This window comes from Alosa alosa, chromosome 21 (genome assembly GCF_017589495.1).
Source record: "Alosa alosa isolate M-15738 ecotype Scorff River chromosome 21, AALO_Geno_1.1, whole genome shotgun sequence".
Classification (NCBI taxonomy): domain Eukaryota; kingdom Metazoa; phylum Chordata; class Actinopteri; order Clupeiformes; family Clupeidae; genus Alosa; species Alosa alosa.
In genome coordinates, this window is record NC_063209.1 from 19,929,691 (window position 1) to 20,000,226 (window position 70,536).

Here is a 70,536-nt window from a genome sequence, read left to right on the forward strand (position 1 = left end):
CACCGAGACAGCAGTGAGCTGCACAGTTTTTATTGCAAAGTCTTTCAAAGGCACTTTCAAACATTTTCCCACAGTACATATGGAACAGCATACTGTACTCATCAATATACAACATACTGTATGGAACAACATACTGTACTCATCAATATTTCAACTTTTGCATTATTACAAACGAAGACAACTGGAGTTAATTGCAGATTTATAAGTGCTATTATTTTCCTATTGGCACAGAAACATTTTTCCAGTGTTTGTTTTTGGTGAAATGGTAAACAAATGAGCCAGCAGTATATTGCTTCTCTATTCACATTGCCACTGTAGGTCCTCCCAGGCAGCAGTGGTATGCCATCGTCGTTTTGACACTTTGACAGGGCGCCCTTTCAGCTGAAAATGTCCAACCCCCCACCCCAACACACAACCCTGTCCCACACACACACACACACACACACACACACATTCCAACCCAGCAGGTCCAGTCACACTGAACACAGGCGTAGAGGAGAGCTGGGCCTCTGTCCTCCGCTGGGCCAGACCGACCTGCTGGGGTGAGACTCCGAGGGCAGACAGCGGCCATCCCCCCCTCCCTCCAGGCCACAGGGGCCACAGCCTCCTGCTCACCATCACCCCTCCATCACTCTCGTCCGCCTGCCCCCAGGGACAAGGCACTCCTGCAGGACACCTTGTCCCCGCACTTGGCCCAGTGAAAGGAGGGCCTGCAGGAGATGATTGCTGGCTAATTGGGCTTTTGAGGAGACGCTGTGCTGGTCGGCGTGGGAGCGGTTAGTCGGACTGCCAGCGCAGTGGAGGAGTTATGTGTCCAGCGGCTGGTGGCCCTGCCGACCAAGTGGACTCCGCACACCACACCACTTCTTGTTACTCCTTTTCTTTGTCATTGCTGTTGAGGTTTTGTTTGGGTTTTTTTGTTTGTTGCTACTGTTCTTATTTGTTGTTGTTTGCAGCGTGTTGTTGCTACTGTTCTTATTGTTGTTTGCAGTGTGTTGTTGCTACTGTTCTTATTTGTTGTTGTTTGCAGTTTGTTGTTGGGTTTGGTGTTGGCAGGATGTGCCGGTTGATATGAGGTCAGAAAAAGCACTTTGGTCTGGTGATACAGTGGGTGGACCACTAGGAGATGGAGAGACCTATTCTGCTCCTGATGTGACCAAATGAGAGGAAATGCTTTCTGTTCCACATGTATGTCTGATTAACCATCCATTCCATCCAAATGAACAGCAAAGTGTTGTTTCACAAACATATATTAATCTCAGTAGAATATACAGTCACTGTGCCACTGGGGCAGATTGTTCTGCACAAATCTGAAAGATTCATGTGAAGGTTGGAATTCACTGTGAAGCCATTTTTGTTTCCGAGAAAAACAAAATGCATTTTGGGCATCACACAAAGCCCACTGAAGGGAAAATAATCATTGATCAATTATCCTTCTCCATACTGACACTTAGTGCTTGTTTACAATCCCTCCTCTGGACAGGTCTCTCGTAAATAAAGAGGATTATGTGAATTTTCTTAGAGAATCACATTCATTCGAATTCATTTATGACTGTCTATTTGTCAACTGCGCAACAATACCAGGCCAATTCAATCCCAAAGTCAGTAATGTTTTTATGGCCTTGGCAGAGAAAGAGGTTTTTGTGTGTGCCTGAGTGCGTTTGTGCAAGTGTGTGTGTGTGTGTGTGTGTGTGTGTGAAAGAGAGAGAGTGTGTGTATGTGTGAGAGAGAGTGAGAGAGAGACAGAGAGTGTGTGTATGTGTGTTTGTGTGAGAGAGAGAGAGAGAGAGAGAGTGTGTGTGTGTGTGTGCGCATGTGTGTGTGTGTGCATGTGTGTGTGTGAGACTCTTTTCATATTGTTACGGATGCCTGCTGCAGTACTCTCCCATGTGAGAGACAAATAGAGAAAGTCTCTCTTTATCAGCTGGCCTGACAGTGTGTCTGCTTCTCTCTCCCTCTCTCTCTCTGTATCCCTCTCTTCTTTGCCCCTTTGCAGGTCCCCTGTCGCGCGCTGTTCTCCTCTTCTCCTCTGCACACATCCATCTCTCCATCCTCGCAGCACTCATCCCGGTCTCAGACGGCTGGTGGCTCAATGGCTAACTGGATTACGGAACAACAGAGCACCTTCCTCTCCGCTCCTGGCCTCAATCTACTGGCCGCGGCTCCTTTTGAGCGAGGCCGGTCCCCTGACTAGCCGGGCTTTATTGAGACGTCTATGGGGCTTTATGCGGCTGCCGCTCGGCCTTGCCCCCTTCCCTCATCAATCATCTGTCTCCAGAGCCACTAGCCACGCACAGACAGGCCTCCAAGCACCCTTCCAGGAAGCTCTATAGGAGGGGAGAGAGAGAGAGAGAGAGGGAGAGAGAGAGAGAGAGAGAGAGAGAGAGAGAGAGAGGGAGAGAGAGCATGGAGGGACAGAGAGAAAGTGGTGTTTTAGCTTTCTGTAAATTACTGTGTTCAACTTCATCCGAAAGCTCTTCCAGACATTGCTAAAAAGTTACACATGAAAATGAATGCAATGTATACAGTTCTGGTGTGTTCACATTAATTGCAATGATCATTCGGGATGTAAAATGGAACAAATGAATAAAACTATCAAGACAATAACAAAAAAGGCACAATAATAATAACAGTAGTAATAGGAGAAGAAAAAGAAAGAGAAAAAGTTATTATTGCAAATGTTATGTTGTAAATATTGCTGTAAATATTACTTTTACTGCTGTTGTTATTATCATTCACGTCATGTATGAGTAATTTTTTAGACTCTGAGGGGTTAAAAATAAACCATGCTGAGAGGGGAACCAGTCTCATCAAATCTGTCGATGATATCACTTTCCCCTTTTCCATCCTGCCTCCACGGTGTGTCGAATTCTTCTCCCTGCACTTAACTTTTTTAATAACGATTTTCTTCCTCTTGCCGTAAGCTCACACTCGGCTCCTTGTGGAATTGCACAATCCGATTATCCTTCTATTCTACAGCAGACGCCCGAGCGCAATAAGAGCAGGGTGCACGGAAACGCGACTTCACCCATCAATTAGATCTCTATTAGCAGCCCATGTGGTGCTCACCGCAGGAAATACCGCACCCTACTGCAACCCAGCGCTGAAATTAAACAATTTTTCAAGACGACAAGCCCCATTCTAACCTCAGACGCTTCTCTAGGCTCTATCAACCACATCCTGCTGCCAGCCTGTTATTGTGCCACTGTATGTCCACAATATGTGTGCGATAGAAAAATCTGCAGCAATGGTCAAAGAGAGTGTTTTTCTGATTACAGCAGTCTATGATATGAATCATCACATCGGTTGCTCAAAGACAAGTGCTGCAAAAACTGCAATGCTGTAGCTGCTGCTGATGCAGCCAAATAAATGACAAAAGACTGCATGTGAAAACACAGAAGATACAGGACTATGAACAGACGATGAATAAGACATAAAGAAGCTGAATGCAATGAATGCACCAGGTGGATGCACCATGCTTAATGGTGATGTAGCCTACCATCTATTTCACATGGCAGATAGGCCTGCCTTATCAGAAGATCACAACAATGGCCCAATCAGGATCATCTAAATGTTTCTGGAAGATGTTATTACATCAGACCTAAACACACTTAACAACAATAATCAAGACAACCTTGATAATGTTCTGATCTTCTGAAGTGGCTTAAGTGTGATAAGCCATGTTATTGTTCTTGTAGGTTTGTGTTTAAAAAAAAAATGCTGTTTTTTTTCACCTGTCACATGCAGTTAAATCAGATTCAGAATCCCTCAGGTTCCCTCACTCTCCCCAGTCCACCACCAGACTATCTCTCTCTCTCTCTCTCTCTTTCTGCCTCTCTCTCAAACAAACAAAAAAACTTTATTAGTACAGGAATCAGTTAACAAAGACAACTTGTAATCTACAGTGAGTCTGACCGTTTTAATAGATTGTGTCACACAAATGCTACTTATGCATGCTTAGGCTACAGTGTAATGGCCATTATGTGTTGGACATCACTCCCACTGGTCAAACTATTCAGGCATCAAGAGATGTTCTGCTTCTGTGCCCTTGCACCTTGGCCAGAGGCCATCCTAATTTGATTTGTTTGTGTGTTTGTTTTTTTGTTTTTTTTATTCGAATGAACAATTTGGTAAAGAGCAACTATGCTGAAAAGATCGGCAAGTTTGGCCTTCGACTGAGCAAAGTCAGTCACTGTTGGCTAGACCATCCCTGTATTTACTTATTCGCAAAGAGTTGTTTAGTGGACATCAATTTAAAGTGCCCTGTGTACACTTTTGGGTACAGACATCAATATATGGATGTTGTGTTGGTGCATATTAAAGTTCCTTTAATGTATTTCCTAGATGCCATGCCTGTATTTTCCTAAAATGGCTTCACACTCATAAACAATCAATAATAGCCTATGCAAAACCACTGTACCTCAGATGACTTAACTTTTCTATTGCCATTCCAGGAAGGTAATAATCTTGTCAGAACATATTTGGCGCAATGTGTGGCCAACATGGTACACACGTAAATCACCATGAAGTCGTTCCTAAAAAGATGAGGACTGTTTTGGTCACGTATTTCTCTATTTGTTCAATCAAAGGATGGCCATTTATCATCTATCGAGACAGCGTCGCATTTTCTACCTAGTTCCCCCAGTCCTGCTCCTAAATTCAGCATTTTTATGGAAAACTGCAGTCATTTTGATTGATGAAATCTAAAGATGTCTAAAACAATCCGGGAGATCTCCAACTGAGTTGCTCCTACGGGGTGCTTCAGTGTTGTCATTGTTGCTGTGACATAAGGGGGGAGCTTCGTGAGAATACACGAAAAAAGTCGCGATTTCAGTGTAAAGGGGAGAAAGGCTCCAGGATTTCTTTCATTTGTGCGGGCAGTGGGAAAGTTGGAGAAACTTTTCTCCATTTCAGTGGAATACAATACCTGCTCAGTCCCACCGGACGCATTGAAAACCATGTGGCCAATATCCTAGGCCTGGTGGGAATGCAAGAATGGCCCATTTATTAAACGGATGGATAGGAGAGTTTGAGGTTTTATGCGTCTGTTTAAAATGCTGAGCACTGTCATGGAATCGGTGGAGACCCACCGAGTGAGGTAGCTTATAAGAACGCACCAGTGTCTCAACGGAGTTACCCTGAATTGCTAATAATGTCTAAACATCATGAAATCCACCGATGCAGCCCTAATGCAGAAAACTCGCTTCCGATTTGTTTTGATGGACTAACAGCCCGCAGCTTGTTAAGTCTTATGTGCTCCATAATGTCGAAAGAAATGTCACCTGCTAAATTGTCCCAAATTAAAGCAATCCATTATTAATAACGAGAGAGGGGGAGGGCCACTATCGGAAATATCTTACTTAATGTCGCCTCACCCAAAGGGAGTTTTAATAAATCTTCCTCTATTTTAACTGCGTTTTCCCACAAAGTCCCCCGGGCGAAGAGGGGCCGTGTCAAGATTGCGTTTGTGCGCCAGTGCTTAGGACCAGCTGCTCCAAAAACAGACAAGCCCTTGTCAATTAGTCGCTGACAAGCAGGTCCTTCGATGGCCCGGGGCTCTTTGGAGAGCAGCAGTGTACAGTCCCAGCAATTAGTATCCATTTCTGTCGAGACCTCCTCGGAGCTCTCTCACGGGCATTGCTCAGGCACAAGTCTGAGCGCCAAGGAGGCAACAAACTTCCTTGGTGCATGATGTTGTGATCCACGGAACCGTAGCTGCAATGGTTCGTCGTATTTTTAAGATTTGTGACATAAACAGTATTTAACACATGCCAAAAAGTGAGTGTATGGACAAACATTTGGCCTCATGGCGCACTGGGCCTTTGTCGCGGATGTCAACCTAAGCAGCTGGAGGTGGCATTCCGAGGCGTCTCGATGCTGGCCTTTGGCCTGGTGGGGGATGGACTCCGGACAGCGCTGTCCACCCGATCTTACAACTCCCAGATAGCTTAGGTCAGAGAGGCCAAGTTTCCAGCAGGACAAGCAAAGTCCTCGCCAGCGGCAGCTCAGTCGAACAAAACCTGCCGCGGCCCGCCCGGCCAGGGAATCATTAGTATAAGCGTTTGTTTAGCTAATTAGCAAGCTGGGAAGCCAGGGGGAGACTTGAAGGGACAAGGCATTTATTTGAAGGAAGATCCAGAGTTCAAAGTACAGGATGGGGACACGGCTGCTTCGCCTGTGAGGCGCACTGAAGTTCAAGAACAGAGCAAACAGCACATGCCAACAATGCCCAGCGAATCGCAAAAGCCAGGCCAGCCAAAGAGTGGGGGCAACGTCCCGCGTTAAATATGGGAAAGTTTGGTGAACGGGTCGGCGGGTCAAGAAAAGTCAACAAGAGAGCAGTCTTGATGACAGAGGGAATTTAATATCAAAAATACATAAATCTTCAAGTGAGGGCAGCAGCACAATGGACACAAAGGGACCGAGTGTTCGAGTCAACACTGATTTGTTGTTGGCGACAGAAAGGATAGGTCCAAGTTGTTAACATTTAACACAAAAAGTTACCACTGTTTGTGCGATCTGCAAGGGGATCCCTTCGGGCCACATATGCAGTGGTTATTTTGTATGGTAGGTTTTACTGGCCATACAACCTACCCAACAAGATCCAACCGATCTAAGATAAATAAAGAACGATTTTTAACCTAAAATAGGATAGGCCTAAATATAAGGTTTTCAGAAGTCGTGCAACATCATATGCAATGACAAAATTAGCAAATAACTGATTTGACAGATAGATGCTTATTTATTTGTATCAGAATGTATATGTAATTTATCCGTCGTCAACTTGAAATGCGCAGAAAAAAATGAATCCATTTAATCACTGACTGTGTCCTAAACAGTGTCTGAGAACTTCGTTTGACCTTCACCATATTCTCAGCAATTTCCCAACAGCCATTACTAACCTTTGTTAGCTCCCGAGCCAAAGCCAGTCCAACCACACACACAATTCCATAATTCCTTATAGAAACGCATTATTAGGGAAATCCTTCCTTTTTGACAATTTAATAGTGCAAACTAATCATCTGCGTGACACTGGTCATTCATCTCTGCATGAGGAGACAAAGGCCAGTCCTCTGTGCCCGGCCGCCCGGAGTCTGCTCTATTTTCAGATCAAATTCACAATAAAAGCTTTGTGACTTCTTAATGGTTGTGTTTATGAAGCAAGCCATAAGGCTATGGCGTTGCCTTCATGCCAAACAAGAACAGAGCCTGGTACTAGGCTAGGTCACAGCAGAACACTATGCAGGCCTGCAAACTTCCACAGCACGCATGGGCAAAAACGAGTGGGATACAAAATGTCTCTCATATCGCGGGTTATGAATTCTTTTCTGAATCAATTTCGTGGTTCTAAAGCATTTGAAAACATTCTCCGGCGGGAGTAACAAGACAGAGGAATTGATCCGCTGAGACCTCACCTTTGGAGCGCCTCAATAACAGAGACATCATCTTTGCGCGATGAGAGTATAATTTTTAATATATATGCAATAAATGTTCAATTTGTTTTCAGAAAAAGACGGGAAATAATATCACCCAATTGCAAAACCATCCATTAAACTCCAACGATGTGCGCTCTCAAGCCACTTGTGTTTGATTAATCCGTTTTGTGATTATGTTTGATAAAGCAATAATGATACTAGTGTGATCTTGACATTAACCTCTCTGCGGGACACTTCTGATGTCTTTTTTGAAACGGCATTTTCCTTTTGGGCTTCGATGGTCAATAATTAATGTCCTTATTTGCTTAATTTGGCTTAATTATATTGCAATTGTCTTGATTTACCGTAAGCCCAGTGGAAATGCAAATTGATTCTGATTTTAGCCCTTACAGAAACTGCATGGTTGAGTTATAATCAAGGCCTTTATTATTATTATTATTATTATTATTATTGTTATTATTATTATTATTATTAGTAGTAGTAGTAGTAGTAGTAGTAGCAGTAGTAGTAGTAGTAGTAGTAGTAGTAGTATTGTTACTATCATTTCAGGCCTACTAATAATAATAATAGGCTACTAATAATACATTGGCTCAAATAAAATATTTACAGTTGAAAGATAGAGAAAGTTACATTTTCTTAATGATGTGCAATGGCAAAGAGACTTTGCTGAATACGGTTCATTAAAACCAATATCTCAATTGCCTTTTGCGATGTTGCTATCAATGACAAAAGCCCCTGTCAAACATTCATGTAAGGAACGCCTAGGCGATTTGTGGTGACTTTTAAGAGCGAACTGATGCATTGACACCAGCAGCCTACGACTTAAAAGACTAAAGCAATGTTTGCTTGTAGGCTATTAGGCTACTTTTCGTATTTGAGTGCGCATGTTGATAAAAAAAAAAAAAAAACACAAAAAAAACAAGTTTTTCGTTTTGACACAACTTATATACAGTTAGGCAGTTTATTTTTTTTTATTTATATTTTATCCTATTACCCTTGATAAATCTCCGTTAGATAATTATATTCGCCTTATTTTAGCACTAAAGTCGGCGCTTAATCAGCCGTTTTAACCCGGGTCTGAAGCGTGCAGTTTATTTATTCGCGAGCTGTTTGAGTCTAAACAGAGCAAAGCCCAAAAGGCTCTTTATAGCCTGTACTTTTGTTGTTTAGCCTGTGTTTCTTTGACAAACAGCCTGAAAGGAATTCTGTAGGGAATCGATTCACCGTATCCCTTTCTCCCCTTTTGATGCACCATTCTAGCTTGTCCCCGATTTTCGTTTGTTTCGGCCCATTCCACACCCTGTTTGTTTAAATTCTTTATTCTGGCCACGATACAGCTGCTGCGAGAAGAAAGTTCTCTTTTCCGATAACAACCGGAGTCATATTGAAGATAGCCTTTGATTTCTACTTAAAGACTCTTTGACTTTAGAATGTCAGTCGTTCCTCTTTGTTTGGTGGGCAAATTCCCCAGAAAACGGCATGGCGCACGCTGATGGATGCGTTTTTAAGTGACTGGGTAAAGGGTGAAGAAAGTGGAGGATAAAAAAACCTTTAAAAAGAATATTCTTATTTTATTGTTTACTTTTAAGAAATAAAAAACGTACAGAAAACTGTGAAGTAACTCTGTATAACATAAAACATGGCAGGCTAGGCTACCGGTTGTAGAACGACTTTATTCAAGTCCATATTGCTAAATGAGCGACTACTCTTAGCACTGACTGAGTCCTAGAAACAACACTGCTGTAATTTTAAAATAGCTTGCTAAGTTCTAAAAGAATTTCGATGCACTGCGCTCAAGTTTTGGCGACGGGTTAATGCGCATTTCCCTAGGAGAAAGAAATTACGCACAGCAATTCCACTGCCTGAAAAATAAGTGTTGCCTATGTTAACCGTCTTACATCAATGTACATTTCTAGTAGTCGTTTTATTTACAGCAATATATCCGATAAGATCATTTCATTCTTTTCATCTAGAATTTGACACTGTGCCTTATCAAGCGCTAAAGAGAAGAAAAGCGTAACCCATGTAAACAGGCTGCATCATAGGCTTTGCGTACTTACAGTCGGATACTGGTGACTTTTCCCTCCTCAAATCCCCTCTTATCCTGCCAGTGAGTTTTTGCCTCGGCTATTTCTCGGAGATTCACTTTTAGAAGTGGAAACTTTGTGTCCCTCTGCACCATTTTATACATGATGAGCAGTCAGTAATGGGATTATTAAACAAAAACGGTTTCAGGCGCTGGCGCTAACCTTTTTTAATGCCTAATTAGGTTTTGCAAAGAAATAATTAGATTTTACGTCGCTTACATTGGCTATATTTTCGAGCGACGTTGAAACTGTTCCATCCTTTTATGACCTTCGTGTCGATCAACTTAAACAATATGCATTTACCGTCACTGTATAGCAGATGATTTCAAAATATGCTGTGATCAAATATTATACATAAGTAGGCTAAATTAATTACGCTCCACTGTTCCTTTCAACAAAAAAAAAATCAATTTCCAAGGGAAGTGCGCACTCTAGTGTTGATTGCAGTCAAATCATCCATGTCTTCTCCAAAGCTGAGACATTGAGACATTGTTTTCTAGCCTAATACGAGTTTATGGAAAGGTTTATATTAAGTTGTATTTGATTTAGGGATATTCTTATTGTTGTAACATGTGGACTAACACTACAAGAGAGATCAATTGAGGATAGGCCAAAGTAAAGTAAACCAGCTATCCAATTGTTGCTTAGAGGCAGGTAAACATTTTAGGAACATGAATGCAAGAGTTTTTCGTCATAAAATCCTAACAGATAAAAACACATTTCGACATGGACACTAGGCCTACCAGTCTCTTCTCCTCGTTGCGAGAACGGAGTGCAGTGGTGGCTCACAAACTATTGCTTTTTGGCGCCATCTTGTGGCCATTTAGTTGGTGTTGCCTAAGTCTTACAGTTTTTCTCGATTGCTTTTACCTGCTTAAGTAAACTGGAACCCACTTGGTCTTCATGACTACTTTCTTTGCACAGCAGAAGTCATCTCTTGCGAATGTGATCACACATTTTCATTGGGTTCACACATTTCTCACACCCTTTTGCAAAACTCTATTGGCTTTCCCATGCTAAACAAAAGGAAAACATCTTTTCCTCACAGGTGGTATAGATTCCTTGCATAAGTCTGAATCTTTGATACACCTGTGTGAAACTCCTTTGCACAATTCTTCAATCAGCAATCATTCATTATACATAAGAGATGTCTGTTCTGTGTTGCTATTTGCAAGTATGGATCTATGTAATGCACATTTAGACAAAGTACCTATTTGGTGGAGAAAACAGTACAAAAGGTGTTTACTGTAGGTTTATTTCGATGAAAGTTGTAGTTCAATGCAATTTACAGTATCTTCCTAGGTATTTGCTGTATGTCTTACATGTCAATGACAGTTACATCTTGGGAGGAATGAATAAATTATTTTTTTATTCAGTACATTTAGTCTTTTCACAGTTTTTTTCTGATACCAGAAAAATGAGAAAGTAATGGAACAGACATAGTAAAAATGCTCATTTTGAGAACTAGATTTTGCATTTTGTTGTCAAGTGTGTAATGATTGATTAAAGAGTGTTTTTGAATTGGCAACAAGTAGTGTTTGAGGGCAAGATTTGCTTTTGCTGCATGTTTTAATTGTTTTGAGAGAGTAACAGCCAATTACGGGTGTTACAGTAATTGTTTTGAGAACGTGATGTCAGAGTTGACACAGGTATCAAAACAATCGAGAAAAACTGTAACACATTTAAGCCCAAATATTTCCCAGACATGCAAATATGCAAATCATGTGTTAATAGCAACCCTTTGAAGTAATCAATAATTGTTTTTTTTTTTAAATGTAGAAAAGTAGATGAAAAAGTGAGTTTTATGGATAAGTAGGATAATATGCGTATACTCAATTAAAGGTTTCTCAAATTGCTTTTTTGTTAAAATAAAGGTATTCTGACAGGACTTTTCAAACTGATATGAATACTGAGACCATTGGTAATGATAAATATGAAAAATATGTAAACATTGTTTATTTACCAGGAGCTTCGGCTCGATGAAATAGAACCCTGAATGTGTATGTCTGTGCATGCGTGTGTGTCTGCATGTAGTTGTGAGAGTTAGTGTATATGGTCTGTGTGTGTGTATCTGCATGGGGTGTGAGAGTTAGTGTGCATATTGTGTGTGTGTGTGTGTGTGTGTGTGTGTGTGTGTGTGTGTGTGTGTGTGTGTGTGTGTGTGTGTGTGTGTGTGTGTGTGTATGTATATATATATATATATATATATGTATATGTATATGTGTGTATATATATACACACACAGACCATATACAACAACTCTCACAACAACACACAGACACAAACACACTCACACACACACAGATATACACACTCACACACACAGATACACACACAGACATACACACTCACACATACACACACATATATATATATATATATATATATATATATATATATGTATGTGTGTGTGTGTATGTATGTATGTGTATGTGTGTTTAATCTGTGTATGTGAGTGTGTATCTGTGTATTTGTGTGTGTATGTGTGAGTGTGTATATTTGTGTGTGTGTGAGTGTGTATGTGAGTGTGTGTGTATGTCTGTGTGTGTGAATATGTGTATGTGTGTGTGTGTGTGTGTGTGTGTGTGCATGTGTGTGAGTGTGTGTGTGTGTGAATATGTGTATGTGTGTGATTGTATGTCTGTGTAGGTGTGTGTGTGAGTGTGTATATCTGTGTGTATGTGTGTGTGAGTATGTATGTGTGTGTGTGTGTAGCCTATGCATATTTAATGAGATAGGCCTATTGCCTCATTTGCATATATTTTAAGACAAAGTGTAATACAAAAAGTATTTATCTTAATATGAAGATTAAACTGGTAGAAATGTATGAGGATATCTATAAAGGGGTAAAAAGTCCCATTCACCTGTAGTGTGATAAAGTGTCACCTATTGTGGTCATTTTCAGGACTTTCGTCCCGGGTAGAGATTTTGGCACACATCCCACGTTGTTCAATGGGGTCATATTAGTCTATAACAGTTGAGATATTTTCCGCTAAATGAAGTGCATACAAATATTACCCAGGACCTCTTCTAAATAAAGAATTCTGTTTTTGCTACAGCTGAAAGCAAAACAAATGGGCCAAGCCATCTCTGGCCAAGCAGCCAACAGCAGTCTGAGTGATGACATATCGCGATAATCTTACAGCCAATGTCAGCTGAACGAGTGGTGCTCATGGGAACGGAACCAGGGCAGGACCAGGTTGGTTGCGGCACACATTGGTGGAGTCCACAGTGTAGCATAGCCTGCTAGCAAGCATTTCATTGAATGAAATCTCTCCATTTGTTTGTTTGATCGAACTACCGTTACACATTTCTGGTGTCAAGTGAATCTTCTGTCATCGCAGGTAATTTTAAGAGCCATAATCCATTTCTTTTTGCCGTTGTCAAAGCACGAAGTATTTTTTCTGTCACTGGTCATTTCAAGCGAGAAGGCTAACTATCGCGACTAGCTAGTATGCTTGCTCACGTTAGCTCTCTTCCGCTAGCTTGCTGACTTGGAGAACATTCTAGATAACAGTAGCTAACATTAGAGCTGAATAATCTAACGACAATAAGAACCACTCTCTGGAAAAACTGAAATTGTCATAGGATAGGCACAGAGTCTTACCCATCTCTGTGTTCTTGCACTCTGTGTCTTTATTTTTTTTTTATCTTGGAAGTTTACATTAGAAGCTAGCCAGAACAAGCTAAACATTTCCACTAGCTAACGTTAGCCAGCAATACCGTTTACCACTATGCTTATTACACTTTCAACGACACACATGTTTAATGTTCCTTTTGAAACACATCTGAAGTACTCGAAAGTTCCAGACAAGCACTATTTTAAGGAAGGGTTTTCGAAAATGTTCTGTGATAGTTTGCATTTGGGGATCTTACTCTTGTCATTTTTATTCTAACGTTAACGTTACTATGACAGCCAACTGGCTAACTAACGTTAGCTTTCTAGTCACCCTTTTATCACCTAATGCAAGGCTCATGCTGATGATAATTAGCGTTACCCATCTATCAGTTAGCGGAGGATAACTATTCGTCTACTGTACATAGACAGATCTGAAGTAGATTGACTCTTGTTCTCCAAAACTGTATGGAGGGTTGGTAATAGGCCGTACAGAACTCCATGGGGTGTACTAGTTAGGCTAAGCCTTTTCACGTTTCTCTTCACTGGAGTGATCAAGACAGATTTGCAAAAGTGCACCGTGTTTTCTACTTTTACCAGAGTCAACGTCGGATTTGAAAGATGGCAGACACAGAGCACCAAACCCCTCCTCCTCCTCCCCCTCCTCAGGCAGGGCCAGTGGTAAGTGGTTGCTATGAACTACAACTAGCCACAGTGATCATAAAGCATTACAGTAACCGACCCGTTATCTGCCTCATTGTGAGTGTTGTCTCTTGATGTATTGTTACTGACATTACTTCCCTATAACTTTGCTTCTCACGTGGACTGCTGCACAATAAAGTCTGTAATTCTTACACTGGTTGTAATAAAGCTAAAGTTCAAATAATGATTGATTCCTCCCTATAACTTCCTCCCTTTCTGGTTGTTTTGACATAAGCTTCACACATAAATGAATACATCTGTGTTTTGCAGCAATTCCTGTTGGCTAACAAGTTGGAAACTGCAATGTGGATGTCTCGACTCTTCACAGTGTACTGCTCTATCATGTTTATTCTCCCTATCATGGGGTGAGTGAATGGACCTGCTTGATTTTATCAGCCTTTTTTCACCACTGCTCACCTTATTTACTCATACAGGCATGCTGTTTAGGGTTCAATGTTAACCTTTAAAAGTGGTTTCCAGCTTGGCAACCAGGCATGAGGTTTTGGTTGCCACTTGTAACAATGTAGTAGCCAAGGGCAACCAGGCAACCTTTAATGTCGAGCCCTGTGTTCTGTATTGATGTTTCCATTTGTATGTTTTTGGAATTATTAATATCTGTTCATTGTTATTGACATACAGCTGATTGCACAACAACTGCCAACAAGTTGATGATGTGTGCAGTGCCTTACATATCAAAAGACTACAATACTATGTGTATGTATGCACATTTTTTTTTTTTTTTTTTTTTTTTTTTTTTTTTTTTTTTTTTTTTTTTTATTTTTTTTTTCGGACAAAAGACATGTAAAAAAATTTTTTTTTATTTGCAAACATCATTGACATTACAGAAAATGCAACACTACGACATGCACATGAATACTACATACGACAAACAGGCGTACATTACATAAACACATACTGTAACTTAACAAGACATCACATTGACTTGGCTACAAACATAACACAACATAACATTAATAACAGAAAGGCTAAGGATGATTTAGCCCAGGATGATTACAGATATGATTATCAGGGATGAAATTGATGACCGGAATGAAAAGAAGGGGGATGGGGGGTGCGGATGGTAGCTCTAAGAGTGTGAATGAGGTGGTGTTGGGATGGGGGTGGGGATGGGGGGTGAGGGGTAGTGAGTATGTGAGGATGTATGTGTGTGTGTGTGTGTGTGTGTGTGTGTGTGTGTGCGCATATGTATAAGGCTGGTTTGCTGTTGGGCCAGGAGGAGAGAAGCTGGAACATAGAGAGAGGGAGGGTTTCAGGAGAGGAGTTGTAATTATTCTATTAATGATAAGTATAATAATAGGAATAACTGATTGCCTGGTTGATTGCCTGACTGATTGCCAACCTGGGCACCCATTAATGGCCACAGTTCCACCCAGCCCCTGCAGTTATACTGCGACGAGCTGACAGAGGGGAGGACCTGCGTGCCACCCATCGCCTCAGGCCCCCAGCATATGCACACATCCCCCCACTACCCACGACCAACCACACCGCCCCCAGACCTTCACCCAACACGCCACTCTTGACCTAAATATGTACAGTATGTGAATGGCTAGGTTGAGGGGTCTATCTAGAATGTAGCATTAAAAGAAGTGGGCATGCATGGTGAATATCTGTCAGGATTTCCCCATGCACACCACACTTACCCTGTGTAAGATGTATGCCTCAACAATGTGTGCATTAAAATAAGTGAGGCATGCAGATAGACACCTGATGAGGCATCTACCTGCACTCCACTCTTACCCTAGCCTGTTTTGTAGTTTTGTTTATGTATGTCACCTAACATGTAGTGCGATTAAAGAGAGTAAAAGCGTGCTGTGTGCTTCCAGGACAAGGCGTGTGCATGAGCTGTATGAGGAGGGTGCACACCGGGGCCCAGGGCCAATAGGTAACCCACAGGACCCAACCAATGCCAAAACCACACAGCGACCCGCCAGGACCGAGTCTCCCAAGCCATCCAATGGGGCCCCGGCAGAATAACGATGGGAGAGGCAGAGAAAGAGTGAAATTAGTAAAGTTATCAGAGAATGTAAATAAAAGGGGAGGGAAAGAAGGGGATGCTATTTATATTACTACTAATAATAATAATAATAATAGTTCAGCTACCCTACCCCCCTGCCTAGTGTTCGATGATATGTGTATCTGTTGATGAAGTGTGTTATGATCGCGTGTGGAGATGGAACTCAGGCAAAGAGGGTCAGGACTGTAAGTAGGTGATAAAGGGGTACCAAGGAGAGGTTGTATCCTGAGTATTGATTAAGTTTGTAGTTGATAGGTTTTCTAATGATATATAGTCTGTTAACAAGTTTTTCCAATGAGTGATGTGAGCTTTTTCCTAGATTTCCAGTTCATGAGGATTGTTTTCTTGGCGATAGTCAGCGCTACCAGTAGTGTTTTATTGCCGGAGTTGCTTAAATTGACTGTGGATGTATCACCAAGTATGCATAAGGAAGGGGATGCTGGGATGTGACAGCCAAAGATGGAAGAGAGATTTTTTGTGACACTCACCCAGAAGTGGTTGATTGGAGTGCAATGCCAAACCGCATGAATGTATGTATCTGGGTTATTTTGTGTGCAGTGAGTGCAAAGATCGAGCCAAACCCCATTTTGCCAATTTATGTGCAGTGTAGTGGAATCTGTGAAGAACCTTGTATTGTATTAGTTGTAGATTACTATTCTTTGTCATGAGGTAGATGTTTTTGCACATTTTGGTCCAGAAGTCGGCACCGGGAGTAATTGATAAGTCTGATTCCCATTTGTGATATGGCAGGCCAATTGTTTTTCTGAACAAGATATAATTTTGTAAATTTGGGAGAGTATTTTTTGGGAGAGGGAATATTAAGCAGCTCTGAGATTGGTGGGGAATGTCAAGGTTAGCTGTCTGGATGTTAATTTTTCCTAGGATAGATGATTTAATTTGCAGGTATTGTAAGAAGTGTTTACTCTCGATGCCGTGCTTCTGGACCAAACAGGAAAATGAGGCCAGATTATTGTCTTGAAGAATGTGTTGAAGGTGAGTGATGCCCTTTCCCATCCATGTGTGAAAGTTAAGTGTTTTTATTGACGGTGAAATCTGGGTTATTCAAATCGAGTGCGAATTGATGGTGCTATAGGTGAATCAGTGATGTGGTAGAATCTCCACCAGGCTGTCAGAGTAGCTGAAATTGTTGGGGCTTTGAAGGATGGATGTTTTTGACCGACTGACTGCAGAAAGGGAGATCTGAGATTTTAATTTCTTTACAGATTGTTTGTTCTAGGTCTAACCAGGTGTTGTCTGAGGGGGTGGGGTGTAGCCATTTGTGGATGAAGTGGAGCTGGTTGGCCAGGGCATAGTGCTGGGAAGTGTGGGGCCTCTAGTCCTCCCATTGCTTTTGGTTTTGGAGAGTGGCGAGTTTGATCCTTGGGGTCTTATCTTTCCAGTAGAATTTAGTGATTAATGAATCGAGAGACTTAAACCAGAGGGTGGTGGGCTGGGTTGGAATCATAGAGAATAGATAGTTTATTTTGGGCAGTATTGTCATTTTGATTACTGAGATTCTGCCCATGATGGATAATGGGGAGGTTCTTCCAGCGTTGAAGGTCATCATCTATTGAAGTGAGTAGAGGGAATAATTTAGGCTAAATAAGTCTGACAGCCTGGGGGAGACTTTTATCCCTAAGTAAGTGATATAGTTAGTGCAGAGTGGGATAGGTGAAGAGTTGGCTGTCACATCCCAGCTGTTGGGATGTAATGGGAGAACTGCAGATTTATTCCAATTGATTGAGTATTCAGAAATTTTAGAGAATGTGTCAATGAGTTTGATGGTTTCTTCTACTGATGTTGTGGGGTCTTGAAGAAAGAGAAGAATGTCGTCAGCATAAAGGCTGATTTTGTGATGCATATATGGAGTCTGGACACCTTTGATGAGGGGGTTCTGACGGATGGCAGCTGCTAGGGGTTCAATGAAGATTGTAAATAGTGAGGGGGAGTGGGCACCCTGTCTAGTTCCCGGTGAAGAGTGAAACTTTGTGATGTTAGTCCATTGGTGATTACTGTGGCTGAAGGAGAGGTATATAGAAGTTTAATCCAGTTAATGAACGACTCCCGAAGCCAAACCTCCCTAATGTGGAAAACAGGAAATTCCAGTTCACCCTATCAAAAGCTTTTTTTCTGCGTCCAGAGTTGCTATGATGGTATTATCTTGAAAATTTGTAGAGTGATACATTATATTTAACAGTCTGCGGGTGTTGGTGGATGAAATTCTACCTTTAATGAAGCCTGTTTGGTCTGGGTGGATAATGGATGGGGTGACCTCTGCTAATCTGTGTGCTAGCATTTTTGCGATTATCTTATTGTCCACATTGAGGAGAGAAATTGGTCGGTAGCTGGATGGCAATGTTGGGTCCTTATTGGGCTTGAGGAGCAGTGAAATTGAGGCTGTGGTGGAACTAGTTGGAAGACGTCCTTTCTGTTTTGATTCATTAATCATTCTGATGAAAAGTGGAGCTAAGATGGTCCAAAATTGTTTGTAGAACTCAGCAGGAAAGCCATCGGACCTGGTGCTTTATTATCGGGCATCTGTTTCAGAGCATCAAACAGTTCTTGTTGAGTTATAGGTGATTCTAGGTTTTTTATTTGGTCTCATTGAGTTGTGGTAATTGATGCTGTTTAGGAAAGAGTCTATGAATTCCTGGTTGGGGTTTATTTCTGAAGAATATAGTTTATTGTAAAACTGGTAAAAACATGATTTATTTCTTCAGGTGAGCTGGTTAGCTTCCCTGCTGAGTTCTTTATGACCGGGATTGTTGATTTTTCTTTGTTACGTTGGATTTGATTTGCTAAGTATTTACCTGATTTATTGCTATGGTGGAAGTTTTCCTGCCTTAGACGGTGAATCATAAATTGAGTGTGTTTATTGAGTATTTCATTGAGTTTGAATTTATGTTTCCTAAGTTTTGCCTGTGTTTCTTCAGTTGGGTTGCTTGCATTGGTTTCTTCTAACTGTTTAATTTTATTGTTGAGTTCTACTTCCTGTTCTTTTTCCTTCTTTTTTTTGTATACTGAATATGAGATGATTCTTCCTCTGAGTACTGCTTTTCCTGTTTCCCACATGTATGCACATTTTACTATCTCCCCCTGTAGTCCGTACGCTGCCACAAATTTCTACCAGCGTGCCCTGTTGGCCAATGCGCTGACCAGCGCCCTGCGGCTGCACCAGAGACTGCCTCGCTTCCAGCTGAGCCGAGCCTTCCTGGCCCAGGCCCTGCAGGAGGACAGCTGCCACTACCTGCTCTATTCGCTCATCCTGGTCAACTCCTACCCCATCACCAGTATCCTTAAAGACCTAATCCAGATTGGGGGTACAGGGCTGATTGATGAAACGAATGAGTGCCATTAGCAATTGTAATTGCTGCTGGTGTGCATGCGTGCGTGTGCGGCCTCGAAGGAAAGGCTTAACAAGTTGATAAACGAATGCAGTGCAAACCACAGTCAATGAACGTGAAAGGAGAGTAGCCAACTCTTGTCTCGCGTTCATTGACTGTTGTTTGCGCTGCATTCATTAATCGACTTGTTAAGCATTTCCTTAACCGTAATATTGTGGAATGTAAACACATGGGTTGGAAAATGCCAATTTTGGAATATTACATTCCGTTTGTGCATGTTTGTGCAAGGAATTTTGGTTGTTGCCCTGACACTTTGCAGAAAAATTTAGCAAAAAGTTTGCACTTTTGGAGTGAAGTCGAGGTCAAGTTATGTATTAAAACCTGAAAGTTTAAATGTCAAGATGGAATTTATTGCTGGGTGAAAGCATCATAAAACTCAGACACAGGTTTTGGACGCACTGCTGACAGATGAAGAATCGTGGAAAACCCCTCAAAGTGTCCTAATGCAAGGCTAAAATGCAAAAACAATAGTAGCTGCAATCTGGCCAAATTCACCTATTTTGCGGTCATGAATGAAATTCAGACAGAGACCGTTGAGACGTCATGACCGATACTACTTCTACTTCTAGTGGCTGTTTTATTCAGCATCTGCTGATTAACATGTAAATGGAAATATTCTTCTACACAAGGAAACATCTTATTCTGAATATTGCCATAACCAGAATATGGACCTTATTCGGAATATGGTGTGCATGGAAACGCAGTCGATGTGAGCTCTAGAACTGTGGGGTGTACGACGAACCTCGATTAGTGGGTTAGCGAGGTATGTTGCGCTCAAAGCCTGGGTTAGCTGTCACACGAAAGTCGCTCTCTTTTAACGTCGCTATATCACCATGGTATCTTATGCTGGCAACCAAACCTGGTCGGGAGGAGGTTTTGTGCTAAGTTAAAACTCAAATCGTGCTGCTGACCAATCAATTATCTTGGAAAAACAAAGTTATATCACATGTAAGATTCTGTCATGTATGTTACAGGGGACGACGCTCCGCCTATCCAAACTTTTTTGATCTCGCAGGTGCATTCACCGTTGCGCGTGCAAATATTCCATTAATATGAACGTTCATACCATAAAACATGTCATTACCACGGATTTATTGGTGTTGAAAGCTAGTCACTAAAAATGAACACCCTAGATTAGGCTGTCGTCCTTAAATGCGGAAGTAATCGTTTTTATTATAGGCGGTCTTGTGCGTCTCCACGTTTCACGATTGGCCATCATCATCAGAACACCGAGAACGCACACAAAATCTGAGCTGAAAGCCTAGTTTGACAAATATACACATAACTGCGTTCGTAGTATCACCTAACTTATAGCCCCAGTTAAGGCTTTTTGAATCCTCGATATGTCTAGATAGCCTGGCTATGTTCAACTTGCTTCGTAGTATACCCCACTGATGTCCCCTGGTTTGTTTTGAAAACTTGAACATTCCTTAACCCCTATCAACAGTGAGCATATTCCCCATCTTCCTCTTCTCCTTGCTCCATGCTACTACTTACACTACAAAGGTCCTTGATGTGAGTACCAGTTCCTCAGCCTTGTGGTAAACCTCTCCTGCCCGTTAATGAAATGCTAATCGACGGGCCATACATACAGTGGGTGTAGGTATAAGAGAATGGCAACAGTCTTCTTTATTGCCATCGGAGTTAAAGTCAAAGTTGGAATCTCCACTTTCCCTCAAAACAATGTTGTCTAGTCAAAATCCTATCAGGTAGTCCATCTGAATAATGTAAGCTTTTACTTCAACTTTTTCTGGCATATTATGAGACTGCTTATAAATTAGCTATAAATAATAATACGTTATAAATTCATGAATAATCACTTACACTATGTTCCTATCTTGCACTCTGTAGGCAGTGGGATCCAACAGCCTCATGTTTGTGAGGAATTTCCTCAATAAGCTTACTGCTAATCAGCAGAACATTCTTAAGTTCATTGCCTGCAATGAGATCTTCCTCATGCCCGCAACGGTCTTCATGCTTTTCAGGTATGGCAAGCTTGGCTATATGAAGAGTGTAATGAATAGTTTGCACTTCTACATTATAACCTCTCAAAAGCTGGCAGCTATAAGTAAGCTCAATATGTTTTGAGTGGCTGTCTATCACCCAATAGGAGGTTACTTGCAGGCTTTACCCAAAGTACACAATTAGTGTACACAAGTGATTGATTCTTCTCTTTCTACAGTGGACAGGGAAGCATTCTGCAGCCATTCATATACTACCGATTTCTCACGCTCCGGTATTCTTCCAGACGGAACCCATACTGCCGGTAGGTATTCCTAATTAGTGGTGTTGTCCCCCACACCTCCATGTTTTAGCAAAGTTAAAAGAACACTGTGTAGGTTTTTTGCCATATGGGCTTGTAAGCTAGCTAGCCTCATGATTTCCATACTGCATATATTCCATATAATACCATATTTAGGAAGGCATGTATTATTGTGCCTGAGCAGTCAGAGCAAAATAATACATATTGAAAAGCCTGAGTTGGAAACCCCAGTCATATAAGAATTTGGCAACAGCTTGGCAAGTTGGCTATCTTTTATGCTGTTGCGCAAGGCAGATCTATTTATTCTATGTAATACCACTGTAAGTACAACATATAGTAGAAATTGTATCAGACACAATAGGAAGGTCATTTGCGAAGTAAATTGCGGTCAGATTTAGCGACTGATTTCATGTGCCCCTGTTCACTGATGCCTAACTCCTCTCCTCCTCCATCCCCAGCACCTTGTTCACGGAGCTGCGCATGCTTCTGGAGCACTTCATCATGAAGCCCACCTGCCCTGCCTTCTTCAGACGGATGTGCCTCAACAGCATCGCCTTCATCAGCCGCCTGGCCCCTACTGGCGTCTAACCTGACCTCTCATCTCACCCGCCCTTACCCCCGCCCGCTCCACTCACTCACTCACACACACACACACACTCCCACTCATACAAACACAGCCCCCTGCAGCGGGAGGAAGGGATGTACCACCTAAGAGACTGACGTTAAGCAGACTCTAGATGAATGTTTTGGAGGGTGTCACAGCTGCTCCCGTCAACCATCTTGCTCTTCATCTGCTTCCCCCTTTTGAGCTTTTGCTGCACTGGACACAACAGCTGGATTTTAATACCTGGATGACTGACCTTTCCTTTTTAACCATGCACTGTGGGGAAACTACGCTGTAGGGTACACCCAACGATTATGGTTACTATATGTACTGTGGGGCACTGTAGGATTTTTTTTTTGTCACCCATGGTGGAACAGCTTTTGGTCTGTCACCTTCAGGATGTATTTATTTGTGGTTCATATTTTTTTCCTCTTCAGAGCTGGATTAAATTGAGATTACTTATTTATGATGGAATTATTAAGGTTCATGATTCTTGAGTGAGATTACATTGTACTTTTGTCAGAGGTGGGATTAGTGTCTGGGTACTGTCGAGTCAAAGCATTGGATTATATGAATCTAATCCATTTTTATACTTAATTTCCTGTGAAACAGCTTTCTTGTTTGGTATGTGCTGGTGTTGTCTTAAATCGCTTTTCCTATCCAAATTAAAATGTGAACTTTGATGATACAATCTGTATTAACAATTAGTCTGGGAGAATCTCAGTCTTCTTCATTTGAAAGAAGCCAGATTTTATGTGCCGTTATTATTTAATACTTTTTCAAATGTTACCTTAACAATTGCTAACTTTAATATGCTTCTATTTCCCTAAACTGGGTCAAAGATTTAGTGTTCATGTACAGACAAATTGCTTTTGTCAGATTGGCCATGTGTACTCTGGAACTGCATTGCATCTTCTGTGGGGTGACATTGGGTTCTTACATCAAAAGTTGATTCTCATAGTTCACTGAAATGTTAAGGCATGCTGTCATTTTAGTCCATTTGTTTTATTAGTTGTTTGTGTAGCCGAATGAACTCAATCTAGTACATGAACAAAAAACTTAATAAAACCTTAATTCACAACTTCCATTTGAATATTTGATTAAACCTCCTAAATCACATGTAACTCCTCAGTTACTCTTCATTGGCTCCCTATAATGGCCAGAATCAAATTTAAATCTCACCTTGGCCTATAGGACACTTACTGGATCTGCTCCCTGCCATTTCAATGGTCCCCAATTCCCCACTGTGGTCTTCTGATGAGTGTCTGTTGCCATAAATGCTAGGTCAAATTCAACGCTCTTCCTCAGTGGTGGAATGAGTTGCCCAGTACTCTCCATTCCTGTGAGTTTGGGTCTTTCAAGGAGTCTAAAGACAAGAACCACTTAAGTGTATGCCAAGTTATGGTTTGTGTACTACGGTATTTATTTTCATTAGGCTATTAATCATTGATATTGCATTGACATGTTATTTTCCTTTATGTAGTCTTACCAATATTTCAAAACCGTTTATTCATTTTTAGCTATTGTTTTTATTTGTAAGTCACTTTGGACAAAAGCATCTGCTAAACCAATGTGTGATGCAAGTTAAAATATATTATGTCACCTTTAACAGCCCTTGAACAAAACTCAAAACATAAGACTTTGTGTAGGTTCAAGACCAATTGTCATGTTTTGACACCAACTGTAATCAAGGTTATGAAATTATACTTAAATGTAAGTCAGACTACCATCAGTCTAAAGAATATAGGTTTCAGCCAGGAAAAGCAAGTCTGTCCTGACCCAATTTCCTATATTGCACAAGTTAACCATCTCCCTCCAGCTATGAAAAGCCTTTAATTAGCTCCCCATTTCCAAATCTGCTTACAATCAACAAATGGTGAACCAAAGCTATGCACCTCACACTTAAAGAAACCAAGCTTTGGAAGGTGTATTTGGGTAGGGGACTATATTAACAGTTGGTGAGCTTCACTTTGGTGGTATACGATCACACCCACACAAATTTGCAAATATACGTATGGATAACTTTAAAAAGGATTCAGTACAAATTGTGTTGGCAAAGCTTTTGCAGAGTCACTTCCCAAGTAGTTAACTCCGTAATGTGGACCAATCAACACTGACAATAGGGATAGTTTATCTGAAATGTATACCTCGGAGAAGTGTTACATCACAATAGCAATGCTTGTCAACGTCAAACAAGGAGTACTTTCAACATACTGTAAAAGACAGGACACCAATTAGATGTAAAAATCTGGGCATTTAATTACAGGTGGCATTTCCAAAAATGGAAGAAAAATCTGAGGCTGCTTAAATAGTCCAGAGATTGCCTCGAAAAAGGAGGGGGACATACAAAAACATTTAAAAACCACAGCTTGATTTACTACATACGAGTTTCTTGTTGGCTGAATCAGGCATTAAAAGCAGTCCTTAAGGACAGCCATATAAAAATGCACATTAAAAAGCACTAATCTCACCACATACCCAAGTAATCAAGGCTATGGTTTCAGTCATTTAAATCCTGGAAAATGCAACATTTAGTAGAAAAATAAATGTACAAACAATTATAAGGATCCGGGATCAAAACTATTCTAATTGCAACTTCTCTGGGGGTTCAATAACGGAGACTTCATGGTACCTGAGAAAGACAGTGACAAACATCAGAATCATGAAACATGCTTTGATCAACATGCAACAAGGAAAGCACATTAAAAGCTCAAGGAACGCAAAATGCACAGGCCTACTTACTTTGAGGTTTTGTATTTCTCCCTCACAGACTGCTGTGCATGTTTGGCAGCGTTGAGGTAGGTCTGATGCAGATCCAACACACAGGGCATCAAGTCTTCCAGGGTGTATCCAGTGGCCTCAACCAGCGTCTTTGACTGGAAATGGGATGTGACGAATGATGCAGTGATTAAGTTACAACCTGATATCTGGTTTAAAGACTCAAAAGCAAAGATTCCAGTGTCAAGCCAACTCGACTCACCCAAGATCCACCGGTGATTGTGTGATTGGCCAAAATGTACGCAGAAGCTGCCGTTTGTGACGGGAGATACTTCAGGGAGGGGTCCGTATCTACCAGGCTCAACTCTCCAAGAAACTAGAAAAGGGAGGTAAACTCCTTGTAAAAATCAGCATGAGAAAACACCAACATCAGCAATGCCAGAGCACTAGCATACAATCAACTGGGTGTGAACCATGCACTCACCATCGCCAAACTCTCTACCCTTTTGCTGACTGGCTGGTGCAGAAAGTACTGGGTGAGAAACTGGTTGATTGTGGGGGCCGACAGATCAAAAGACAACACCTTCAGGATCAGATGCTCCATTCTCAACACCTGTTTTTTCGTGTAAGTGTCATCAGTAATGTAAACGAATTCTGCCACCTCTGGAGGGTAGATCTCCTCAAATTTCCTGTGGGGGCAAGACATGGGTCAGCTCCCACCATCAGAGCATGCCACAAAACAGGGCTACACAGCCTCTATAGGCACAAAGTAGCTTACTGGCAGCAAACACTTACGAAGCCAGCAGCATGGCAGCTGTTCCGACCAGTTGCAGCTTTCCCCTCAATACGGACATTGAAGACAGGAAGCGGTCGATGTAGTTCACAGCCAGATACAGGGTCTCGTTCTGAAGCTTGTACTCCTCACCGACCTCTACAAGCCAGTCCACAAGGATGGCCCGCATGCTGTTTGTGATGTCCGGCTGCTTCTTCATGTATGCGGGTTTTGGTTTGCACTTCACCTGTTAACAAGCACAAAGTTCCCAGCCATGAGTTGAGAAGGCGACCATGATATGACACTAAGCGAAGGCCCAGTCAGACACTCCAGTAAAGTCTGCTCACCTCCATCTCCCTCAAATGTGCATGTATTTCTGCAGCATACTCAGTGACTTCATTCACACAGGGCAGTTTCTCTTCTTCAACAACAGACATGTCCATAGCAGACTCTGAAGGCAGATAGTGCAAAGTCAGTCATTTGGACCATTTCAGTTACTGGAATTAACAAGGTATTAATGAGCCGATCTTGATCAAACATACCAAAACTGACATCCATAGGTAGGTCAATAGGGGCGAGTGGCTGCCTTAGACGTGTTACAGTCGGGTTTAGTGTTAGGGGAGAAGGGTCCACGGGGCTGCGCTTGGAAGATACTTGTTTCTTGATGCAGGCACCATCAGGCTCATCCACATGAATCTGGAAAGCCGGCTGTTTTGGAGCCACATTTTCTGCACAGCTCCGGCCATTGTCTTCTGTTTTGCAGGACAGTCCTTGGTTTAATCCCTAGAAGGTGGCAAATACATTGTATGTCTACGTTAATAGGTCACCACAGCTCAAAACAAGCATGACGCAAACATGCAACAGATTGACGCGGCAAACTTTAATGTTAAATTACTTCCAAGCAAGAGTGCCATAATGCAAACCCTACCACAATTAAGATACCGGATTATTACCCAGAGACAGCTGATTGCCTACGAGAAAGTTGTTCAGTGTCCTGACAGGCGCAAAATGGCGGAAAACTTGGGAGGGAACTTGGGACATTTAAAAACGTACCACTTTGGAGAAAACGGGCAAGACACCGCCGGAATTTACTCACGTGTCTACGTACTGACCATTTTAATTTCATATTTTATAAAATTCGATTGTGAGCCACATGTTTAAAACAGTCATGGTTGTCAGCCAAAGATGGTTGGTAAATGGTTGGTAAAGGCTTGGCGGTTGGATAGCTTGCACAGCGCTACCCACAGGTGGCTAAGTTAGCCACCCAAGTTAAAACTAGCTTCTCATAAATGACCAAAATATACACCACACAATTAAGGCTACATAGGTATAACATTACTCATACAACAATTATCCCACGCCCCAAAAGCCACTGTTGAATGGAGTCAAAGATGGGAAAGCCATCTAACGTTAACGTTATGAACGGCAAATGAGATCCGTTAGCTTCAATTCAGCTAACTTCGCAGCCTGCAGCTCACACCAACCTGTTTTAAGCCGCGCTGAGTCTGGAGTCTGCGTGGATTGTTTTCCAAGGCTCCCAAAACAGTTCTGTTAGTTGGCTTTGGGATCACATTTTCTTGATTTTCCGATCTGCCTTTAGAAGCCCGTAGTCTGAGCGAGTTTTCTTGATTCTGGAGCACTCTCTCGGTATCATGAAGCGCGTTTCCTTGAGTAAAGGCTGACATTTTCTTGCGGACAGTGGCTAACCAAGCTGGTCTGAAGAATGTGTTGCTAATGTGTAAGGTTTTCAAAATAAAACAAGAAACTAGTGCAATTGTATTGTTACAAGCTAGTCATGAAATCAATTGTGACGTTCAAGTAACCAATTTAGCAAACTAAAGTCGAGCAAGAATCGACTGAGGACTCACAATGTCGAAAAGCAGACGTCGCTAGCCAGGTAGCTAGCAGCAAACTACTTAAAAAATAAGCTGCAGACTAGCAACTACTGAAATGAATCTCCCAAAGCCAATTGACGACCCTTAACTAAAGAGAAACCTCCATGCTGTAACAAATTAAGCTATAACAAAGAAAAGAATCACAATCACACCATGTGCATCTAATAAGATGCCCTCACCTATCCTGCCTTGTTTCTTTTCAGACCGTGCAGATATTGTTGCTGTCTCAGTTCAAGTAGCCCGCGACTATTGAAACATCCAATCGAAATTCATGCTGCGTATACGTCATTAAGTGTACGGCGGCCGGCAGAATCCAAACCTGTTGTTACTTTCTCACAAACCGTTGGGAATTCGAGGCTCTAATCCATTGGTTCAGACAAAATTCAAAAAAGACATTTAAGGCTGTCGTCAGTGTATTGACGCGGACATTTTTTTAATGACACTAATTCTGTCATTTTGACTCTTATTCCATTAATTTATTGCGGAATTGTTCAAAATATGTTGTGGTTATTGGAAGTGAAGATTTATCCTAGCAGCTATCTAGGTTTCTAACTGTGTCTAATTGAATATTCTGCACACACACACACACAAAGTACATTCATGTAAATTTATTACATTGTCAAAAAACACGATATGCAGAGTATATTAAAGTATAATGTATGGCCATTCCTTAAAGGCAATACAGAAAATATCTTGAGATTTTAATTTTCTAGACAAAACCTGATCATTTACAAGACAAGTGGTCTACTGACAAAATAAGACAAACAGCTACACAACATAAATAAGGTATCCATTGTACCATGTAATGGATTAAGCTTCATTGAAAAAATCCATTAAAGAATTCAGATCATAGTTATCAAGAATTTCCAGTAACAACGAAACCTTTGTTTTCACATTTTGTCCTTTAAACTTGAATTTGTCAATGAAGAGATCAGTTATCATACCTATAAAAAAAAACACAACAAATATTAGCTTACTCACAAAATCTGTCTATATCAAAGTGATTTGCAGACATACTTCTTCAATTATGACTTTTGGCCTCATGTTGTATTAATCATTTTAAAATCAGGATGAACACCTAAATCCTCATACCGTATAATCTTTCCAAATGGGCTGGCTGCTTCTTGTACTCTTCCAGCAGGTGGGCAGACTCATCTAGAATACCACGATACTCAGGAATAAGGAAATCTGCATTGCCTTCGTGGACCTGCAGTTCCTGTTTCACACAGTACAGGGGCATTTTAGTTGAATCCATTTAATAGACAACTTTATCCAAAGCACCACACAGTGGGGATAGTGTGTGATCCATGAAATTACAGTATGTATGATCCATGAAATTTGACCAAGTTACTTGGTACATCAAAAAATCAGTCCCCAACTTAATGTGCTAGCTATGATAACAGGATCATGCAGTATCAGCGATGAAGACCTATTGTAGCTCACCTTTAGTGCTTCAATAAGCTGCACCTTTTTGGCTAGTAACAACTGGTACTCCAGCTTAGGGTGAATCATCTTCAGTGTATGGCTCACTGAGTCTTCATTTATATCTGTACAGCAGGGACAGATATCACACATTTGTGCAAACAACAACATCCGAATGAATGAAAGATCACCACACAAAGTCTTTAGCATTTTTGACAATAAGTGAGAATCAACATAGAGCAGACCACATTTTCACAGGATTTTGGTATGGTAATGTCTCATTTCAGTCCTCATCTTAGCATATTCCATGGGAAAGAGGGGGATTTTCTTTCTGTGGTTTTTAAGACAGTAGATTTCCATGATCATCGTCAGGGATTGCATTTTGTGCCACTATGGTTCAGTACTGACCGTAAGATGTGTTCAGGTTAATTTTTCTCTTTGTGGCCTCTTTGGATAGGACATCCTTTAGTATTGATATTGTGGAGATGTTGTCAGATTTGAAGTGTGCCTCCCCTTTGCTTTAAATCAAACAGAAAACATAAGATTGTAAAGATAATTTGATCACTACAAGTCCAGTTTACTCTTGCAACCACTAATCACTAAACCATTCCCGTTCCTCAAAGTAATTACATCACAAAATGCAACACGTTTCCAGAACTCCAGTTAAACCCTTTTATGGGATCTGTAGTTGCTATTAACACTTTGGTGTTCTAGTTAATGACAGAATCACCCCCCCACACACACACACTCTCCACCACCCCTCCTCCCAGTTGCTATAAAGCATTTACATTTGACTTCAGCACTGTTCATCTATACGGGCGTGTTGATCTCACCAGTAAGTAGCTTCCAACTGGGTGCCAAGGAAGGTGTTCTGGAAGTAGAATGTGATGTTGTCTCCTGCAGGGGTCTTCTCGGGCACCTCTGGCAGACAGAACACCACCCATGAGTGGATCTCCGCAAAGCTGAACTGCCCAACCAGGTTCAGCGTGTTCACGGGTCTGTGTGTTTATTGAACAGAAAGCCAGGAAAAAACAAACAACATTAAAAATTCTAATCTTTGCTCTGATTTCTAATTGGAGTGATTGTTTTCATTCAGCATGATGAAAACATGATAGTGGTAAACAAAATAAAAGTGCCATTTTAAGTCACTTTTCACTGATTGAAAAAAGCAATAAAGCCATAAAGTTAAAGCCATTAAGTGTTCACAAGAACATGTCAGAGTAAATTCTTTTCTGAATGTAAAAACCTTGAAACACTCTCCAACAACAATTAATTACCCAAGTTTGGTCTTGATTTGGATTTGTTTTAAGTTAAGATTGCAGCTTGCAACTTATTACTTCGATAAAATTATAGTTGATGTGTTGAGGCTCATTACTGCCACTTCTGGTCTGGAGTAAATCCTTATCCTTAAAGCCTGTCAACTCAAGGGATGACTGATGTGGGAGAAAACGTGGTTGCACATAAATGATCTCTGTATCTGTGCCTGAATTCAAGCATAGGCCAGGCCGTTTAAGATTTGAAAACAGATAATTATACATATAATGACTTTGAAAGTATCTGATGATTACTTCACCGACACTCAAATTTTCCTTGCTTTAAGACCTGACATTGGTAGAGTTGTTCTTTCCTTCCCTGGTGAAGTGGTCCGTACCTGTCCTGGTCGATGGAGTGGGTTCTTTGGTGGAGCGATAAAGGCTTGATCAGGTACTGGCGCACCTGGCAGGTCTTGGGCTGCAGGCGAGGGGTGATGTATGCCTGGAGAGTGCCATACTGGCCCTCGATAGACCTCACCTGAGAGAGGAGGACACAATAGTTGGGTCGTCAGTCTATTGATGCAGAGCAGGCTATATCTAGTTCTCACTTCATATCATTTCAGTTTCAATTCAATCTCTTTTTTTTCAGGGAAATTTGTTTCAACTTCTAAAGGAAACATTGAAAATAGGGATGCACGATATATCGGCGGCCGATATATTATTAGCCGATAAGTGAAAAAATGAAAATATTATTATCGGTCCGATAATTCTGGCCGATAATTTGCGCCGATAATTTTTAAAGTCCGTCTGGCTACACTGAGCTACTTGAGCTTGGTTGGCTATACTTTTTCCTCAATATAATGTCAGCGGTGTGAATGTATTTCACCACTCTAACAAAATCTGTGGATATGCGTTCATTTGGGAATCTGTGCATCTCAAAATCCTCTCGTGAATGATCCGCCATTTAACCTTAACAGAGCGGAGCTCAGCCCTATCTAGTGCCGTCTTGTGCTGGTGTGTTTGCACTTTACCGCACTGGTCGGGGAAACAAATAAACAAACTCGTTATTAGGACGAGAACATAAGTAGGCCTAGTTCTAAGTTGTGTTTTAGTATTATATTTGCATTACTTTAGCTTGGGTTTTGTATTATTACCTAGAAATATGCTAACCATTCAGGCTTCAGTTTCAGACAGGTCATCATAATAAGTTATTAAAACCTTCGGGGCTAACTCCTTTCATTTCTGCTGCAGCAGGTTGTGCGCAACAGAGTAGACGGACATAAGCATAAGATACAGTCTGAGGAGTTGCAGCTTTATTCAGTTACCCGCAGTTAAAACTAAACCTAAGTTTCCCTCACAAACACTGATTTGGTCGCTATACTGTAGCTTATTCCAAGCTGAGCCGTTTATGAGTGTTTAGTTCTAAATGAAAACGATTCAAACTCTCTAGCCACTCACTCGCAATTCACTGACGTCAGGTTCACTTAAAGGAGCCACACATACTGTAGGGCTAGGCTACTGTTATGTTGTTGACTGCCGTACTATTGAGGACTATTATGAGTTCTGTCCATCATTTGGTGGTAGGTAAAATTACTGCAATAAAATTATGCTTATTAAATGCTTTCCCCGAATCACTTTTCACAGTTTTTTTTTAGTAATATTATCGGTTATCGTATCGGTATCGGCCACAACAAACCAATAAATATCGGTTATCGTTATCGGCCCTAAAATTCCATATCGGTGCATCTCTAATTGAAAAGAACCTATCATAATTCTTGTTAGTCTTGCTATTGCCATGGATTTACATGGACACTTTTAATCCAATTAGAATCAGAATGATGGCTCAATAGGAATACAGATGTCACATATAAACACCTTAATCGGAATAAAACTGCCGATCCAATTCGAATTTTGAATGAAAGGGGTGATGTATTCCGTTCTTATTCCAACTAAATCAGTCAATCAGGTCTCCCAATGTAGCTTCTCAAGCAAAAGCAAAGCAGCAACGGCTATTCCAATCAAAGATTCTAGAGCACTTGAGAGCACCTAATCCAATAGAACGTACCCCATGTAAACAGGTGGCACACATGTTTAATTCGGAACACTTTAGTCAAAATGACAAAAAACTGTTCATGTAAACCCACCTATTGGCTAATACAGACATATGCAGGTGATTTTTCAGCTGAGTATCTACTCCAGGGAAAGTTACTAAGTCAAATTATGACAGTTGACAGTTTAAGCATAGTGAAGAGCACCAATTCCTTGAGTTCCTTACCTTCAACTCAAGCCTGGTGGTATTTGCTTGGCACCTGTATGTAGCCAGAAGAAAATTGCCGTTTGGTTGCTGAACAGAATGAACAGAAAGTCACACAAGTCAGCGTTAGTGCAAATAGTTTTGGTTGTCTTGTCTTGAATGGGTTTCCTGGATACTTCATACGAAAAAACGCTGACAGACTCACCTCTGAGTCACACTCACTGAAGCTCACAACAGCAGAGTTCTTGTCTACATCCAGTAAGTCGATAGGAACGTCACTCTGGTTGCAAACATGAAAGCAATCATGTAATGAAAATTGTGTGGTAATTGCCAGGTGTTGTCAGACATTTCCCTATTCTATTACACAATCAATATTTTACCACCAACAGATTAAATATCTTGTATTGCACAATCTACAAGGGCACCTGTCTCTGTTAACACCATTCTGAACAAAGCGTGGACAGATGGTTTTACATCATGCTATGGTCATTCTTTTGGCAGATATCAGCAGTTAGTGATTGCAGGTCTTAGTTGCACATCACATTTGGTCGCCACTACAGACTTAGAAAAAGAGTAGATTGGGCATCTCTAGCCACAACAATGTGAAACAAGTGAAACAAGAAGAAAAATTGGGGAGAGTGGATCTATCTATCTATCTATATCTCTCTCTCTCTCTCTATATATATATATATATATATATTATATATATATATATATATATATATATACAGTGTTTCCCCTAGAATTTTTTCCAGCAGCGGTGCTGTTGATCGTAGGAAGCCCCCCCCAAAAAAAAGAAACATTTGAAAAAATAACTCCTTAAATTGTGAATTCTGGTGGATTTTGTGAAAGAAATGGACAGATTGAGTTACAAATTATGACATAACCATCAACACAAGCATGATTATTGCAGTACTTGAACAGGATTATTCATGTTTTTCTTTCACCTTTTTCATTTACATTATTAGTATTAGCCACTGTACAACTGTACACTGTAGGCCACTGTACAAACTATTACTATTTAGAATATACAGTGCTGTGCATAAGTTAAGACATTTATATATAATGTATTTATTTACGATACATGATGCATTAAAAATAATTTATGTCCTAGACAAAAGGCAAAATATGTTTTTATTCCTCCCTTTAGTCAATTTCAGCATGGGTGTCTTAACTTTTGCACAGCACTGTATAAACTATATAGACCTCTTTCATGCCATTACACTATATTGGTGCTGTGCAAGTCGAATTGAGTGCCTGTCACTTTAATGCCGTGACGGCCCGTGACGCTGGCTTGATTCTCACGGTTTTAAGCTAACTTAGTAGCGTTGTTGTGCATGGTGCATAAGAATATGTGGATGAAATTAATTATGTTTCCCATGTCATTTGGTAAAATAAATCGTCAAAAATTCGAAGAAAATTAACTTGGATTATAGCAGATAAGTGTCTTGTATCTTATCTATAATTTTGATGAGCTCTACAGGAATTACAAAATATCTCAGATGTAAATGCTTGCGTATCCGATTACTCAAATTCAATTAAACCCACCAATAGGCTAGCTAGACCTTAGTTTCACAGCCTAGGTATGTTAGCAACACAGGGCTTGAAAGCATTGCCTGTATCACAAACAAAAACGAAACAATGCGTGGATTTATCTGGGAATAGGCTACTGAAGGTAGGGGCGAGCTGTCTCGCTGGCGTGTTTAATTTGGTTCCTTGGTTAACATAATGTAGGCTACGTTTTTTTGCACAAAATTGCGTCTGCTAATAAACTTAAACATAAACACAAACAAGCGTGATCTCCTGTGGAATCCCTGACTGCGCCTTCAACGTTAGCCTACTATTATTTGTTGACATGAAACCTGAACGAACGGCAGCTGTTCCTGAAGTTCACTTGCATCATATATATATGCCAATGCTCCATCAGTGAAAGTGAAACTAAATTTGTTAAGCCGCCCACGACTTGGATCTGCGCCAAAATGTAAAGGGTTATTCCATGGGGATGTTAATGCACTATGTTCATTATTTGATTATTCCACAACCATTTAATTGCAGGCATAAGTTGCATTTCTGTAGCCACAAGTAGCCACAGTAATAATTGTCATCAAGGTCCTTATTAAAGCAGGACCATTTGTATATGGAAGCTGAGAGGTAATGTCCACTCTACTCCTTTTGAATTCTATGGTTTCCATGGTGCTTTTGTTTTGTCACAGTGTCATCAGCTGCCATGGTGACCGTCCTGACCTGCAGCAGTAAGTTGTCGATGGCAGTCTGGACCTCGAGGGTGAGGCTGTAGCTAGCGTCGTCCTGGCACAGGGTGAACTTGTCGTTGACGCTGAACACAGGGACGGCCGAGACGGCAGTGCTGGACTGAGAACTCTGCTGGTACTTCTCTCGGCCCTGCAGGACCTTCACCTGCAGCTGCTCTAACTCAGCCCTGCACACACACACACACATGCATGCACACGCACACACACACAAAACACGCACGCACACACACGCACATACACAAATGTACGCACATGCGCACACACACACACATACAAATGCATGAGTAGCTGAGAGTAGCATGACAGCCTAAATCAAATCTTGTTAATATATAGGAAAATATCCTGGATACAGATGATGGTTTTTACATCCAAAATTGATTTATAAATTGAACTTAAGGAGGACGCAATTCCATAACATTAAACTGTAAAACCCAGACTCCCCACACACTAATGCATCTCCATCTCACTAATGCATGGATGTGGTGCATCCGAGTGGGTACCTGAGGGCCGCCACCTTGGCCTGGGTCTCTTTGCTCATCTTCACCTCCTCTCCAGGACCGGCCTCCATCTGCTGGGGCTCAGAGGTCAGTCCCGTCACCCAGCCTGCAGCACACACGAGCAAGCGGTCAAACAACGCAGCATTATAACACAGGCATGGCACTGTGCAGTAGGGCAGCATTATAACACAGGCATGGCACTGTGCAGTAGATCAGCATTATAACACAGGCATGGCACTGTGCAGTAGATAAGCATTATAACAGGTATGGCACTGTGCAGTAGATCAGCATTATAACACAGGCATGGCACTGTGCAGTAGATAAGCATTATAACAGGGATGGCACTGTGCAGTAGATAAGCATTATAACAGGTATGGCACTGCAGTAGATCAGCATTATAAAACAGGCATGGCACTGTGCAGTAGATAAGCATTATAACAGGCATGGCACTGTGCAGTAGATAAGCATTATATCAGGCATGGCACTGTGCAGTAGATCAGCATTATAACACAGGCATGGCACTGTGCAGTAGGGCAGCATTTTAACACAGGCATGGCACTGTGCAGTAGGTCTTTCTGATGCAGTTAAATACAAACACAAGAGGTTATCAACAGAGTTGTGTAAGTACACCTCTATATCTATATCTATATACAACATATATCCAATGCACGGCAGCCGAGAAATAAAACATGCTGTCCTTCCCAAGCCAACATATCAGAAAGATAATTGTTGACCTGGCATGTTTAGTTTTGTTAAACCCTGGCTGGTGAAGAGTAGACCATTACCTGTGTAGGTGGCTGTCAGCACCTCATCATAGTTCTCTTTTCCTACACAGCCTCCCTGGATTGATGTAACGCTTTCTGACAGAACCTGAAGTCATAGTAACAGTAGTCATGAATATCCCGCAGCGTTAATCGACTGTGATTTGTTGTTAATGGCTCAGACAGGACCACTTTGTTCCACTGAATTACTAAATCATGAATAAGAACACACAACTGTAGTTCCTGTAACCGTGAGGAAACTGTTGAGGAACTCACATGTTGGAAGCGCAGAGTCGGTTCATTTGAGCTGTCAAGTCCATAGACCTCCACGGTTCCGTCATCTCTTCCTACCAAGATCTCCTTCACCCCATCACCGACAAGGTCAAACGTGTCAATACACAGTATCCCTAGTGGAGGAAACCCCACACAGTTAACCTAAACAACTCCTTGACCATGTGTAGAGTACATAAGGAGACAGACTTAAGAACAACAGGGAGTGTTGAGGTGACAGAGGGGGGACTCAAGAAAACAGACCCAGGAGTAACAGATGCTTACCTCCTTTCCTCTTGTCATTATTGATTTCCCATTTTGAAACAGGAGAGGATTCTGTTATTTTCACCAGTCCAAGTTTCCCATCTGTAGTCCCATAGAGAACTTCCTCTCCCTCTTTACCTAAAGGTCAAACCAGGTGAGTTCACATTCTATCTAACAAAAAAACATTTCAATACCAATGCCAGCAGTGCCTTTTAAAAGGTATTCAGAGGTTGTTTATGTTTGTGACAGTTGATCTGAAAGATTTAACAGTCAATAGAATGCACTGTGAGACTGTACTACTTGGTCAGTCCTTTGAATGGGAAGGAGGGGGGGTTAATTTAAAAATATCCAAATTTTGTTCTATAATTTCACTCCAAAACTGATTAGTCCAGGCCTATAATGATTCGATTACTTTTCATGTAAATGTCCTACAATTTCATGTAAGAAGGGGTATTTCCTTGTGGAAGCAAGCATAGAAGTTTAGAGTCAAGGGGATGGTTTACTAAGATATCATGAAACTCAGAAGACAATCTGATGTGAACCTAACTTGTCTGAGATTCTGACATCTTTAGGCTGATTGTGTTAATCATGGCATGCAAATCCATTTGGGACATGTAGCCTCAAAATTTTGAATTGTCATCCACATTGTATTTATTCCACCATATTCGAGAACCTACCCCCATCTTGGTTGTTGAGCTCCAAAACTGATGGAGGCCCAGGGACTTCTACATCATACAGAAGCTCAGATCCCTGGGTAATGGCAAAGAGAGAGAGGTCAGGAAAATAACAACTATAGACAAGTGATTACAGAAAGGCACGTGGAACTCAATAAAACCACTGCACACTTAATTAGTAGAAACAATTAGTATAATTAAATCAACGGTCTGATTTTCTGTACTAGCATAACAAGTTTGCAGAGTTCTACAGGTGTGCAGTGGAGAAGAGAAGGGAGTAGTTACCTGAAGGATTCTCAGCACGCGGTCCTGGCAGGCTAGAATGGGCACGGTGCGCCCCACCCTCTCCACTGGCAGGCACACGATGTCGTTGATTTTGTCCCCGGACAGGTAGTAGTCCTGATCCTTACAGTCACAGTAGTGGTTGTAGATGTAGCTGGCACACACGAAAAGATCAGCTCCGGAAACGTGCCTGTAAACAACGCAACTTATACATTCAGTTACATTACATTTACACCTCTCATTACGGAGTACAGCTTTATGTTCAACATCTTAAAACAAATCAGCCAGTCCTTCTTCCTAGTGCAACTATGACATGAAAATCAGTGGCATTTGATTGGGAAATTGTTAAATACACGCAGTAAGTGAATACTGCCTACTCACATGGCATTTATGGTCTCTGTCAGATTGGCTTCAAAGGACAGGAACTGCTTTCCCTTCTTGGTGAAGCCTCTAACTTCAGAACCACAAGACACAAAGATCTTCTCCTGAGGAGTCCCTTGGGCTCCCCCCAGTTCCAGCCTGGATATCTTTTGGCTTGGTAGCGTCTTAAACACAGGCTGCATAAAACAGATGACCACACAAGATCTTGTTTTGCTGCAAAGTTGATTTGAAGTGTTTCTACCTGCATAACTGGAAAATGAGGTACTGTACTCACCACTGCCTCTCCCTTTTTCATCCCAAAGCATGTCAGTACACCATCATGATCTGCCACTGCCACCTAACAAAAAATGGGGATCGGGTCAGTCTATAGCGTAGAGAATATGATGATGGCATCAACAAACGCTGCATTATGTAGACGAAATGGGGGTCAGTATTCACTGACTAAATGCAACATAGTTGACTGATTAATCTCATGTGAACAGTTACATACGGTGACTGCCAGGATTGCCTTAACGGATTAACGAAGTGCTCAGCAGATGTTAGCGCTATGATTTATTCACTGTTGGACACAACACAACAGTTACCTTTTGAGTAGCTTTGCGTCCTATCGCAGGCAGCAGTCTCATCGTTTTCTGAGAGGTCACTCCAACCTGCAAAAAACAGTTTGATTAGAATGTTAACTTTGTCGTTATCTTGAACTCGAGACATTTCGATTTAACGTTAACTGCTACTCTCCCATTGCTGATGAATTTACTCAAACTAAACTTTTCATAGATAGCGTAGATATCAAGAGATCTGGCTTCAACCTCTTCTTCAACAGGGGATATTATTTGCCACATTACACACGTACCGTACATTTTACAACTATTCCATGGATAACGTTAGCTAGTCATCGCCAGATATTAATTTGGCGAAATCAGCTGTTCATAATAGCAATGTTAGCTAGCCAATCTAGCAGAAGCATCAAAATTACATTCATGCAATAATGCTAATGTTACATAACCGTGTGAATCACAGCAAATAAAAGTAACGTTACCTACCTGCACATAATCAACATGATTCAAGTTTATTTCCATCTTTACAAAACGATACGTCTTCTTGCTAACGTTAGCTCACGTTTTTGTTAAATGATATTGGCTGGTTGCCTTGAAAAAGTCACGTCTTAACATTTAAATTAACGGTGTAAGTTAAATGCAACGTTAAGCATAAGCAACAAGGCTTTCAACTCAGTCATTCAGCACATCTCGTCCGAATCGAGAGACACATCTTCTGACAGTGGATTAACATCGGGATTAGCAGGTTGCCAGTTTGTAAGTAAGCCAGTTTAGTTTAGCTAACGTTAGCCAGCCACTTCATAGCCATCTGGTCGACGAGGATGTAAAATAAGGCACATTCCGCCTTGCAACAGCTACCTCTTTTACTAGAAGATATCGTTACATATAAGGCAACGCATCATTTTAATTATATGTTGTTCGCTAAACATATGTAAACTTCAGAGCATGATTGCGTTGACTGTAGCTTCCTTTGCTAGCCCAAACAGGCTTTCCCATGCTCAAACAAGGAGGTGGTTGCCATGGTGAAACTGTAGGGCACGTTCGGAGCCTAGGGAACGTTCAAGCCAGCACTAGTGCAAATAGATGCAGCAAAGGCAACAAGTGGGGACGCATTGGAGAACCACAAAGTTATCAGCAAACCAAAGCAGCTTTTTCATAACATTTCATCACCTAACATTTAAATGGTTTGTAAAACTCAGTCAATAATATTTGGGATTAATACATAAATGTGAAAGTCTCCTGTGCAGTTTGACCACTAGAGTGCAGTATTATGTAAAACGGTTCCTCGGATGGATCTGTCAACACGTAGGCCTACTCCACTGATCTCAAAAAGAACTGTTTGAGATGTCTGTACTCTGTAGTCGGTAGATTAGGCTAGCCCAGGGGTTCCCAAACTTTTCCTTGACAAGGCCCCCCAAATACCACTAGGTTCTGGCCAAGGACCCCTTGATGTGTTATTAAACCCATCGACAATACTACGGCAAATTTAAAAATACATTAAGATAATCCTAATAATTATTTTAGCCACAAGCATTTTGTGATGGAGCATACAGTGTGTAAAATTACATTTGGGGCTTTCTGCTATATGAGAGCTATCACTCTACTATTATTCCTAGTCATTATCATGGAAAATAATGTTCAGATATGTGACAAATTATTATAATGGCATTGTATAACAACCATCATAGTAATGGATATATTTAAAATGTTTCAAATGTATTTATTTGTTGCTTTTATTTTTCTTTCCAACTTGCTGAGGTGCCCCTGGCACCCCCCCCCGGCCCCCACTTTGAAAACCACTGGGCTAGCCTACACTTTGGCTTTGCAGAGCATAGTAAGGGTTTGTAGCTTCGTTTTCCTCTTGCTGATTATTATGTGATATGTGATTATGTGATTATGTGAAATCCCAAAATGTTTAAATACATATATTTTAAAATTACAATTATATATATATATATCAAAATTCTAGACCTGGAAATGCAGGCCTGTTGATAACACAATATAGTCCAATGACAAAATGGGGATAGTCACAATGCAGTGCCTGTCTGATATAGATGGCAGTTTTTCCTCAATTCTCGCTCCACAGTACTGAAACATAAATTATTAATACACTGGCAGTTATATGTAATATATGTTGCAGAGTAATTCCTGAGCCTATTATTTGGAGATGTTGCCTATATTTTCAACAAGTAGCCTATCTAGATCGATATTGTAGCATAAGCCTTTGCATTAGTCATGCATTCAATACTGTTGACCTAGTAAGAGTGAAAGTAATTTTGCTTTGTCTACAAGTGATGACATCTCAGCAGCTGGTGCCAGGTTCTGTGTGTGTGAGTGTGTTCACACCACCAATTGATGAATCGGGAGCATGTTTGCTTTAGGCATCAGAGGGGGTGGAGACACCAGCTGTGAGAAGCCACACAGCCTTTCACTCTGCCTAGACGCTGCATGGTAAGGGCCATGCTTTCCATCACAGCACACACGACCCTCACTGCACCACACACAGAGGAAACAAGAGCAAGAACCACTACACACAGCATGGAGCGTCACACACCCGCACTCGCGCAGCTCCACACCACACCTGTGCCATGTCCTCGTCTTCACTGAGGCACCGTCGGATGGCCAGCTTACTGCGGACCTCAGCGGACACTTCATGCCTTCCCCCCAGAGGTTCCTCGTGGCGTCCACCTCCTTGCCCATGGCGGTAAGCTGGGGCTGGAATCTGACCATCTACCTGGGGCTCTGCTCACTGCTGCTGCTGCTGATGGGGCTGCTGCTGTGGATGGTGCTGAAGCAGCTGAGGAACTCGGTGGTGAGCTCAGCGCTGCAGCCCTGCCGGTCGGTCCGGGAGCCTAACCCTCAGGGACCCGTGCGGGAACATGCCCTCTGAGCGGAAGCCGGAGGAAACGATGTGGCAACCGTGGCAACCATCGTCCCCGGGCAAGGAGGAGTGCCAATCTGATCGGTGCGTTTTGCCTGGACCTCTCCTGATTCCACTGATCTGCCTTACAGGAGCATGGCACTTATGTGAGGCTCTGAGGCAGTGATTTTTAGTCATTACAGGAGACTGCCATCCATTCACAGATGACTGTTTGTTGCTGTGTGTGATTAAGATTAAGAGCTATGTTTAGCCAAATATTGCATGTTGAAAATATGCAAACTCTGTGAAAGAAAGCGGTTTATTTTTCTGGACAGTAATTTCTGCAACTGAGTTAAAACAACTATGTGTATTTTTCCTAATGGATTGCTTAATGTAATCATCTTTTGTAAATATTATCCAGAACAGCAACGCAAATCTTTTTTAAAATCAATGCTAATTCATTATTCTCTGGGTATGTGCCTAAAGTAGTTAATATATTTTTGAGCATAGGTTGGATACTTGGTGTTTTTTTTCTTTAAACCAGATTTGTTTTGGAGTCCTGGGAGACATATGGCTGCTCACAGCCTTGTTCTGTACTTGAGGACATAATAAATTACAGGAGCACAACCACCAGCCAACAGGTTTCATTTGCTCCCCCCATGTAAGACTCTGGTTTGTTCTATTTTTAAATCCCATAAATTATTCAAATTCATCTTTTATTACTGAGCCAGATAGACACATACTTACTGAAATACAAACAATCAATCACAATGTCACTTTAGACCTGCATAACTGTTTACAGGTATTTGTACTGGACAGTTGGCAACCCTGTCAATATTCATCATATTATGTGTTTATGTTTATGGTATTTATTTAGACAATACTTCTGTCCAAAGCGATTTACAATGACATATTACATTATACATATTGGGAATAAAAACAAACTCAACTCAGTATAAATATAAGTTGTTCTTGTTTCTCATAGACTGTCATAGACTGACATTTGTTGTGGTTCAAACAAATGATGCATGAAGTCAAAAGAGTGAGAGAAAAGAATGAGAGAAGAGAGAAGCTTATTTTCCAAATAAAGAGAAAGGGAGTGACTTAGAGAGAATGAATCAGTTGCTGTCAAGTGCAGGTCAAAGGTTAATGAGTTTCAGTGGACCTAGTGGGCTCATCATGTCACAAATACACAATCAATCATCAGCTCCATAAAACATTCATCTTCAGCCTACCACTCACATCACTTGGGTTCACATAGGAAAAGCGTTATGAAGACAATTTACAGCCTGTATGAGACCCTATGACCAGTGGTGGACGACAGTACACAAATCCTGTACTTGAGTGAAAGTAGAGATACACATGGTTAAATGTTACTCCAGTAAAAGCCCTTCTTCTACATTTCTACTTGAGTGGAAATACAAAAGTGCTTGCCTTCAAATGTACTTAAGTATTGAAAGTAGAAGTCCTGAAATTACTAATACAGTTGCATTTACTATTGTTGAAATGATTCGGCGCAGACATAGGAATTCATTGAGCCTTTCTCCTTCATTCAAGGACAAAATCAACTAATTGTTGTATGTAGAAATAACTAAAAACAAACTAATTTTAAATCTTATCTTAGATACTTCAAAGTAACCACTTTTTGCTTTGTTGAATGCTTTACACTTTCAGACCAAATCAAGACGTTCCCTTTTGTGTTTGATAGTGTCAAATTTTCTATCATATCTATCTATCATTGTCTATCATCATTTGCTCAATGGCGTCATCAGGCTAGTTATGGTAACATCAAAATGTAGTGGAGTAAAAAGTAAGATATTTGGCCTAAATGTACTGAGTAAAAGTAAAAAATAAAAAAAATACTCAAGTTAAGTACAGATACATGAAAAAATGACTCAAGTACAGTAATTGAGTAAATGTACTCAAGTAATGTCCGCCACTGCCCATAAGTTTGGCTTGCGCAAAGGGCACCGTGTAGATAAGATTGCAGTCATTTGAGTTATGAAGTGATTGGTGATGTAAAATCAATAGGTCATTTTTAAATGCTAATGACGCAATATGAATGCATCTCAGAAGACTGATGTGAGGGCCAATTCATTTTGGGAAATGCAGGTGGAGCCTTTGAGTTATGTGTTTGCTCTCTCTCTCTCTTTCTCTCTCTCTCACACACACACACACATTGATAGTATACAGACACTAAGTACAGAGATAGAGAGAGGAAGAGGAAGAGGAAGATTAACAGGTGAGTGAAGACTCCTGTCATGACTAATTCATCTAGGGGACTTAATAATGGCCGTATAGTGTGACCTTTCCCAAGTCTTCATTACCTCCCCTGCACCGGCATCCCCAGCAGCAGCACCAAGTGTCAGTGTCTACGCCACGTGATAGTGTGGAATGGGGATTCTTCTGATTGTTTTATTTATTTATTCATTCATTTTATTTGTTAGTGTCTATATACAATTTTGTAACATACATGTTGTCATTTGATTAATCTAATCCATTGATGCAGAGTTAGCCTAGGCTAATTTATATCTGCAGTCCCTAGTTTAATGTCCAACAGACAACATTTAACATACAACAAGACACAAATCCTACATCAATAGATTACATTGTGACACACACACACACACACACAGAGAGGGATGTTACTCAGCTGTTCCTGTTGCTGGATGCAGAGTCTCTGAATTATCATACATATATAATAGGGAAACAAGGCATTTATAACAATTCATGTGCATCACATTTTGTAAATAAGAATCCATTCATATAATGGGAACACAGTCATTTATTTGTGAACATGCTCAGTGGGTGACCTTATGTAGGCCTATAATATTTCTGACGTTCTCAGCAAACTATTTCACTGATATTAAGTAAATACAACACTGTCATTCGAATTCATACAGAAGGTCAATATTGAAGAGGAGTGTTATTCATAGTTGAATACAAAATATTACTTTTCTTACGTGGAGTAAGGGAGCCAGTTATTAGGTCAATGAATCTTTTCACGTTGAATACATTCTAAGCTCTCTGCCTTGAATTCACACCATCACACCCCAAAGACAGCTGAATAATAAAAACATAGGCCTAGGCTACCACCCCAACCACATTTGAGATTCAAACTGAAATCTAATCCAATTTCATCAATCATCTTAGGTCTCATATCCACCCATGATGTATCCCTGCATGTCATAAAACTCAGTCTCTTTTGCATAGAAAGTAGTATGCCATAAAATGCATGGTGGAGGCAAAGGGCTTTGGGGATGGATGTGACCTCCCCCCATGAATCATGTTGGGTAAAGCAGGCTGACTAGGCTCCGTTTATTATATGCCATCTCTGGCGAGGCAGGTAAATAATATTCCTATTGATTATATGCTGAGAGGAGGAGAAAGGGGGGCGGGGGTGAGAGCGAGATGAAATGCTGAGGCAGGGTGAACTTAAATTGAACTCTGTGAGGGTAAAGTTTGATAAGGTGCAAAAGAGGTCAGAACTCCCCAACAACACTTCTGGAGAATGCCTGGCTTCTGTCCCCAGTCTTGTTTACTGTAGGTAATTGGGATCTGTCTCTTCGGAATTTCTTTAATATAATTCTACAATTTATCATGTGGACTATTTTAAGATAAAACACGTTGTGTAGGCTACAATGTGTGGGGAAATGGCAAAATAGGTTAACTTTCAGTGAAAAAGAAATGGCGATGGAGTTTGGCATGTCTGAGATAGCCTACGATAGGCTAATACTACGAGAAACACGATGAGGTTCTTCTTGTTTCACTATTTCCTAGAGGTGCTCACCTTAATTAAAGCAACACCAAATAACTTTTCCTCTGTCGCACTATTTGTTTATCCACCACCAGCTTTGCAAATAACGTGTCCACAGACAAGGTAAAATATGTTGCATGATTTTATGAAAGTACGATGTATTGCGACATCAGATGCAAGTCAAATTTGTAGTAGAACTATAGATCCGCTACCTGATCCAGCAAACATAGTGCGGTTATAGCCGATAGAGGGCCGCGAAGCGAATGCAGAACGTGCCGTTCACCCTGTTACGAGTTGATGAACCAGAACCACTGAAACGATTTTGGAAACATTATTTTAAGGTACAACAAACTCTTTGGGGTTGCTTTAATGACCGATCTGTGTGTGTGCGTGGGTGCACGCACGCTGTGTTGCGTTTGTCGAGGCATTGATGCTGGAATTAGCGGTGTAGTGAGAGGCTAAGAGACGACTGTATCATGCTACCGTTGAACTGTCACCCCAAACATGCCTGTGACTGTGAGGTCGCTGAAGCGTGATGAAGTAAAATAGTAGCTATTGTTTTTTTTTTTTTCTATTTGTCAAAGAATTTAGCATCACCGTCTTTATCATTTCGGAGTGTTTTTTTTATTGTGTGCCATTACACAATGTTATACGTTGGTATAGCCTAATACATCTTCAACACATTGTAGGCTAATAGATTGTAGAGATTTGGAACATTTCGGTTACAGAATTGGACATTTTTGGTCATTTCTTTTAATGTTTCCCCTCTTTCTCAAATCGTAACTAACAAGAATGTCTCTGGAATATAACTTCAAAAACACGTGCGATTTCAAATTACCGGTACTTTCTTCCCAGTTATTTCAGTCGAGCTGTAGACAGTGAACATCCTCCAATAATACGTCATCGCTAACGACAGCCAGTGGCGTTCCATATGAAGTATGGGGTGGAGATGAAGATGCACAGCAAAAGGTGTTCATGCTCAGAAGTTACCCCTGCTGCTAGAGTTACCTCCAAGGTCACTGACTTTCTCAGCAGGTAAGACACTTGTTTCTATCACTTCGAATCTTATGAACTGTGTGTAGCCTACTGGGTCAAATGTTATTGCATTAATGAAGATTCACAACTTTTGATTGGCAAGCATCAAATATGTCATGTTTTAATATCCAAAGAGTTGGTTTATGATTTGCATGAGTTCATGAGACTTTTATTTTCAAGAAAGATTGTAACATACACACATTTCTTTGTGAGCTTTAATCTAATTTGTAATCTTTAATGTCATTTCACAACAGCATCCCAGTCAAGGAAAACAAAATTCTAAAATGGTAAGTAACCTGATCCACAGCCTCATTATAAACATAGGCTATCAAAACATACAGCAGCACCTGCAAACGTGTCCTCTGTGTGTCTTTGCATCTTATTCACTGTTACGGCAGATTTACAGTGAGTGTTGCCTGCAAGAAGTATACATTTACAGTGTGTGTGTGTGTGTGTGTGTGTGTGTGTGTGTGTGTACATCTTTACAGTAAAAGGCAATGCACACTGAAACCATCCTGCAGTAGAAAAGAGGAGAACCTACCTAAGTGTGTAAAAGCCCTCACTATGAGCCAGTGCTGTGTGGTGGATAACCTTACCTCACAATATCCGTTTTATTACCATGCTGTGGAGTCAATAGAGAAATGGTAGAGATTATTGTTCTGAAGGATGTGTCCTTTATCTGCCTTAATGTCCACTTGGGAGAAAGAAAACAGTTATAGATCACAAGGGCAGACAGGATACAATGGACTTCACCTGTCAGTGAAGCAAGTAGCTTACTGTGCAGCTCTATGTGTTTCACTTAAAAACACCCTCAACTTGCTGAATAAAAATGATTTTTTAGTTCATAATTGTGTGTCCTTATGGCCATGGAGCATCAGAATCCTTCGAAGGGACACCCAGTCAGTCATGACCGAGGGTATCAGATCTCTGGTGACTTAGAAAAAGGGGTCGTGGGGAGGGTGGCTCGGATTACTGTACAGGTAAGACCAGGTGAGAGAGAGAGAGAGAGAGAGAGAGAGAACCCAAGGCAGACATACACAGTGTCTCAAACAAACAACTTATGATCAGTTTACAGCCTACCTACAAAATATTACATGACTACAACCAAAGATGCATGGCAGCATTTATCTCTGCATTTATTCCAATCCGTGAATTAGTGAAACACACTCAGCACACAGTGAACACACAGGCGCTCGGGTTCCATCTCTTTCATAAGGCAAAAGTGATATTTCTCACAAACAAGTCTGGTTAAGAAGGGCGCATCTGTGCACAGCCAGACAGGCCGAGGGGGTGGAGAACTAATAGTGTCATAACTCACAGCTGGCTTATCCAGGCTTTAGTGAAAGCAGCATGGCACACACAGTTTCCCCCCTCTCTCTGTCTTGTTGTCTTAGTAAGGTCACATTGTCTAGTTAGGTATTAGCTGCATTTCTCTGGCATTTGCAAATTATATGCATAAACATAATTTGTCTATAATATAGCATCTAACTGAAATGTGAATGCACATACTGTTCTCTGTTTATTTGTATTACTGTGTGGACTTGGGTTAATGTGAATGCTGTCTCTAAGTGAATGATGTTAGCAGTAATCAGTATGCTTTTACTGGAAATACTCTCCATTGATTCTGCATGTCACTGGATTTGTCTTTGTCATGCAGGCATCGGGAGGCAGTGTGAAGCCATTTGTCCACTTCAATGCGAAGCAGGATGCAGAGTTGCTCTACAAGGCAATGAAAGGACTTGGTGAGACATCACAAGATTTGTTAAAGAGTGTGTGTGTGTGTGTGTGTGTGTGTGTGTGTGTGTGTGTGTGTGTGTGTGTGTGTGTGTGGTTGGTTGGGTGGGTGTGTCTGTGTAAGAGAGAGAGAGAGAGACAGGCACACACACTGACAGGGAGAGAGTGAACATCATGTAATTATATGTGAATGGTCAAGACCCACATGACTGTAGATGACACACATGGGAGCAATGAGTCAGTGGTGGAGAGGGATGTAGAGAGAGGAGAGAGAGGATCGAATGATAGCTCCAGTTAAAGAAAAGCGGAAATAGTTATCGTAACACCTCCAATTATCACCCATTTCATTCAAAAAATCTAAAACAACAATGTTTTTAATACTTCAATGAACCTTACATTTTTCAGTAGCCATAGGTGTGTAGATTTGAACAAAATCTGGTTTGGTTCTTACCGGGGCTTTTACTGGCTGAAATATTTACTACGCTCTGAGGTTAGTGCCGGCCTGGTGGGTCGTCCACTTCCACCCTTTCACACGGCACATGAACGGTTAGACCGAGAATTCTCGTCACTACTTCAAAATTCTACTGGAGCTCCAAGCGGATTTGTACACGCATTTTCAACGCAGCCTTGTTTACAGCTCTTCGAGTCACGGCAAAATGTCATTTTTGTTACATAGCTAATTTAGATACACCAATGGTGTGGGTGCTTGCATTTCTATGGATCCGCCATCTTGGTTTGTATAGAAATGAATAGTAAGTGACACATACACGCAAGAGGATGGAAACACGGGACTGGTGGTAATGGGGGGCGTTCCAATACATAAATGTGTGTGTGTGTGTGTGTGTGTGTGTGTGTGTGTGTGTGTGTGTGTGTACTCCTAGTAACACTAGAGCAATGGAAAGTTGTGATGCCCTAATTCTCATTTTCAACCCATTTCAAGGAACAGACATTATCAGAAATGCAACAGTAAACTCCATCAGATACCATCAGCTGATACCAGTTGATCCAGTATACTAGTAGTAGATACTTTCAGCGGCATCCAGCATTAGGTTACTGGGCAGAGCACAGCAAGCAAAAACCATCTGAAACACACTGTTATCCAAGCTCTTCTCAAAGGTTTTTACAACCATATGGCTTGCTACAGGAACGGATGAAGACACCATCCTTATGCTCCTGACTTCGCGGTCCAATGACCAGAGGCAGCAAATCAAGGCGGCATACAAGAAATCCCATGGCAAGGTGAGTCTAGCCCAGCGCCATCAGCCGGCCTATATATAAGCTGCCCACTCCAGAAACCTCTCTACACAGACAGAGCCCCACGGAGTCCCTGCACAGAGCACTTCCATAGACGCCCAGAGGCGGTGTGGGCATGGTGGCATCATAGACACATAGGGATCAAAGGGATTGAGAAGGATTGTGTGTGTGTGTGTGTGTGTGTGTGTGTGTGTGTGTGTGTGTGTGTGTGTGTGTGTGTGTGTGTGTGTGTGTGTGTGTGTGTGTGTGGTGTCTGTGTGGTGTGGGCCTAACATATAATGAAGGCGCGACCCCCCTCCACCATTAAGATAACTCATGTCTCCCCACCCTCTCATCCCTTCCCTCCCTCCCTCACTGAGAAGTAATGACCATAGATTAAAATAAACAAATCAATTCTAGACAAGCAGTTTGAGCAACACAATATAAGGGTCTAGGCAGTTTTAAAATATCTCACCACTGGCAAGGGATTTGCAGGGATCAACCAGCCATACACACTGCTTTAGGGATTGCTCAGTTGACAATATTTTACAATAACTTGGAGGCTGAGGTTTCAGTCGATGCTTAGGCACTGGCTTTACTTGGGAAATTTAGGGTTGCATTGCTCTTAAGAGCGTGGAGTTATACTGCTTAGAGGGGATTTCTGTCTTGGAGTTCAAACATGGAAACGTCATCATGGCATGTTTTTGAAACCCTTTACACACTTGGTGGCAGGAAAAGTTGTTTTTAGGGGTTGAGATATTCACCTTTTTTTTTTTTATTCACCACATATTACAAATGCTTGTCCATTCCCCAGTAAACACTATTGGGTTTCAACTGTCTTGCAGGACCTTGTTAAAGATTTAAAGTCTGAGCTGGGTGGAAAGTTGGAGGATCTCCTCCTTGCTTTAATGGCCCCTCCAGCTTCCTACGATGCTAATGAGCTACACAAAGCCATAAAGGTAAAGCAGCCAAGAAAGCACAGCTGGTTTCATTTCCTCTCAAGCTCTTTTTCATTCCAATCCTGTCATCCCGTGTCACCATTTTATCACCATTCTTCCCTTTCCCTTGCATTTTTGCTCTGATAGCATATGAATTGGAAAAAAAAAATTAATAGGATTTTGATAGACACTAACTGTCCTGATAGCTGGTGAATTCCTTTGTGAAATCCTGGTGGGACTAGCCAAGTTCAATGCAAAAAGAACAAATATATCACACTATAATTGCCCAACACAAAAGTCTTGCCAATAACTCCAATCTACCTCCTGGTTTTTGCAGGGAACAGGAACGGAGGATGACGTCCTGATTGAGATTCTGGCCTCCAGAGCACCAGAGGAGATAATAAACATCATCAAGGCATACAAAAAAGGTATGGATGGAGTGAACAGAGAGTCCTACACCCCCTCTGAACAGAGTTCTAGAGTTCTAGAGGTCGGATCTGATGACCTTGCGTGTGAAAGCTTTAGGGGAGTCTTCACCTTTTTCTTGTCTTGTGTAAAACTAGCCAGCCAAAAGAATTAAGGTTTCTCACCTTAAGCACTGTGGTTAGAAACCCGAGGAAACTGACCCTTTACTTGTCAAATATGCATGCTAAGGTATCTGAGGTCACCCTAGGTACCCCTTTGGGTCAACATCCCTAAACCATCAGGGGAACTGTCCCAGGAGTTTTCTGATGGACTACTGGATGTAGCTTAATTTAACAGGCGCATGAAGCTTCACATGTATTACCTGGGCCCCTGAAGACAACTGCGTGAATTTGGAGTAAAATTTTTTTTTTAATTTCGGCATGTTCATCTGCTCCGAGGCCCTTTGATGGTGTATTTTTAAACAGGAACTCTGACTTAGAAAAGACAGGACAGTTTTGCTTGTCATAATCGCTCATTAGCTTATGTTTAAGGTGTTGTCAGTGGTGGATTTCACTGCCATTAAAGGGCGAAATACAAAGTTCCTCTCATAACAACATGATAAGTGACGTCCGACCCGGAGACTAAAGACTAAACCTTTCAGATCACCTGACACTGTCACCAGAGACGGTGGAAAAGACGTAATTTATGCAAGCTAATTGGATCCTGCCTGACGACCTTTCATAAAACACAACATGGCCAATTTAGGCGGATTGAAGCCATTAACGCCTCTTGTCAGAGATAAGTGTGAGAGGATTTATCTGGCCATTGTCTCATGTTTCACACACACGCAGACCACGGCGCCAAGCTGGAGAAGGACATCATGGGAGACACGTCAGGCCACTACCAAAGGATGCTTGTGATTCTCCTCCAGGTAAGCGGAGAGGCCAGTAGGGAATCAGAGAGGGGGCAGCCAGTGAAGGAGACAGACAGGGGAGAAGAAAAGAGAAGAAAATAGAAAGAGGCGAACAAAAGGAAAGGTGTGCAGAAAGAAGGAGTGAGAGAGAGCGAGGGGGGAAAAAATCAAGGCTAAGGTGTCGGCAAGGAGATCAAGAGTGATGGAGTGAGAAAGGACGAGAAAAGGAAGCACAGCAGGGGAGGAGGAGAGGAGGAGCGAAAGAGCAGGGGAGGAGGAGAGGAGGAGCGAAAGAGCAGGGGAGGAGGAGAGGAGGAGCGAAAGAGCAGGGGAGGAGGAGAGGAGGAGCGAAAGAGCAGGGGAGCGTGTGAGGAGAGAAAGAGAGAAAGAGAGCGCGCGACAGGATGACAAGAGAGACAAAAGAGAGGCCCATCCTGCACTGGTAATGAGAGTGGCGTGGTGATGTCACTCGTAAGTAATTAAAGGTGCAGTGGTGGGATGAAATGCTCCTCAGGTGGACAGTCGCGTGTAACTCAATATCAACAGGGGTGACCAGGAGGCACATCGCCCGAAACTCATCAAGTCGTTCTCAGAAAACAGGCGCCTCTATCACTCATTGCCACTGATGGTCTGACCTTTCTCTCTATCTCTTTCTCTCTCTCTCTCTCTCTCTCTCTCTCTCTCTCTCTCTCTTTCTCTCTCTCTCTCTTTCTCTCTCTCTCTCTCTCTCTCTCTCTCTCTCTCTCCACCTCTCTCTCTGGTTCACTCAGGCGAACAGGGAGGAAGGAGTGGGTGAGTTGACAGTGGAGAAGGATGCAAAGGTATGTATGGGGCTCACACCTCACTCACTCGGCGGGGTCATGAAATAGTGATGAATTTCATGGAGTGTGAATACACGTCAACCTACACATTACGACCACACACAACCTGGCATGAGCTGGGGCCCAAAGGTGAAACGCTGCGCTCCCTGAACCGTTGTTAAGGGTAGACTTCCTAAGAGACCCAGGCACTTCACAATTTATAGAAGTTCCTTAAAATAGGTCAACATGCAGCCCCAACTTTTACAGCACACACTAAGTCTTACTTGGTGTATGATATCATCTTCTGCATGGCTGTAGGGTGGTCTTGTGTATGAGATCCTCTTCTGCATGGCTGCAGGGTGGTCTTGGCAAGTCTAATGATCACCAGTAGGGCATGCTGTGATTTTGGGAACGCGCTGACTGATGATGTGTGTAACTCTGCCTCACAGGATCTGTACTCGGCAGGAGAGGAGAAGTTTGGCACGGACGAGGACAAGTTTATCAATATCCTCGGCAACCGGAGTGTCGAGCACCTGCGTAAAGGTATGTTTGTGTGTGTGTGTGTGTGTGCGTTTGTGCGAAAGAGCACGACGAGGACACAAATCAATATCCTCGGCAACCGGAGTGTCGAGCACCTGCGTAAAGGTATGTTTGTGTGTGTGTGTGTGTGTGCGTTTGTGCGTGCATGTGTATGTATGTGTGTTTGTATATGTGTATGTTTAGTTCAAGTTCAAATATCACCTCTTATGCAAAACGACATCTGACAAAAACAACCATGTGTATGTGCATGTCAAGTGTTTGAAGCCTACAGAAAAGTGGCTGGGTGTGATCTTGAGGAAAGCATCAAGGAAGAGTGTACAGGGAACCTAGAGAAGGTGTTGCTGGCTGTGGGTAAGAGAGCCCTCAGGTCCTACACCTTATCTGCACTCCTACTCCTGTAAACGTCAACATGACCGGTCTTAGATTACACCATTGGAAAACCAAGAGGAGCACATATGACTCGTATCCATTAACCATAGCCACTAACAAAACACACCACTTCAGTATGCAGACATTAAGGAGGACCTGAAACCTGAAACAGATCAATTTTGTTTTTGTCTTCTTGAACTCAATATAGTGACAATCCAATATAATGTGTTTTGTCTTGTCTCCCTTTTTAGTGAAATGTATCAAAAGTGTTCCTGCCTACCTTGCTGAATGCGTCCATGACAGTATGAGTGTAAGGATCTATATTGTGTCAAAATGAATAGTATCCATGAGTTGTCATGGATTTTCCTCAACACTGCTGAACGTCAGTTGTTCTGCTGGTCTTGCCATAACACCATAGGAAGGCCTCCCTACAGTGTGCTGTGCAAATCCAATATAATGGAAAAGCATGCCGAACGTTCTCTTCAGAAATATCCTGTTGATACACATTGACCCAGCTGTAATGTGTTGCAGCTGATTACATGTTGCAAAGCCTTTTCGCTGCCGTAGTGTCTTTCTCAGACTACTTGTGTCTAAAATAGTCTGCTTTGTCTCAGATAATCTCTTTTGTGGAGCTCTCACGATAGCAGGCTGAAAGTCTTCATGGTAGCTTTAGACTGAGCTCCAGTTGTAAACGGTAAACAGTGCTTGTTTTAACTTTGGCCCTGTTCTGTTAGCGTGCGGGCACGGATGACAGGGCTCTGATCCGGATCATGGTGTCCAGGAGTGAAGTGGACATGCTGGACATCCGAGCCCACTTCAAGCGCATGTATCGCCAGTCACTTTACACCACCATACAGGTGAGGTTGGAACGAGCTGACCAAGAGGGAGCAATGAAGCAGCACCACATCTTCTCTAGTTCTGAAGAATAAAACACACTCCTACACCACATCTTCTCTAGTTCTGAAGAATAAAACACACTCCTACACCACATCTTCTCTAGTTCTGAAGACACCTCCAGGAAAGACAAACAAGAGCAAAATAAAACACAGTCCTACACCACATCTTCTCTAGTCCTGAAGACACCTCCAGGAAAGACAAACAAGAGCGGAATAAAACACAGTCCTACAAATAGCACAGTGGAATAGCAGTGAGTCAGTCTGTCTGTCTCTGGAGGGACTTCATCAGTCTAGCAGCATGGTGCTTCTTCCCCCCTTCCTCCCTTCCTTAGGGGGGCCATTGAAGCTCTGTACTCACAGACATGATAACAATAGGTGAAGTGTCTCTATGGTGTGTGTGTGTGTGTGTGTGTGGGTGGGTGTGCATGCTTTGGTCTGGGATAACTAGGTCAGTGATCACTTCAGGGTGGGACAATATAAAATAACAGTTACATACTCCATACTCATCAGAGTAGATGACATATGTCCCATATATCATAAGTAGATGACCTATGACTCATGTATTTTTTCATTAATTTCTTAATGTATATGTATGTATATGCTAATGTATATGCTAATGAATAAGTTAATTAATTGATTAATTAATGGCCTTGTGCTGCAGAAGGAACATGGCACCGCTGACCTGTGTGTTTGTGCTTGTGTTGTCAGGAGGACACAGCAGGGGACTACCAGAAGGCGTTGCTCTACCTGTGTGGAGGAAATGACTGATGAAATGACTTACCTTTGGGTTTACGTTTGGTCAGTTTGAAGAGATTCATTCTGAGCTCACTTTCTGTCTGTCATTCCAAGTCTTCAAATACCTCAAATATCTTTTATTGTTTGGTTGCTCTCAGGTGACAGTTGAGTATTTCATAAGAATTTTGAATTGAGAAATAAGTGCTTTCTTGGATGCCTTCCTGTTTGGCTATGTATCATAACAAGAATGTATAATAGTGCATATTCAATTTCCAACAAGTATCCAATCGGTTACAGTGAAATGATAGCACGATAACACATCCTGAGTAAACAAAAGCCTTTAACAACTGTGTATGTATCATATTCTATATCAAGTATTGAATAACTATATTTTTTCCATATTTATTCAGTATGTCACAAATATGAAAAAAATACTTGTTGGAATGATAACTGTGGAAAACCTCTTGATGAATAAATACTTGGATTGCACTCAACATGGTGTGTGGTAGTAAAATACACAAGTTCCTAATCTTACCACAAGGTGGCGGAGTTGTGTAACATTGGTGACTAGGGAGAACTCCTCTTTAGAGCAGTACTCCTCAGTGGTGAGCAGAGATGTGGTGGAAGCATAATGGTAGAGCCCTAAAATAACTGCTACAGAAAGGATCTTCATTTGCTGAGTGATATTTATTTTGGATTGAGCCTGAGTTCAGAGTAATGTCTGCCAGTTTTAAGTATATATGTATCAGTCACAGGCAGGAACAGAGTGTATCTGGTTCACTCGCTCTCTGACTGTTACTGTGACACTGGTTGCTTTGTCTGGGCAGACAGAGCCCTACAGCCCAGGCATCCCTTGGGGACCGACTCTGTAGACATGTGTGTTGCTGACCGCAGCAGCAGCAACGCGCTTTGTCCTCTATTTCCTAATCAGCCATCCATCTCTGCCCAATCAAGCCGAAAAGGAGCCCTTCGCTTAATGAAAGGGGCCACTCATCCAAGCCCTCTCTTTATTGACCCTCGGCTGTTCAATAGGTTCGGTGCAGATAACGGAGAAACCTTATGCAAGAAGTAGACTGCTCCTCTATCTCTTAGCGGGTGCTGCTTATGTAATGGAGCTTTAGAGAGGGACTGTCAGCTGTGATAGAGAGAGCCCTGTGGGGTGTGGAGTGGTACTTTATCATGTTTTAACAGAGAGATGGGGAGACACTCTGAGGACAGCTTTTCATCACATGTCATTTCATGCACATACATGCGCATGTGCAGAGACATTTACCCTCAGCACAAAGTACGCACACACAGACACACACCCATATCAACACACGCGCACACACACACACACACACACACCCTACTAAACATGCACACACACACAGACACACACCTGCACAAACAGACACACACCTGTACAAACATGCACACACACAGACATACACCCGCACAAACAGGCACCAGACACACACCTGTACAAACATGCACACACACAGACACACACCTGTACAAACATGCACACACACACAGACACACACCCATATCAACACACGCACACACACACACAGACACACACCTGCACAAACAGACACACACCTGCACAAACAGACACACACCTGTACAAACATGCACACACACAGACACACACCTGCACAAACAGACACACACCTGTACAAACATGCACACACACACAGACACACACCTGTACAAACATGCACACACACACAGACACACACCTGTACAAACATGCACACACACAGACACACACCTACTAAACATGCACACAATAATACACAGACACACCTTGCACAAAACAGGTACACAAACATGCACACACAGACATACACCGCACAACACAGGCACACACACAGTATAAAAACACACATCTACCTAAACATGCACACACACACAGACACACACACCTGTACAAACAGACACACACACCCTGTGGCCAAACATCAGCACACAGACATACGCCAATACAAAACACACATACATCGTCATTTAACTTAAAATGTAACACTACATCAGATGTTAAGTTTTTCTCGATTGCTCGATTCCACTTGGTCTTCATGAACACCTTCTTTGCACAGCAGAAGTCATCTCTTCCAAATGCATGCTCACACGTTTTCAATGGGTTCACACATTTCTCACACCCTTTTGCAAAACAGTTGACACAGATGTCATTCAAAAACTCCAAACTTTATTGGTTTCCCTGTGCTAAACAAAAGGAAAACATGGATTGCTGATTGAAGAATTGTGCAAAGGAGTTTCCCTGTCAGTGCTGAGCCCTTAGAATAGTCCTATCCCCCCCCACGGCGGTGCCTCTAGTTGACACAAGCATTAACGTGATTGAGAAAAACTATTATAATTATAATATAGTAATTTGGCTAATTTTAGGTGTGCAATCCTCACAGACACCACAATGCTAATAGAGGGAGAGCAGATAGCTAACAAACGTTCAGAAAAAGTCCTTTTGGCAAATTTGAGGAAAAGTCGGTAAAGGGGCTATTTCACACAATTTGAGGGTGCTGAATGCAAATATTTTGTTTACCAAGCTCAATTTTGAGTTTTAAGCTTGCTAATTAGCATAATTAGCATTATTCACATAGTTTTTGGTTTTGCCATCAGATATCACAGGAATTGCAAAAAATAAGGCATTAATATACTCTTTATGTATCAGATATGTTGTAGGACAGGACAGGAATTACCCCGATGACCCTCAAGTAGCAAATGAAAATAAGCTAAAATTAAAATCTAAATTGAAATAATAGCTAAAATTCAGAATGACGTTTAGAAACAAAATAGATTCCTTGATAATAAGATAGAATAGTAGGTGACTGCTCTTTTTTCTGTAGAAAGTATTTTGTCACTAACTATTATGAACAGTTGTCAGTCTTTACAGAGGATTTACACTGTATTTTTTTTTTACTGTAAAGGCGACTGTGCTTGCCTAGTAACATCTCACTGGTGCTCTTTTCTATCATTCAAATTCCAGCCATGCAGAAAAGTGGAACAGTGTGCATGTTTGAGTCGTGCTGAAGAGTGCTATGGAGATTGCATTATTTGTAAAAAAATGTAGAAAGATATCCTTTATAGTGCAACAAAAATAAACATTCTCCAGTGCATCATTAATGCATATTATGCTGAAAGGGAAGTGGACCTAGGACAAATCCTCAGCTATGAACTGATTATTGTTCTGTAGCTATTGCAGATAGCGATGGTTATTTGTGAAGTGGAAATAAGTCATCCTCACTCAAGTGCTGTCTATGTGGAATGTCCAGTAGTGATCACTGCAAAAACTGCTCATTCAACACTGGTAATAGATGCTCAAGATCTAGTTATGTCTTTAGGACAACCATCTGACTGCAGCACATTTAAGAAGTGTGCATGAAAGTTTGTAAGAAACGTTTGTATTGTTGTTTGGTATTTGTTATGTGGTAGCAAATGATGTTAACTATCAAAGAAATAGACCTAATGTAGGAATACACACAGATATTGCAACAGATAATGGTGTAGGCCTATCTGATTAAGACCTGAGTGGTTGAAACGTACTTATTAAATTACACTGGGAGCAAAGAAGACTATCTTCACTTTTTTCCCTTTGCAACTGTCAACGAAATCTCATAAAAACGGGAAGGCCTAGGGTAGCCTACATCAAAGATTAGGCTCTTCTGCATAGCATTAAGTGATTCGCATGCAGTAATTTGAACACTGACCTTGATCTAGCCTACTTTGGCTATTTAAAGGTAATTTATTGCCAAAACAAAAATATAAATGAGCTTTAACAAACAATAAAGGACTTATTCACACACAAACTACTATTTTACTGATAATTATGTAGGAAGTTTAGAAGTTTAAAACCAAGAATTGACCAAAAGTGCATCAAATTCAACACAAATGACTCAATACACTTGGAGGAGGCCTGCGTCCTTTCTTTTCCAGATATTTTAGGATTTGGATATCGTTTCAGTATCGAGTATCAAGATATTTATGGCAGGTATTGTATCGAAGTCATAATTTTGGTATCGTGACAACACTATGCCAGAGCCACTCTGTTTTCTAGATGTCGAGGATCGCAGGCTCTACCACCAACAAGTGATGCTGCTCAATGGCATATTAGAAGAGCACATTATCAAGCTCTAGTATAGAGGCAAGCACACATACCAAATCCAGTGTTACTAGAAGTAAAATGTTTTTTACTTGTCGGTTGTTGCTGACGGTAGATGCAGTTCTGCATTAGGCTTATTCCCGCTATCTAAGTTCATATGTACTGTAGGATATATTCTGAGTTGAAGGTTATCTGTGCAACTTGTTATTGTGATGAAATGCATTAAACACCACATGAGTGACTCCCTATGTTAGCAATAAAAATATGGTTGTGTTTTGATTAGAATTTCCGAGTTTATTACATGTTAACTGTAATCATGTTCCCATTAAATACATTAATAGTATGGTTTCTTTAATGCTCAAACATGTATTTAGTGTATTTAGAGAACAATTTTATTTGGTTTTAGTGATTACTTTTGAAATCAATCCAATTTAGGGAAAAATAAGCAAAGAAAATCGCTATTTTATGTTAAAATGCTGATTATGTGGCTTAGAACTCAGAATTGAGCTTGGTAAACAAAATATTCAGAATCAGCCCCCTCAAATTAGGTAAGAAGGGTGGTTTACCAACTTTTCCTCAAATTTGCCGTCAGAAGTTCTCTTCTGTGAAGCTGCTCTCCCTCTATAAATACTGTAATGCTTGTTGATCACACTCTGAAGAAAGATTGCAGTTGGATACTGTGTTAGTGGATTGCTACTGAGTCCTCTGATTGAAATTCTGTTCTAATTGGTTGCTACTGTAATTCTCTACGTCAGTGTAGCTTAACCTCTTTACAGTAAACTACAGGGTACCAATTATTGGTTTCATTGAACAAACAATGAAATGTTTGTGAAGGAACTTACACTATGTGTGTGTGTGTGTGTGTGTGTGTGTGTGTGTGTGTGTGTGTGTGTGAGAGAGAGAGAGAGAGAGTGCTTGCATACCTCTTAGTGCATGCTTGTGCATGTGTGAGTGTTCATGTGTATGTGCTTGCATTTGCTCGTGAGTGTGGGTGAATATCTGTGTATGTGTGCACTTGTGTGTCTGAGTGTATATTTGTGTGTGAGAATGACTTAAGTTGGAATAAAACCCAGAACCAGTTCAGCCCTAAACCTCTTTGCTGAACTAAACCCCTTGACTGGCACAGTTTTCTCCAAATCCCAACACGCATCCATCAGGCGAGCGAATGTGCTCCTGGCGTGTCAGTCTTTTAAGGCTCCAAGCAGTAACAGGGTCAATCCCTCAGCCAATGGCATTGCACAGAGGCGAAGGGTGTTGAATCAGACCACCTCAGTCCACATAGATCTAATACTACAGGCCGCACCCCATCGCCATGCCAACTGAAGCGGAGGGGGTCTGGTGTAGTGAGAGACCAGTAAGATGTGGAAGGGGTTTGTGTGTGTGTGTGTGAGTATGAGAGTGTGTGTGTGTGTGTGTGTGTGTGTGATTGGGTATGGGCATGCGTAGGTAGGTGTGGAGATGCATAGATGTGGTCTTGCGTGTGTATATCTGTGTATGTGTGGATGTGTACTAGATTTCTGTGTGTGTGTGTGTGTGTGTGTGTGTATGTATTTTATTGTGTGGGTGGGTGGGTATCAGACAGAGAGAGTGAGAAACAGGGAGCGAGACTGATTTACTGTGACATAACAAAGAGGTTCAAGTTGTAAACACAAACAGAGCACCTGACTCATCGCTACAAAGTTTACAACAATGTCATTGTGGTGCTGCCAGGTAAACTTTGAGCTTCCCATCCGAGTGCTTTATGTGGCAATGCTATTCACAACAGAAAATCGCTTTTCCTCTCTCCTCATTCAGTACAGCTGAATCCTATAATAAGTACGTCTGTACCAAAATCCTGCTTACACACATCCTACCATTCAGCGAGACAGAGAGAGAAAGAGAGAGAGAATGTGTGTATGTGTGTGTGTGTGTGTGTGTGTGTGTGTGTGTGTGTGTATGTGTGTGTGGGACAATGAAGATGAGTGAGAGGGAAAGAGAGGTAGATGGGATCAGTAAATGACCATGGGTCAGATTCAAGCCTGGGTCCCCTGGGCACTTTAACCTTAATGTGGTATGGATGCTGCACCACACCTCCTCCAACCAATGGCAGCGCTGAAGACCCAGAACAATCCCTCTCACCCGGTCCACACTCCCATATCCTGCTCTTTTGAATACATATCTTAGTTTTCTCTCCTTAAGTTTAGTTTGGTTTTTTGTAACTGCACCAAAAGACAACCACACCCTTTCCAAAAGAGGATTAGACACCATTATTCCAGACATGTTTAAGTCCACGTCTAATCACACCTTTCCTCTATTAGGTGGCGCAATACTCCCAACCCCTTATTACTGTAACGATACCCAACTCGACTTGAAACAGTTAAACACTTTGCTCTGATGTTGCCATGTATTTGTTCTGAGGCAACAGGTTGTCTGAGAGCACAGCAGCTGCCTAGTGCACCCCCAGGTGAAGGAACAGCCGTGTGGCGGCTCCTGACTGGGGTGATGTATGGATCTAATTAGGCGCATATCCCCAGGTTGCACTGCACCCGTCGTCCAGCACCTTGGAGAGCTGAGAGAGTGTTGGATCAAAGACAGGCTTGTTTCCATGGCGATGCTATCTTCCCCCTCTCACACCAGCGTGCCAAACATGGTGTTTCTGGGCAAATATTTTGCTTTTAGTATGGTATGTTATATACATAGGCTGGATTTCACCCAGAGTTATGCAATTTTGTTGCTTTAAATTCCCACAAATGATCTCTCACATTTTTGTGGGATGTGTGGAGACATACTGTACATGTATATGTATAGAAATCACATTATAGCTGTCAACTCTATTCCCAGAGAGCATGTGCAATAGCATACGACATCCCCACTCGGTTATGTCATTTGCAGAATAACTAAATGCCCTGCCGCGGAGTGAAGCAAATACTCGTCTGTGGTCACAGTGACATAAGCAGCCTGCCATTTCTGCCTTTCTCTTCTCTCCCCCGTACATTCTGTCTGGTGCGCTGCTGCAGGCCATGGCCACAGCTTGCCCACATGTTGATAACAGTGTAGGACTCCGGGCCCGAGGGGAATACAATCACGTGGACTGTACATGCCAACCAAGTCATGTCAACAATAGATTCTCCAGCCCTGATGAGATTCCCTTGGCTTGTCTAGAAACAATCTGGAGTGTAGCTGTTATTTCTAGCCTCTTGAAGCACCTTTCATTCACAACAGCTTGTTTTCAAAAGGGTTAGCCTGAGTAGGTGATATTGAGGCACAGGTTGATGATAATAGGATTAGTGGTGGTATAGAACAGGAATAATGATGGTTATCAGTTTAACTTTGCTCTGGGTTAGGAAATAATGCATTTCTACATAGTAGAGGAGCCAAAAGTGTCACATAATGCTTTTTTCAGCATGAAACCTTTAACTGGGCCAGGAGGTAAGATCTCGTAGAATGAGTATGTGTATGCGAGCATCTGTCTGGCTTGGGAAAAAATATCAAGACCCATAGACCACTAGGGCAAGAATGATCCTAGAAGGGTCATTGAAGATGAACTGTCGATGTTTCCAAAGAATTCCTCCAATACCTTCAGTGTTCCTATATCTACAATTCTCATAGTTCCTCCTCTATGGAAAAGAAAATTGTGAATTTTTCATACAGAGTAGAATGACCATGCTGCTGCATGAACAGCTTTGGTCAGAAGGTCATGTGGATGTATTGAGGGGTCAACCCAACATTCAGGAAACGTTTTTAAGAGGTTCATGTTGGGCTTGAAAACAAGAGGGACCCTTGTGTTGGTTCACCCCAGGAACCTTCTGACCTGGACCAGAACCATGAACGGCTGACCTTGACCCTTGACCCACTGTCTGGCTGTTATTGGTCTGTTTGGTTATTCTGGGTGAGTGTGAAAGGTGTGTTGAGAGTGGAGGCTCTTGTTCTCACATGAATCAACCAGCGATGGGAATTCTAACACAGAGGTGGAGCACAGCTGGAAGACTTGCTCTGACAACAAACACACAGAGACATGCTCTCTCTCTCTCTCTCTCTCTCACACACACACACACACACACGCCATACACAGAGAGACACAGAGAGAGAGAGAAAACATCCAGGATGCACATGTTCTTTAGGATGAGTCTAAAGGCCCAGCACTGACAGGGGCCCCCCAGAGAGCCCCCCCCAGTAATACTATATTTTATCGGGGGCCCAGAATTATTGTCTGTCATAGGGCCCAAAATATCTAGCAGCGCCCCTGCATACAAGTGTGCAGTCAGTTCTGCAGACTCATATATGCCCAGGCAGCTTACATATGTCCAATCAACATGCAATCACATTATCATGCTAACATTATGACAGATGATTGAAAAATTCCCTTCACATTCTCTTCAAAAGCTTTCACAGAGACACATGCATAATAATTCCCTAAACACAAATGCACAAATAGGCTACGCTCAACACTATGCTGTCTGTGAGTTTTGTTTGGTCTCTGGTTGAATTAATATTCTATACGCAATAAAGGTTATGTCAGGCATATATAGCAAAACTTTATTTTACAACATTTTCAAAATACAGGTCAAAGGTAAACATGGAGAATGTGACAAAATAGCTCTACGTTATTTTCATATGTACACTAATGTAGGTTCAGACGCTATGAAACGCTATCAAAATAATATCTTTAAATGTTTGCTTGTAGGCCCAATCCCTTAAGAAGGAACCCATTGCTGTTTGATAAACGGTTCAGCAGCAGATTATATCAAATGAAACATCAACAATCCTCGTTTTGAATCATGGTGAAAAGGAAGGTACACAAAGAAGTCCACGAATGATTGCAATATTCTTCAGCAAATGTCTTTTTATCAATTTGGTCTGGACACAGTTCATTATCCTTCGATGGAGGGGGTGTAAGTTTGGCCGTCTCCTTGGGCGTTTGGCTGAGTCTAAAATGTGCGTCCTCCGGTGCTTTTCTGCACACACCCGCTTTGACTAGCGACTTCTGGTCATAGCACAGTTTCCTCTGTTTTTTAAGCGAACGGGCGATTTGTTTCCAATATTGTTTGGTGTTGGATCCGTACTGAGGACAAGTGGTGGGTTTGGCGACATATGCACAGTCAAAACTTGTCCCTCCTTTCTTGCAGGTGACACCAAGCACGAAGTCGTCTTCACCTGTCGCCACCCAGGTGCACTGAGCCTTATCCTTGGCAGAGAACCTGCCCTCGAACATTCCTTTCCCGCCGGCAGATTTGGAACCTCTATCATGTCTGTCCGATGGCGGAACCTGTAATCTTTGCTTCGTTTCTCTTTTGCCTCCTCTCTCTTTTTGCCTTTGGCATTCTGCCTTAAGTATCTGGCTGGAGACGCACGCAAAGACCAGCAACACTGCGACGCTGCTTAAGTGCATCATTTGGTCATCAGATGTGATCTAAAATCCAATAAAATGTAAACAGAAAGGATCAGGCAGGATTAAGTGTACTTTTATACAGAATCAATGCGTGTAGTCTATGTAGCAATATTAGTCGAAATAAATTTACAAAATAAGACTTACCTGAAAATAACTGTATAGCAACACACACAAGATTCGTACTGTTGGGACACCTGTGCGGGGCGAGTGGACCATTTATAGTTAAGCGCGTGCATATTCGCGTGCATATTCGCGCACTCGCGCACACGCACGCACCCCACACACACACAAATCGTTCATACCATTCAAATTTTATGACATAATTAGCCCCCAGCTTCATTCCTTGACAGAGTGCATCTTTTTATGCCCCCCCCTTCCCAAACACACACACACACACACACAGAACACAGAGTGCCGGCAAATCCATCTATGGAATGTTAAATATGATAAGCATGGTAACTTGATATAACAAGTCCCTTTTTACTTTCTGTTGTAAAGAAATTCTGAATGGCTGTCTTGTAAAGGAAGATTGAAATAGACTAAGAACCATTGAGTTAACTACCTATATTATTAATCCGCAATTATACAATGACTGTGGTTTTAACAACCTTCTGTTGGTGATATGAAATGTTCAATTTTGACAGTTAAACTTTGATGTATTGCACAAAATTGACAATTTGAAACAAAAATGACCGTTTTCTGAGAGCAAATGCTCCGTAGGCTATTTTGCTTTTAAGAGCTCCTCTTGTACTTGTACTTGTCAGGTCCGCCATCATCTTGGCGTAAGACGCAACCACAGAGCCACTGAACATTACTGTGCCACTTGCCAGTCCACTTACGAGAGTTTAAATATGGGTCCTTATTGCAAGCCCCATCTTTACGAGGCAACCAAAAGTAGATTGCTTTATGATGCAAAAAGGGACTTCATTTATTTATTTATTTATTTTTGAATCTTTTTGTTAGAGGAAATGTTATACTTATCCTAAACTGCTACACAGCTATTGTGCTCAGAGTTATGGGCTGTGCAAAGGAAGCAATGTTTTCAGTGTAAAGTGATGGAGTGGGTCCTGTCTGGTAAATAACACTAGAGTGCCCTCTTCTGTTTGAAGATAGCCTACTTTAACAATGTAGAAATGAGTACAGAGATTCTGGTCCTTTGGCATTTCACTGAAAACTATGTGTCACTTTAAGCCTAAAGTTATTGAGAGAAAAACTTTTTTTGAAAAATATTTTCATAAATCATCATCATTGTTGGGCAATACTTCCTTCTATTGTGTTAAACATAGCAAACAAGCAATACAACTGTTTAGAAAAGACAACAAATGCAAAACCATAAGAACATAATTATTTATTACATACACAAGTAATAACAAGTATACATCGATACTATCAATTTGACTCCTCAGTGATAGCACTTGCAAATTATCCCCTTTTAAAATATCAATCGTACCACATTTTTGTCCATGATTACATTCTCAGAACAAACAGATGATGCATCTGTACCTAAATAGTTATGGTATAATTTCCCTTCATTCTTCCCAATGCTGCAAGGAGTATGACTGGTTTATAGCCCAACCTCACTAAACATTTGAACCCCTCTCCACCACATGGCTGACATCCCTGCTTTGTGGATTAGAGGATATGTGAAAGATCTATTTGCCCTCACCTGCCGAGTTGCATCTGGTTTATAGAGAACACTTTCAGTCACACAGTTACCCAAAATGAAGTTCTCAAAAGATTTCACTTTTCCCCAAATGAAAATAATACTCTATTACCACCTTAGATCTGGACACAAGTCATGACAGGCACACTTTGGGGCGAAGGATGCGATGGAGTTTTCTAGAAAAGTGTCACCAGTGGTTTTGTGTTGGATTGGATGCTGGGTAATCCCTACCAATCATGATCAGAGCCTGCCCTCCTGAGGGAGAGAGGACGCCAGGTGTCCCAGTAATCAGCCTCCTCAAGTCTTCTTCATACCAAACTTAAACCTGCAACACAGAATAGCGTACAGTTAGCCAGGTCCACTACAACTATACGTTACAGTAAGTTACATGAGTTTATGAGTTAAGTACATGAGATATGGTGAGGTGCTCTAAAATGCATCACAAATATGAAAATGTTCTGTTATTGTGGTTTTTTTTTTATCATTGTCATTTTTCTATTTAGTGTTATCCGTTCTGCTTACCCTTAACTCTTAGTTGCGGAATAATCCGATGACGTAGGCACACACGCCTGTCATAGATCTCCAGCAGTAATCTTGAGCCATCTTCCTGGCCTGGATCTTTGACGTTGATTGTGTGGGGGAAGGAGTCGATGGCTTGGAGGTCGATGGCTTCCTCTGGTTGTTGTTGTTGTTCCTGGACCCTGGTCTGGGCATCAGCGGCCTGCCTTGGTCAGATTTGGCTTGGTCAGGCTTAGTGGGCCTGGCCGGCTGTGGTCTGGTGGGTCGGTACACCTGGGGTCTCTCTGGCCGGCTCTGGGTGGGCCGAGAGGGCCTCTCTTGTCGCTCTGGGCTGGCGGCGGCGGTTCCGGTGCCATCATCGCTGGACGCTCCGACGAACACCATGCGCGCCTCGTCAGACGCCTTCTTGCACATCTGGGGCTTGAAGACGATGGGCCCGCTGCAGGCGTGGTGCAGCTTGCGCAGGTCCCACATGATCTGCGTGAAGTAGTGGCGCGGGTTGTTGTTGTACGTGCGGCACGTCTGCGGCTTGCCCCGGTAGTCACACCAGTAGGAGCGCTCGGCGCAATGGCAGTCCACGCGCAGCGTCGTCATGTCCCCCTGGCCCGTCACGTGCATGGCGCACGCGTCCTTGTCCTTGGTCAGGAAGGTGACCGGGTCGTCCCAGACGCTGCGGCCCCGCTGGCCCCCGGTCTGGCCCTCGGCGGCCCACAGGCAGCAGGCGACGAGGAGGAGAAGTCCGGTCCGCATTGCTGAGCAGAGCTTTGGAAGTCTTCACTGAATGACTGAGAGCAAATGAGAGAGAGAGAGAGAGAGAGAGAGAGAGAGAGAGAGAGAGAGAGAGAGAGAGAGGGAGGTTTTGGTCTGTACTGACTCGCAGACTCTCTGCACTGGTATTTATGTGCTCCACATACAAAGGGGGCATTTAGGTTAAAAAAAGAGTAAGAAAGTGAGAGAGAGAGAGAGAGAGAGAGAGAGAGAGAGAGAGAGTGAGAGAGAGAGAGAGAGAGAGAGAGGAAAATGAAAAGGAGGGGTGGGGATGTTGTGGGTTGGGGGGGATGGGGGCGCGAGCTAGTGCTCCTCCAGGGGAACATGAGAGAAGAACCCCTGCCTTTCTGAGCTCCTCCATACATCCTACCCCCCTCCACCCCTCCCTCCACCCTTCCTTCCCACCCCCGATGGAGTGCATGGCAGTCTGGGGACTATCAGTGAAATGGGAGGACACATATGAAACCAATTGGTGGGGTTGGGTGGACAGGCAGCCCTGCAAAGGACACAAAGCACCAGAGGGGCATCCGTACTCTTAACACACACACTCTCTATTTAAAGACAGTGTGTGTTATATAATTCCCCTCAGACAGCGGAAATCCTTTTTTTTTTTTTTTTTTTTTTTTTTTTTAAGTGTTTTATGTGAAGATCGATATGAGGCGCACTGAAGTGCATGTGCACGACCAAAACAGCCCCTTGAGTGGCGGCAAAGACACCGTGGAGGCCAAGACTGTGTTGCACAACACTTTTGTTGTGCCTCTGCATTCTGCACGGCCTGTGATTTTGTTCTCTGCGTAAAAAAAACTGCCCCATGCATTGTGGTACACCAGTGGACTGTGGCACACCAGCAAGGGCCTAGTAATAGAGACCAAGCAAGCTGCTGCTGGACAGCGTTTATTTTCAGTCGTTGCACTGAGAGAGAAAAATGCTTTCAGGAACTGGGGAAAGAAAAAATAAAAAGTACAAACACAGGATGTGTGTCTTTAGTCTTTAGTATGTATGTGGTGTGGTGGCCTGACATAAACAAAATAAATATCATTGTTAGTTTTTGAAGTTGCTAACTTCGGATCATGAGTTATGCATAACATATACCACAAAGTACCCAAATGGTGGTGGTAGTTGAGGAGGGTGAGGAGGGTTAATTGGCATGTACCGCTTGTGTCTTTATTTTTCCGAGCAATCAGCGCTGCCAGGAAGCGAGAGCTCCTTTGACTGATGCGAGACCTCTAATGTAAACAGCCGCGTTGCCTCTGCCTCGCTGCGTGGAATCACAGTTTGGCACTCGGTTGAGATGCTGCCAGCGCTTGGGGGCAGGACGTTGTTTGTTTCCCCTCTCACTTCCCACATCTCTTGGTCCCTGTGCATTCAAACGCTCCACTACCACTACACAACTCAACACAGAGCACACACAGCGTGCAAGGGGAAATGACTGAATGGTTGTCATTATTGTATTGTAGTGTTATCTGCCAGTCTGGTCAAATGTTTTATTTATTTCTGCATTCATTTTGTATGCATTGCATAATTTTTTCATTCATCAACTTTTCAGGAAGTCGTTGATTATTCAGTGCCATTCATGTGTCTTTTGGACAGATACATTGATTGAGGTTGCAGTCCAAATGAATGATCATTAGATGTGTTGAAATTCTGGCTTGGACGTAGAGCTAGCTTGATGCAGGATTAATGTTGATCTTAAAAAGCCACAGTCCAGTAAACAGCTCGAGTATAAAGACTGCAGGATGATCACAGTCCAGCATCTCACAGCATGATGATGAGCTTTGTGCTATTGTCTGGTACATGTGTCAGATATGCTTATATGAATTGATTAACATATTGTCTGTGTTTTTATGCCTAGACATACTGGAAGCAGTGTGAACATTTCTTGCTGAATTATATTCCAGGTTAATTCTATAGTTCTATACATTAACATGTATATTGTTACAAGGTAGTACAGTATTGTTTTACTAACTGCAGTAAAAGACACTATGAAGTTGGACCCTTTGTATCCCATGCTATTCAAACACAGCAAAACCTTTGAGTCTTTGTGCATGTCCATGAAATTTGTCATTTTATTCACATTTTATACATTACAGTCAGGGGACACGCAAAAGCAAACACCAACTGTGCTTCCACTGAACAACACTGACCAAGCTGAATGCCCCAACCGAGGGCACACCTGCCCACTGTGGGGCAGTTAGTGGTCTTGAATCAGCGCTCAAGAGTACAGCGTGAGGGGTCCCTCTCTCTCTTTCTGTCTCTTTTTCTGTGGATGAATGAATTGTGGGCTATAAACAGCAGTGTTGCTAGGTAACATTCCCATGACCCTGAGACATGCATTGACATGAGATCAGACTTCAGTGTTCATAAAACCTGGCCTTCAAATACTAAGTTTTTTTATGAGAACTGTATGTGAAATTAACAATTGAGTGTATTTATCCACTGCAAGGGTGAGAACTTCCATAACTTTTTCTAGCCTTTAGGGCTTTGAAGAACCCAGGGTGGTGGATTTTCATCTCTTTCACCTCTCCATGCTGTACCTCTTGAAAGAGAAACGACTCCACATTGTCACATTGTCAGGGTCTTGCTTTAGCTCAGATGAAAACACTGAGGTCTGCACTCATGCTACCACAGGGTCAGGGTCATGAAAAGTATCAAGCCTTATGGAAGTGAACTAGCCGCAGTAGTAGCTGGGGGCATGAAATGTACTGCGTTGTGCAGCTCAAACATTCCTGATCTGTCCCACTATGAGGCTTCAAGGTAGCTAAGAATGTATATGTAATGTATATATATTTAATACATCACATGAAATACATTACATGAATTTTACATTAAATCTGTTCATTTTTATAATATAATATGTTCTTGACCAGTGTGCTCACAACAAATGATCTGAGGATATATAGTATACGGACATTTTAACCCAAACATTCACCCCTTTTCTTTATGTATCAATGACTACGGATGAAAATCAATTTGATTTTTGTAAGAAATGTGGAAAAAGCATGTTAGGCCTAGCTAGCTCTAGCACCTGAGACCTACTGAAGAGGTTTTGGCTTCAAATTGCAGTTCTGCTCTTTAACTTGAATACTACAATAGCTCACATTATGTTAATTAATAATATCCAATATTAGCAAAAGTCAGTGGGAACAGTTTGAAAGATTATTAATAGCGCTCATTATACTGAAAACAACCTGGAGATGTATAGCTACAGAATCAGAAAAAGGAATATATTCTAGAACATTTGAAGATGAAAAAAAAAACCAACATTAGTCATCCTGCAAACACAACTCAGGGAAGGCAACAGCCCATTCAACACCAGAATGGCTCAACATCTCATGTTAGCAGTAACCTAGTTAAAAAAAATTAATAAAAACAACACAGTGTTTGAATGTTCTGTGTGTTTCTCCTGAAGGTTTTTGTCAAATCCGATAAAAAATATGTGAATTCAAGGTTACTGTCTCTAAACAGAAGCTGCATTGTTTTGTGATGAGAA

At 41.8% G+C, this 70,536-nt stretch overlaps 6 protein-coding genes across 9 annotated transcripts; 2 read left to right on the plus strand and 4 right to left on the minus strand.

Moving 5' to 3' along the window:
- Positions 1 to 12,689: 12,689 nt before the first annotated feature.
- Positions 12,690 to 23,228, plus strand: tmem33 (transmembrane protein 33). The gene is made up of 8 exons (XM_048232317.1): positions 12,690 to 12,867; positions 13,740 to 13,820; positions 14,112 to 14,206; positions 18,979 to 19,166; positions 20,728 to 20,795; positions 21,132 to 21,265; positions 21,463 to 21,546; positions 22,002 to 23,228. The coding sequence occupies exons 2-8, from the start codon at positions 13,761 to 13,763 to the stop codon at positions 22,129 to 22,131; spliced, it is 759 nt and encodes a 252-aa protein (XP_048088274.1). The 5' UTR covers positions 12,690 to 12,867; positions 13,740 to 13,760; the 3' UTR covers positions 22,132 to 23,228.
- Positions 23,229 to 24,381: 1,153 nt separating this feature from the next.
- On the minus strand, positions 24,382 to 27,787 carry ccna2 (cyclin A2). 3 transcript variants are annotated; one of them, XM_048231407.1, is made up of 9 exons: positions 27,712 to 27,787; positions 27,122 to 27,368; positions 26,180 to 26,420; positions 25,985 to 26,088; positions 25,661 to 25,884; positions 25,350 to 25,554; positions 25,128 to 25,241; positions 24,890 to 25,023; positions 24,382 to 24,779 (listed from the first exon to the last, which is right to left on the minus strand). In XM_048231407.1, exons 2-9 carry the CDS (start codon positions 27,320 to 27,322, stop codon positions 24,728 to 24,730), a joined length of 1,275 nt encoding a protein of 424 aa, XP_048087364.1. In that variant the 5' UTR covers positions 27,323 to 27,368; positions 27,712 to 27,787; the 3' UTR covers positions 24,382 to 24,727. The 3 variants fall into 3 exon arrangements, with proteins under 3 accessions (XP_048087364.1, XP_048087362.1, XP_048087361.1); XM_048231405.1 differs by having other exon boundaries at positions 27,506 to 27,755; XM_048231404.1 differs by having other exon boundaries at positions 27,122 to 27,755.
- A 380-nt stretch (positions 27,788 to 28,167) lies between these two features.
- On the minus strand, positions 28,168 to 39,429 carry bbs7 (Bardet-Biedl syndrome 7). The gene is made up of 19 exons (XM_048230584.1): positions 38,901 to 39,429; positions 38,445 to 38,510; positions 38,135 to 38,197; positions 37,861 to 38,036; positions 37,483 to 37,669; positions 37,201 to 37,273; positions 36,545 to 36,661; positions 36,266 to 36,396; positions 36,014 to 36,098; positions 35,232 to 35,334; positions 34,706 to 34,898; positions 32,667 to 32,741; positions 32,483 to 32,551; positions 30,606 to 30,745; positions 29,788 to 29,952; positions 29,363 to 29,472; positions 28,976 to 29,079; positions 28,625 to 28,748; positions 28,168 to 28,476 (listed from the first exon to the last, which is right to left on the minus strand). Exons 1-19 carry the CDS (start codon positions 38,934 to 38,936, stop codon positions 28,343 to 28,345), a joined length of 2,151 nt encoding a protein of 716 aa, XP_048086541.1. The 5' UTR covers positions 38,937 to 39,429; the 3' UTR covers positions 28,168 to 28,342.
- Positions 39,430 to 46,022: 6,593 nt separating this feature from the next.
- anxa5a (annexin A5a) lies at positions 46,023 to 54,935 on the plus strand. Its single transcript, XM_048231691.1, has 13 exons — positions 46,023 to 46,066; positions 46,321 to 46,353; positions 47,724 to 47,808; positions 48,945 to 49,039; positions 49,879 to 49,992; positions 50,309 to 50,399; positions 51,228 to 51,307; positions 52,060 to 52,110; positions 52,539 to 52,632; positions 52,885 to 52,980; positions 53,250 to 53,308; positions 53,733 to 53,855; positions 54,603 to 54,935. Exons 2-13 carry the CDS (start codon positions 46,351 to 46,353, stop codon positions 54,660 to 54,662), a joined length of 951 nt encoding a protein of 316 aa, XP_048087648.1. The 5' UTR covers positions 46,023 to 46,066; positions 46,321 to 46,350; the 3' UTR covers positions 54,663 to 54,935.
- Positions 54,936 to 63,275: 8,340 nt separating this feature from the next.
- Positions 63,276 to 64,293, minus strand: fgfbp1a (fibroblast growth factor binding protein 1a). The gene is made up of 2 exons (XM_048231953.1): positions 64,241 to 64,293; positions 63,276 to 64,117 (listed from the first exon to the last, which is right to left on the minus strand). The coding sequence occupies exon 2, from the start codon at positions 64,097 to 64,099 to the stop codon at positions 63,464 to 63,466; it is 636 nt and encodes a 211-aa protein (XP_048087910.1). The 5' UTR covers positions 64,100 to 64,117; positions 64,241 to 64,293; the 3' UTR covers positions 63,276 to 63,463.
- A 1,136-nt stretch (positions 64,294 to 65,429) lies between these two features.
- On the minus strand, positions 65,430 to 67,146 carry fgfbp2a (fibroblast growth factor binding protein 2a). Of its 2 annotated transcripts, XR_007192202.1 has the most exons (3): positions 66,282 to 67,146; positions 66,040 to 66,084; positions 65,430 to 65,908 (listed from the first exon to the last, which is right to left on the minus strand). XR_007192202.1 is itself a non-coding variant. In XM_048231750.1 (2 exons), the coding sequence occupies exon 1, from the start codon at positions 67,026 to 67,028 to the stop codon at positions 66,291 to 66,293; it is 738 nt and encodes a 245-aa protein (XP_048087707.1). In that variant the 5' UTR covers positions 67,029 to 67,146; the 3' UTR covers positions 65,430 to 66,084; positions 66,282 to 66,290. The 2 variants fall into 2 exon arrangements, 1 of the variants encoding a protein (XP_048087707.1); XM_048231750.1 differs by having other exon boundaries at positions 65,430 to 66,084.
- Between the last annotated feature and the right edge of the window lie 3,390 nt (positions 67,147 to 70,536).

Coding starts and splice junctions, on each gene's coding strand:
- tmem33 (XM_048232317.1), top strand. CDS start 13,761: ATGGCAGACACAGAGCACCAAACCCCTCCTCCTCCTCCCCCTCCTCAG. Junction 14,207..18,978: donor TTTATTCTCCCTATCATGGG/GTGAGTGAATGG, acceptor CTCCCCCTGTAG/TCCGTACGCTGCCACAAATT. Junction 21,266..21,462: donor ACGGTCTTCATGCTTTTCAG/GTATGGCAAGCT, acceptor CTCTTTCTACAG/TGGACAGGGAAGCATTCTGC.
- ccna2 (XM_048231407.1), bottom strand. CDS start 27,322: ATGTCAGCCTTTACTCAAGGAAACGCGCTTCATGATACCGAGAGAGTG. Junction 25,555..25,660: donor GCTGCCATGCTGCTGGCTTC/GTAAGTGTTTGC, acceptor TTGCCCCCACAG/GAAATTTGAGGAGATCTACC. Junction 25,024..25,127: donor CAATCACCGGTGGATCTTGG/GTGAGTCGAGTT, acceptor TCCCATTTCCAG/TCAAAGACGCTGGTTGAGGC.
- bbs7 (XM_048230584.1), bottom strand. CDS start 38,936: ATGGAAATAAACTTGAATCATGTTGATTATGTGCAG. Junction 38,198..38,444: donor GACGCAAAGCTACTCAAAAG/GTAACTGTTGTG, acceptor ATTTTTTGTTAG/GTGGCAGTGGCAGATCATGA. Junction 32,742..34,705: donor TCGACAACTTACTGCTGCAG/GTCAGGACGGTC, acceptor GTTTGCAACCAG/AGTGACGTTCCTATCGACTT.
- anxa5a (XM_048231691.1), top strand. Junction 49,040..49,878: donor ACAAGAAATCCCATGGCAAG/GTGAGTCTAGCC, acceptor ACTGTCTTGCAG/GACCTTGTTAAAGATTTAAA. Junction 50,400..51,227: donor CATCAAGGCATACAAAAAAG/GTATGGATGGAG, acceptor ACACACACGCAG/ACCACGGCGCCAAGCTGGAG.
- fgfbp1a (XM_048231953.1), bottom strand. CDS start 64,099: ATGATGCACTTAAGCAGCGTCGCAGTGTTGCTGGTCTTTGCGTGCGTC.
- fgfbp2a (XM_048231750.1), bottom strand. CDS start 67,028: ATGCGGACCGGACTTCTCCTCCTCGTCGCCTGCTGCCTGTGGGCCGCC.